Source organism: Adiantum capillus-veneris, chromosome 9, assembly GCF_014529385.1.
Source record: "Adiantum capillus-veneris isolate H3 chromosome 9, ASM1452938v2, whole genome shotgun sequence".
NCBI classification, from domain to species: Eukaryota; Viridiplantae; Streptophyta; class Polypodiopsida; order Polypodiales; family Pteridaceae; genus Adiantum; species Adiantum capillus-veneris.
Genome location: NC_140939.1, coordinates 23,664,712 through 23,736,800, shown reverse-complemented (window position 1 = coordinate 23,736,800; position 72,089 = coordinate 23,664,712). Strand labels below are relative to the sequence as shown.

General features: G+C 41.6%; 1 protein-coding gene, 1 long non-coding RNA gene and 1 pseudogene across 2 annotated transcripts; 2 read left to right on the top strand and 1 right to left on the bottom strand.

The window, feature by feature from the left end:
• The first annotated feature begins 19,665 nt into the window (after window positions 1–19,665).
• Window positions 19,666–21,659, top strand: LOC147450226 (uncharacterized). The gene is made up of 3 exons (XR_015189259.1): window positions 19,666–19,951; window positions 20,373–20,903; window positions 20,988–21,659. It is a non-coding gene; the product is annotated as an uncharacterized LOC147450226 (long non-coding RNA).
• Window positions 21,660–32,756: 11,097 nt separating this feature from the next.
• Window positions 32,757–36,235, bottom strand: LOC147450225 (putative calcium-binding protein At1g02270). Its single transcript, XM_086519507.1, has 10 exons — window positions 35,580–36,235; window positions 35,083–35,181; window positions 34,880–34,985; window positions 34,578–34,795; window positions 34,419–34,495; window positions 34,215–34,323; window positions 33,945–34,070; window positions 33,748–33,858; window positions 33,532–33,639; window positions 32,757–33,451 (listed from the first exon to the last, which is right to left on the bottom strand). Exons 1-10 carry the CDS (start codon window positions 35,754–35,756, stop codon window positions 33,179–33,181), a joined length of 1,404 nt encoding a protein of 467 aa, XP_086375633.1. The 5' UTR covers window positions 35,757–36,235; the 3' UTR covers window positions 32,757–33,178.
• Window positions 36,236–50,190: 13,955 nt separating this feature from the next.
• LOC147450224 (uncharacterized) lies at window positions 50,191–56,051 on the top strand (annotated as a pseudogene).
• The last annotated feature ends 16,038 nt before the right edge of the window (window positions 56,052–72,089 follow it).

Sequence of the window (72,089 nt, the reverse complement as noted above, 5' to 3'; positions counted from 1 at the left end):
ATTTTATTTTCTTTGAAGATCCTGTGCCGTTTGCTTGTTTGAACATTGTAGAGCTCTTTGGAAGGCTTACTTATCTGTTTGATACTTCTTTGGAATCTAGTTTAGCCTTGTGGTTGGTTTTTGTATTTGTTGGAATCGTTCCTCAGCAGTGGGTTCTCTTCTAGTTGTACTATAACCGTAGGAGGAATTGAAAGAATTCAAGCAGTGGTGCATTGAAATTAGTTTTATTGGTTACCTTTGGGACCCACTTCTTCATGATTACTGGTTGTTTCATTGATGCTGCTTGTTTGGAAACCCATACTTGTCCCTGCTTTATTTGCCTTTGAAGACACTGACAAGCGCAAGACGGACCCCGACGGCCTCTACGCCAGGACCTTGCATGCCAAACTTGTCACGAGGAGTGAACATGGGTACCACCTAGCTTTGAGCGGCTAGGACACGGACAACAGTGGTACTAATAACATTAATCACAACACACCACACACACACACACACACACACACACACACACACACACACGTGGACGATAAAAACCCCTTGAGATGTGAGGGAAAACATGATGCATGGTGGTATTTACAGAAACCTTCGTTTTGGTGAGGTGGAGACAATGGTGAGAGAGAGAGAGAGAGAGAGAGAGAGAGAGAGAGAGAGAGAGAGAGAGAGAGAGAGAGAGAGAACCTATAGTGCATTCTCTAGGGACAATTCACATGTGCGAAGTTCACACTTCTGTGCGTAGCGACCCTTGGAGCGAGTGTGTGTGCATAGCTTCCTTCTCAAGTGCTGACCCCTGATAGTGACCTCTCAATGCTCTTCTATAGGTGGAGGTTGCATTAGTTTATGATAATATGACTAGTCTTAGGCCCTAATCAAGAGAGACAAAGCAAGGAGCTAGGTCCCAGATGGTTGACCCCTGCTTTGTTTTAAGAGAATTCTAAAATGATATCTCCTAGGTGGGCCTTTGTGACCATCACCTAGAGACAGGTGGCAATATACAGATGGTTTTTCTACAAGATTTTGGCTTGAAACAAAAGAATAGATTACCCTACAGATGTCTACAACGGAGATGCGTCGTGGATGAAATATGGATGAATGGTGGCAAGCTTTGCTGGTGCGTCGATGTAGCACGTTTATCAGTTTTGGGGCCCGATCGGGGCATGCCTAAATCGGCATCTTTCTTTGAACTGTGGTCGCCATCACGTGATCTTGGTTTTTCTTCTTAATTTCTTTGGGCGTCGATGTCGAGCTTCTTTGGTTTCCCTTCTTGTGCGTGCGTATGGCGTGCGTGTGTTTGTATGCGTATGAGTGTGTTTGTGCGATTGTTTTTGGTAGATTGTGTGTGTACGCTCATGCGTGTAATGTACGTATGTGTGTGTATGTGAGTGTGTGTGTGTGTATGGAAAGAGAGAGAGAGAGCTGTATTTTTTAGAGAGAGAGAGAGAGAGAGAGAGAGAGAGAGAGAGAGAGAGAGAGAGAGAGAGGTTTGAGGTTGAGAGAGAGTGTGTGTGTGTGGGGGGGGGGGGGGGGGGGGGGGGGGGGGGGCATATGTAACTGTGTGAGTGTGTATGTGCTTGTGAGTGTGAGTGCATGTGTGTGTGTGTATGGGAAAAGAGAGAGATATTTTGCATGGAGAGAGAGAGAGAGAGAGAGAGAGAGAGAGAGAGAGAGAGAGAGTTTTGAGGCTGAATGAGGGTGAGAAATGGAGAGAGAGAGCAAGAGAGAGAGAGAGAGAGAGAGAGAGAGAGAGAGAGAGAGAGAGAGAGAGAGAGAGAGACTTTCGTTGGCTACTATTGATACAAGAAAAGAGTGAGAGAGCGAGAGCGAATGAGAGAGAGATGGGGAGAGAGAGGTGTGAGAGGTGTGTGTGAGGGAGTGTGAGAGAGTGTGTGTGGCGTGTGTTAAGAGAGAGAGAGAGAGAGAGAGAGAGAGAGAGAGAGAGAGAGAGAGAGAGAGAGAGAGAGAGAGAGAGAGAGAGAGCTTATCTTGCACCTTGCTTGGGCTGCCGACACAAGTAGAGAGAGAGAGAGAGACTTTGGCCTACTTGGATAATGGAGGAGAGAGAGAGAGAGAGAGAGAGAGAGAGAGAGAGAGAGAGAGAAGGTGGAGCCATGTTGGGGGAAGAGTGAGAGAGAGAGACGGAGATAATGGAGGAGAGGGAGAGAGTGATGCCAAGGGGGGGCGGCCCCTTCTGTGGGTGCTAGGTCAAGGAGGGGTGGCGGTGTGCAAGAACGCACAATTTTTTTTATATATATATATAATTTCATGCTCCCCTTGAATGGGGCTTGTTCCCACGGCCGCGGGTTTGAAAGCCGGCCATATGAGCCCTCCTCTTCTTGCTAGAGGCATTCATGCCTCTAGCTCTGCTCTAGCAGCGGAGTTGGAGGGCTCTCCCTCCTCTGGAATATCGACCATGAACTCCGGATCAAACCTTAAGAAGTAACTTTTGAGCCTCCATCTATTGACTCTTGTCTTGTGAATTCAGCCATCTGCTTCCATCAATTTGTAGCTACCATTGGTGTATCATTTCTTGGGGGTATGAAACTTAAGGAACACCATCCCCTCACTAGGATACACCTGTCCCAAAGCCTCTACACTCAAATCCCTCGCTCTAGACCCATCTACAAAAAACACGTATAAAGACAGAGCCAAATTTTGAAAGTGCCCAAACTGTAATCTATGAGTACCTATGTGTAGCTTATGCGGCGCCAATGTTGCGGGAGTGAATCACACCACCCATAAAGTGCACGCAACACAACCTAGATCAACATAATGTTAATCGAGGACACAGATGACACGATAGGTATATAGAGAAAATCTCTTTAGCTTGTCAGGCTGAGACCATCCTACACATACAACACTCTGGAAGGTATATAGAGAAAATCTCTTTAGCTTGTCAGGCTGAGACCATCCTACACATACAACACTCTGGAAGGCCAACTAAACCACAACCTAGAATCTCACTGCTCTCAACTACACCACCAACCCGCATACACACAAATGGAGGGAAACTCATCAAATCATACCAGAATCGTATGAAACTTAAGGAATACCATCCCCTCACTAGGATACACATGTCCCAAAGCCTTTACACTCAAAACCCTTTCTCTAGACCCATCTGCAATAAATGCGTATAAAGACAGAGCCGAATTTTGAAAGCGTTCAAAACTGTAATCTATGAGTACCTATGTGTAGCTTACGTCACTACAATTATAATGACTACTTTCACGCAAAAAACAAACATCATTTGATATACTTACAGCCATAAATAGCTCCTAGGTGCATCGATGTGTGTGCTTCGTCTCGCGTGGAATGCTTGGCGTTATCGCGTAGCTCTCCTCGAGCCTACAACAATGGTGCAATCACATCTCCAATACAATGAGCGAGCCGAGCATAGCATGAGGATGAAGCTCACGCTTACTCTCTTTCTCTCTCACACATAGTAGACGGCAACGCTAAACTTCTATTATGATTAAGTGTTCTCTTTACAAAATGACTATGTACCTTATAAACTAAGGCTACCATAGGTTAAACCTAAACTAGAGTTCAAGGGGTAAAATGGATTTATATGTACAATTTGGAAGTGCCATTGCACCCCGGCTTTTGCAACTACACTACCTACTTTTTACAAATGATGTTTTAACCATAATCCGCAGCATTTCATAACTCTTAGAGAATAAGGCTTTGTTGAGTTATGTCGTGTTGTTGACCCAATGGTCAACACTTTGCCATATGTGGTTTTGGTTGGCACTTTAGATCCCTGTCTGTGATCAATGTGGTTGGCAAATTCACCATCAAAAGCTTTGGAGCTCAAGAAGAACCGCAATCCTAGCTGTTTCTTTACTTTCATTGCATTTGGAGTCTGTTTGTGCCCTCCTAGGCTCTCTAATACTTGGATTCATTTAGTAGGAATTTTTGGCAATCCTTGAGTTTCAATAACATCACAACTCCTTTTGATACCCAAAACTTTGTCCATGGACACAATTTTTGTACTTTACACTTTGACAATGCTAAACTTGAAAATCAAATTACTTGACATGACTAAACTCTCAAATTTTCCACACCTCCTATTCCTTGACTTGTATACACAATCTGCAACCATATCTTGATAGTTACGCTTCATGGGACATGGATTGCAATCCATGTTTCAAACCCAATTTTGACCAAACTTTGGGGACAGCCTATGGAAAAGATCCCTAAACCAATGGTGCACTTTTTGTGAGTTTGGGCCAAATGTCCGCATTATGGGCCAAAATGATCAACCATTTGGAGATTGACTTTCCCATTTGGCTTGATGTTTGGTGATTGCCAAGTCCATTTCACTCCAAGTTTTTAGGGCCCATTTCCCAAGGCAAGTTCTAACTGTATGGAATTTTTTTTCCCATTTTAGCATGTTTGGGGGACATGGATCATGATCCATTTCCAAAAACATTTTTTCACTATGATTGTTGCAGCTTATAAGCGCTATAGAGGATAGTAATTGACACAGCTTATTTTTGGAAACTGAGGTGGGGGGACATGGATCGTGATCCATGTTCCACCCCATCCGACAACTATGACTTCATAGACAATTTGTGCCTTGTGAATGAAGCATTCCTATGCACTTATCTTTAAATTTGGACTTGTTTACTTATTCCAAACATCCTTTGACAGTTTGCACAAATCCCAACTTCCATTTGATTGATTCTACTTTTTGTGCATTTGTTGGGTGTTTTTGGCAATTCACAAATGTTCTAGAGCTGAAGAGGATCATACATGACCGATCTGGTGAAGTGTGGGTGTCTGATATGTCTATAGTAGGCAAAACTTTTGCACCATGCTCTACGTCACACAAGCTCTCTAGCTCTCTCTCTGAACTGACAGAATGCAAATGAGGTGTATCTTGCCAATTTTGACTAAATGTGCCCGACCTACCCCAAATGCAATGTGCATACTTACCATATATTGCCCACCTTTCTCATGACATATCAACTGCGACTCAAACGGTTCGTTATTTAAACTCCTCGTCGTTATTTCCTCTTGATTTGTAATTTTGGACCATTTTAGTTTAGCCCTAAATTTGACTTTCACCAAATCATTCCATGTTTGATATGCTCAAAGCTCTTGCTTTATAGGTTTGACGTTTGCTTTCAAATCTCGAATCCAAATTTCTTGGCTTTGTCTATTATTTTTTTTATCATTATTAGGTTAAAAAGAAAAGAAAATTACTCAAATGGCAAAAAAAAACACCAAAATTATTCCTCACACTCGTATGTACATATTCTCAGTCTTAAGTATCTCTGTCATTGAATTTGTGAATATGGCTCAATACTTTGTCAGAGTAAAAATCTGCTAAATGTTGTAAGACCAAAATTTTTATGCATCATACACAGTTTATACAATGTACACATAATCTCTCAACATCTTGCACCTTAATATCCTGCAATTTTTTGCTCTAGCCACTATAGCCACTGTTACTCCCCCTTCCCATTTTGAGTTGCCCCGGATGAAGGTTTGTGTGATGTGCATGGACAAAACCTATGTGTCTATGCAAGGCCGTGTAAGATTTCCCTATCATGTTTAGAGAAGAGATGCATTGCGTAACACAGTGTGTTGCAAGATGTGGGTATTGAACCAACTGTTCAATGGATTTTGCCAGTGAGGTTTCATTATTTGTATGTTTGCTGAGCAGAAGTTGTTGAAACTGTGATGCCCTCTTCTTAATGCTTGGTTTGGTGCTACTTCCTTGTTTGGCCAATAGATTATTGGGTTGGACTTTAGGGACCCATTTGAGGCTTGTGTTGGGAGACTACAACAAGATTTGGGTGTTTAACGATTTCATTCTCCATTCCCATGTTGTTGTTGTTGATTGGTTTCATTTTTCCAATTAGCTTGGGAATCCATTTGTAGTTTGTTAATCTTGTTGAAACATTCAGATGTCAATTGAAGTTCCACTGTTGGTTATGTTTATCTTTTTTGGTTTTGTCAATTGGGAAGCTGTATTGCATTGAGGGACAATATTGATTAGCAAGCATTGGTTTTGGTATCCATATCTTCTTTGGCTTTGATGCCATGATTGATTTTTGGATCCAAACTTTGGTAATTCTTCTTTTGCAATTACTTGTAGGTTGTGCTGGTGTCGATACAAGAAATTCTTTCCTTGTGTTGTATTCATTTGAATGATTTTGTTCATCCTAGATGTGATCTATTTGCACAAATGGCGTAACATAAGGCTTATCCTTGAGATAATAATACAACATGTCATCTTTCCAATCTAGAACACCCTTGTAAGTGCACATCCATGAAACTCCCGAAATGATTCACTTGTTGAGGTTTTTATTTCCCGCAATGTGGAACCGATGTGGCTAGTGGTTGCCATCTATGTTAATTGAGACATTGGCTTGTCCCAAACTAGCCACGGTTTCCTTGTTGGCCGCTTTGAGCTTAATTTGAGTTGTTTCAATGATTCACTTTGATAGTTTCAGGTAGTTTGAATATTGCATAGCATTGACATGTGCTCTAGCATCACAAGTGCTTGCTCGGTTGTTCCATTGTCTAGCTGGACATTGATCCAAACATCCATACCGCCTACCCAAGTTTATTCGATCTGACTGCTGAAATATGAGGTGGTGGTTGAAATTGTCCTTTGCATTTTAAACTCCACATCCGAGCTTCCTCTTGTGCCTGATCTTTAATTGATTGAAGTTTTTTTTTCTCTCCTTAGCTAAATGTACCTTTTCTAGATGTTCACAGTGAGAGATTGTTGATACTCTTTTCATCTCCATCCATTTATCTAGTTAGAAATCACCTCTCCCTCTAATGTTACAAGTTGGATAGCTCCACTTGGTGATATGTCGTTGATCACAAATGGACCATTGCCTCGCTTTAGTCACCCTTAAGGGTGTAGATTAAAATGTAGTCACCCTTTTGAAATTCCTTGTTTTTCACATGTTGGTCATGGAATTATTGTATTTATCATTTTTTCACATGCATAGCTACAACCAATTTCAATCTTGTCCTGTCTAGTTGAATTAGGTGATCCAGTCTATCAGGCAACTCATGCCCAATACATCCCAAGCCTGCTGCACGTAGTGTAGGAATCAAGAACTCGATCGGCAGCATTACATTATCCCATACACTAAGTTGAAAGGTGTTTTTCTGTGGTGTTTTATATGTTACCCGATATACCCATAAGGCTGAATGTAACTTTTGATTCTAGTCCATTCTAGATTCATTGACATTTTTTGTGAGCATTGTGCATAAGATTTTTTTTGTACTCTCGGCTTGTCTGTTGGTTTGAGAGTGGTATGGAGCTTCTTTAGAATGAAGCACCATAAATTCATGCAACAGATAATAAATCATGTCATTGAGGAAATGAGTGCCTTGATCACTCATGATTTCAAGCAGAAGGCCATACCACGTGAAAATATTATCGTACAAGAATTGTGATGTGGTTCTGGCATTATTTTTTTATGTTGCCTTAGCCTCGATCCATTTAGTTAAATAATTTGTGGCCACTATAATGTATTGAGCATGCATCCTATATGTCAAGGGCAAGATAGGCCCTACAAAGTCTATTTCGTATTTGGCAAAATCTCGTGCTCCTATTGGCATGTCATCATGTAGCACCAGTACTTTAGTACGTTGGCAAGCATCACATTGTCTCACATAATATGCGACATTCATCAACAAAGTAGGCCACCAGATTCCTACTGGGAGTATCTCTTTAAGTGTTTGACATGTTCATTTTGATGGAGAGAATGCACATACATGTCATCCATGTAGATCTCTAAGAATTATCTTAGATATTCTTTGAATGCACGACTCATCAACCTTTAGAATGTGGCAAACACATTGGTTAGAGCAAATGGAATTACCCTATATGCAAATATGTCCCGTTTTGTTGTAAAGGCTATTTTGTGTTGATCCTCCAACTTGATTGTGAGATGTTTATAGCCTAAAAAGCCATCTAGAAAGTTGTAGGCTTCCTTTCCAGTGACTCTTTCAATCCCATGATCTGTGATGGACAATGGATAGTTGTCTCTGATCGTAGCAACACTCACATGTTTGAGATTTACGTACACTCATAATTTACTGTTCTTTTTTGGTACCACTACAATTGGTGACATCCACTCCGTGTGTTTGATCTCATAGATAAATTCTACCTCTTTTAGCTTGTCTATCTCTTCTTTGATTTTTTTGCAAATATTTCATTATAAGGGTAGGGACATTGTCAGCATGGTTTAGCATCACACTTGAGGAGAATCATGTGTTGGAAAATGCTAGGATCCACCCCTTTCATATCTTTGTACGACTAGGCAAACACATCTTCATATTGTTTCAGGGTAGCTATCAACAATTGTTCCTCTTTCTCAGTAAGATCTGTGGCTATGTAAGCTAGTCTTGGTTCTTTCCTTGGTTCTACCAAATCAAACCTCATCGCATTTTCAAGCCCGTCATATGATGTTCCCGATTCTTTAGGCTCTCACATTGGCTGCTCTACCACAATACGACGGTCTTGAATTGTGTATTTTTTGTCTGAGAGGGTGCATCAATTTTGTTTTACTTAGAGGCCTCCTCACTTTCCATTTTTGTAGTCCACACCTTCTTCAATGTTTGTTTTAACCTTTAGTATTCACTTTTGTGTTCAATTTTTGACATTGTGCATGGTTTTTCAGTCTTGTCTTTCAGTTGTTTTTGGCTTTGTTTCTCTGAGTTTGCCCAAAAGCTTGTCTACTTCAAGGGTCTTCTGGTGATTTTGTCTCAAACACAATCACCTCCTCCTAGGAGCATGAGATATCACATTTTGGTCATCAATTTTGGCATTGGTTTCTCAATTTTGTTTTGTTGGTTTGTTATTTGTCTCCTTTGATATCTCTTTTGTCTCCGTATTTTTTGGTTAGGAAACTTGTAGGAAATTGGCTCATCTTGTTTTGTTGCATTTTTGTTTGTAGAGCCACTTGAAAGTTCTTCTTTTGTATCGTTCCCTAGTTCATTTCTCCTTGAATCGTGGTATTCATCCTCATCATCATGTGAAAGATCCTGCCAAAATAACTTTGTCCACTATCCGTTTACGATTGCTTGTCTCTACCGTGTCAGATATATCTTTGGTTTCATCCATGGATAGCGGATACCATTAGAAAGGGTCTATGTCATAACCATCTTTGTTGCAAATGTCGTATTGGTTACCTCATTTACACAGACATCAAGAGTCGCCTATATTTTCTCCCATCCAAAGGGTTCAAACAACTCCTTTGAAAATGGTTCCTTCATGTAGTAGTTGTCTTCTAATGAACGCTCTAGGATGCAATCCTCCCTTTAAGGTTCTCTCATTTTGATGCTCCACACATCCAAATATGAGCATCCTTCACTAGCCAAGCAGAAAAATATGTTCTGGTGTCCATTGTGATAGGAAAGTCTTCTATCGGAGTTCGGTTTACGTCCCTGTAACTATGGTCCTTGGTGTTAACCTTGGTTATGATTCCCTTGTGCTTCAATGTTGAATCATCTTGAGTTGACGCATAAAGGGTCACCCCAAAATAACTTCAAAATTGTTGCCTTTTGCAAAATCTACTACCACAAAGGTATGTTCGTATTCTATCCCACATGAGGATACTATTACTTGTTCCAAAATTCCTAAGGGTCTTTCCACATACCCGTTAGCTAATTGAAATTTCGTGCACATTTTCTTGCAAGCTGGTATTCCCCTTTTCTCCCAGATCTCTTTTGTAGTGATGGCTATTTCGACCCCAATGTCAAGTATCACAATGGTTGTTACTCCCTTGTATTCCACAGGTAGGGTGGTGTTTTCTTCTTCACCCTCACAATAATCGCCTACCTTATTCACTAGGACAGGTTCTACTTTTGGTTTCTCAAGATGATTTGTTTTATTAATTTTGTCCATGATGTCACCTTGTGGATGGATCACTCCCATCTTTTCCAAATTTTTACTCATTTGTCCCCTTAAGTATGGTTTGATTTTCAAAAGTTGTGCGAGAGTAATTGTGCACCTTATAAGAGAAGACAATAGATCGTGCAAGCTTTTTGTATCCGTCACCCGTGGAATAAATTTCCATTGTGATGAGACAATTCTTATCTCAGATTTTGTCTTTTATTCCCTTACAAAGGATGGTAAAGTTCTTAAAGTCCCATGTTTACTCTCTATCAAAACCTTCGTTCCTGCATCTCCATGCAATGAATGAATATTCCCCAAATAGCTCTCATGATCCATGTTGATTTCAGGGATTGGTGCTGATAGCAATGTGACACTTCTGTCTTTTTTGTTTTTGACTATTTTCCATAGTGACTGTGTGGCCACGGTTTGTCTATTTCAAGAGTTGTTTGTATCTCTAAGGATTTAGCCTCATCCGTGGTGTTTGCAACAATCACAATAGTCCAGGGCTCGTCCTTATTTGTTTTCATAGAATTGATTTTTTTAATTTGGATTTTGAGTACAGATTATGAGCAAATTATCCCTTCCACATCGGTCACAGAATCCTTGAATTTTATGTTGTTCGTATGTGCTGGTTTTCTCACACGCCCCTGTTTTTACCTTTCAAGCTCATGCATTATTAGATCAGGAGTTTTTGTGCTTTCCAAATGCATCAGAGCTTGAGTAGTTTGAGTATTTGCACATCTCCATCTATTTAGTTTTGAATTCAGGATGCAATAGATCAATAATCTTTGTTTCAAAGTTTGGTTGTTGTTGAGTCTTATCTCGTAGGCTTGCAACATAGAGCCTAATTGCTCATTCACTTTTTTCACCAACACTAAACCGCATGAGTCAGTCAACTCTTCCAACCTCCTTGCATGTTCTTGCTCTCATGATCGCATCTAAGAAATCCTTTTGTTTGGTTCAATTCAGTTTCCAAAGCTGTTTTTTCCTTCAACCTTTTTGCTTTTATTTTGTTTCGTTTGGTTTTTCAAGATTTTCTTTGAGTCTTAATTGACCCATTTTCAAATTTAGTTTGTTTGAGAAGTTTCAAATCATCCACTACAAGCTGATTTTTTGCTACTCTTGAGCTTGAGCTCTAGTCACCACTTTGACTAGAACTATTGGCTCAGACTCAAATCCACTTGTGCATGGTAAACTTCAAATGATATTAACAGCTGCCTTCCCCGGATCGTCAGGGTTCTTTGCACAGTTTTGAATCAAGTGATCTCTCCCACACCCGTCATAAATTCCAAAAAAAATTATCGTTGACCTTTATGTGGACACTCTCTTGCCCAATGGTCATCTCCACATTCATAACATAGGCCCTTAGGTATGGTCGATGGTGGTGCCCCGATTGGTTGGCCTACCCTAGATGGATATCCCCTGGGCTTGTAGTTCTAGTTTACTCCACATTCATAACATAGGCCCTTGGTGCCCCAATTGGCTGGCCTGCCCTAGATGGATATCCCCTGGGCTTGTAGTTCTAGTTTACTATGAACATGAGCATGTTTTCATCCATCGTGAATCAATTTCTAGATTTTTGATCCACATATGAAGGTTCAATAGCTTCATCAGTGCTAGCCCAAAATGGACTTTCTTCAGGGGCATACGCTATATGCTTCGTCTCCCTCACATGGCTTTCGGCTGGTTCCTCATAGTAAATAGTTTGTGGCATCGTTGGATGAGTTACGAGAGACTCGATGGGCTGCACATAATGCACAATGGTCCTATTATTATGAGAAGAAGGTTATTGTTTCCCCATCCCCTATTGCGGTCCCCTCCTTGTAGTGCATTGTTGGGTCCAATTTGATACCTTGGAGGTAGTGGCAATTGTTCCAGTTATAGAAGCACTATCACGGTTTGTGTATTTTTGCTGGTGCACCACTTCAACACTCTTGGAGCATAGACTGCTTCTGGTTGTTTCCGCCTCAAATTAGGTTTTTTCTTGTAGGTGTGGTTCATTCATAACTGTCCTTTGAGCTTACATAATTGTCTCTAGTACATGACAACAGGGGCTGAACAAAATATTTCACAAAAGAATCTTCCACAAACACAACATCTTGTGAAACCAAGATACGTTTTTTTTGCAGATGGTACAACCTATAACCTTTTCTGTCAGTAACCCAAAAAAAATGCATTTAGCAATCTCTCTTATAATCCAACTTTTTGTTTTGCGTTTGTGGCACCAAAGCGTAAGCCAAACAGCCAAAAACACGAGTGTGATCAATAGATGGCTTTCTATCATGCCATGATTAATAAGGATTCATAGACTGCAAAGCTTTTGTACGACACTAGTTAAGTACATAAGTATCACACATGATGGCCTCAAACCAAAATGAATGTGGAAAATCTTGAATCTTCACCATGCATCGTGCCATTTTTGTAAGCGTCGACCTATTTTTTCTTTCAGCAACACAAGTTTTTTGAGGTGTATACGGCACTGTACATTGGTGTTTTATCCCACGACTAGCCAAAAATACATTAAACTCATGCGATATATATTCCGTGGATCCCCTCACCACCACCCTCATTTAATGTTGTGTGTTATTTAGTCCTGAGGCTCTGGCATTGCTTGTGTGTCGACCAAGGATGACTACCTCATGGTGTGTGTGTGTGTGTGTGTGTGTGTGTGTGTGTGTGTGTGTGTGTGTGTGTGTGTGTGTGAGAGAGAGAGAGAGAGAGAGAGAGAGAGAGAGAGAGAGAGAAACTAAAAGGGCTTGCTTCAATTGCACCTGTTGACTCACATCCTACAACGAGCTTTTCCCTCATAAATGGAGACTCCTTGATGACCTCTCGATAGTCCTGTACCATCGCCAATCCTTTAACCTCTAATATTGGGCCTTGATTTCTTTGAAAACTTGCATCTACTCATCTACAAGAAACTATTAGCACCACTTCATTGCCTTGTGATTGTCGGCCTAATATGTCAAGCCTTTTGTCCCTCGGTCCTCCTTTATCTCATTCCACAATTGTTAATGAAAATAGCCTATGAGCATTGAGAATAGCGGAATTAAAAGAACTATAGTGAGCATTTTTATGAGACTAATTTGAGAACATAGAGAGTGAAGTTAATTAGTAGTAGCAACATAACCATTCTACTTAATTAACTTGGCATGAGCCATACTTTTTCAAGAGAGAGAATTAGAAAACTTGACAACAGTTGAGGACCAGATTTATGTGGAGCCGGTCCCCCCTCCTATAGGCTTTTGTATTATAGATTCTCTCATAATAAAGAGAGACTTGATACAATATAATCTTTGGTTTCCTTGAGACCTAGGTGATGCAATGAAGATGGAAAATTTCATGCATCACAAGCATAAGATAACCTTTGCAAAATCATTAACCATCCCTAGCCTCAGTCCCAAGGCCTCAAACACCTTCGAAGGTGGAGAGAGATGGCGGGGAATGAGGGTGGAAGAGGAAGAAGAAACATTCATATGAGAAAGAAATAGTTCCTCACTTATCGTCACTCTTTTTCCTTAGCATAGCATAATAGCATAGTAATGAAGATGGAAAGCTTAAGCATTAAAGCATGGATCTTGGTTGGATTTTCATTCCATAGCCAAGAGTGTTGGTGTAGGCTCTCAACTTCTCAACAAGCTTGGAGAAGAAGATGGAGTTCTTGCACTTTCACCAAGTGAGAATGAGCATGTGAGTGTGTGTGAGAAACTAATACCCCCCAAGCACCCCCCCAGCTTGCTTAATCCTAGTCAATCACATGCATAGAGCATATCAAGAAACCATGGTAGCAAATGCACAAGTGTCCTCATTTCCCCTTTGAGAGAGAGGGCTTGGAAATGCTTTAGACAATTAATTAAATAACTAACTCATTGGACCCCTCTTTAGCCTAGCCCATAGGATTCAAGCACCCCATGTGGCTAATCATAGGGAGAACTTGACATGTGTCGTGCCCCTTGAGGAAGGAGTGCCCTTTGGGTGAGTGAGAGGTTGGTCAAGATTTTCCCTAGATTTGGGGCTTTCCCCCTCCTTTGTAGGTCATCTCTTTTACTAAAGCCCCTCAAGTACCTTACCCTCCAAGCATGGGAAGCTTCTCAAGCACCTAAGTCAAAAATTATAGGCTTAGCATGATCATGGGTTCACTCTCTCTCATGCCCCTAGCGTGTAGGCTCCCCCCCCCCCCCCTTGTAGGGTTTCTTGTTGACTTTGTAACACCTTAAGCACAGGGCTAGCTTGGCCAAGGACCTTAGTTATCAAGCATGCTTAGCATCTTAATTATTAAACACCAAATGCATAGGCCTAGCTTAACCTAAGACCCTAGGTCTAAGGACTTTTGACACTAACCTTTGTAGGTCTTTAATGTAGCTAACCCTAAGGTATTTAAGCTCCATTGCTAGCTCTTTGACAAACCATCTCTCATTTGAACCTATTGACTTTGGCCTCGTTTTGAGATAGATCCATAAGCACATGACTATATTCTAACTCTTGTTCTCGTTTTTTCTCCCACATTAAATGATTTATTTAATATGAGAAAATCATTTGGGTTAGTTAGATATTAGATTTTATGACATCACCTCTCCGTGGAAATCATAGTCGTCTCGACTATGAGGTAGAGATGATAAAGCCTTAGTCTTTAGTCTATGTTTCTTAGCGGGTAGAGGATCCCTTTTTACCGTACGACATCATTCCAAGATGGATGACTAATCCATTTAGGGCTTGGGAGACTTAGTTTCCACAAGAATTTCTTCTCTTGAGTCCATTTGAGTACTAACGTTATTCTTTGTTAAGTCATGCAATGGTCCTGCTATTTGAGAGAATTTTGCTATGAAGTGTCTATAGTATGCACACATACCAATAAAGCTTCTTAGCTCATGTAGATTCCTTGGATTAGGCCATGCCTTTATTACCTCTAACTTAGATGGATCCATACGGATACCATCCTGAGAGATAATATGACCTAAGTATCAAATCTCTTGAAGGAAAAATAATCACTCTTTTTTTATTGATAAAAAGCTTGTTCTCCCTCAAAGCTTGAAAAAATACATAGAGATATTGCTTGTGCTCCTCCAAGGACTTGGAGTAGATGATGATATCATCAAAGAACACTCAAGTGAATTTGCGATAGAATATTTTCTCCATTAAATGATTGAACGTGGCTAGAGCATTTGTCAAACCAAAAGGCATGACAAGATATTCATAAAGACCAAATGTTGTATTCATTCTACTCTCTTGATTATTGTCATCCACACTGATTAAACTTATGTTTAAAATTACTTTGTGCTTTGGTACCCTCAAAAACCTTAGTCGCTACTCTTCTTTACCTTTGAAAATTAGTTCTCAAGTAGCCACACCCGGTTTAGAGATTGTTGATTGCAAAGACTACTGTAGAGGGTCTAACATTGCTCGGTTGATTATGGTTCCTGTTGAGCTTGCTAGTAGCTCAATAATGTTTAAGCCAAAGCAAAGCCTCGAGAGACTCCATTATTAAGACTATAGTTCCCAACTGTGTACCTTGAACTAAGTCCTTCTCAACCAAGATAATAGATCCCTGTCCCACTTACCCTATTGCAATGAGTAGGTCCAACCTTTCATGGAGAACTTAAGGACCTCTCTTCTTAAGCAAGAAAAGAGAAACCATTGGCTTTGATACCAATGTAATGGAAATGGCCTATGAACATTAAGAATAGCCGAATTAAAAGAACTATAGTGAGCATTTTTATGAGACTACTTTGAGAACATAGAGGTGAACTTAATTAGCACTAGCAACATAACCATTATACTCTAATTAGCTTTGCATTACCAATTATTTTTCAAGAGAGAGAATTAGAGAACTTTGAGGACCGGGTTTATGTGGAGCTGCCCCCCCCCCCCGCCCCCTCCAATAGGCTTTTGTATTATAGATTCTGCCATAAAGAGAGACTTGATACAATACAATCCTTGGTTTCCTTGAGACCTAGGTGATGAAATGAAGATGGAAAATTTCATGCATCACAAGAATAAGATAACCTTTGCAAAATCATTAACCATCCCCAGCCTCAGTCCCAAGGCCTCAAACACCTTCAAAGGTGAAGAGAGATGGTGGGGAATGAGGGTGGAAGAGGAAGAAGAAACATTCATATGAGAAAGAAATAGTTCCTCACTTATCATCACTCTTCTTACTTAGCATAGCATAATAGCATAGTAATGAAGATGGAGAAGATGGAAAGCGTAAGCATGGCTCTTGGTTGGATTTGCATTCCATAGCCAAGAGTGTTGGTGTAGGCTCTCAACTTCTCAACAAGCTTGCAGAAGGAGATGGAGTTCTTGCACTTTCACCAAGTGAGAATGAGCATGTGAGTGTGTGTGAGAGACTAATACCCCCCAATCACCCTCCATCTTGCTTTGGTCGACCCCTCATTGTAGCTAATGCCTACATTTGATTGGACCCCTGTAATCCTAGCCAATCACATGCATATTTCATATCAAGCAACCATGGTAGCAAATGGACAAGTGTCCTCCTTCCCCCTTTGAGACAAAGGTCTTGGAAAATGCTTTAGACAATTTATTAAATAACTAAATGCTCATTGGACCCCTCTTTAGCCTAGCCAATAGGATTCAAACACCCCATGTGGTTAAGCATATGGAGAACTTGACATGTGTCCTTGTGCCCCTTGAGGAAGGGGTGCTCTTTGGGTGAGTGAGAGGTTGGTCAAACTTTCCCCTAGCTTTGGGGCTTGCCCTCTCCTTTGTAGGGCATCTTTGTGACTCAAGTCCCTCAACTAACTTACCCTCCAAGCATGGGAAGCTTCTCAAGCATAGTCAAAAGGTATAGGCTTAGCATGAGCATGGGTTCACTCTCTCTCATGCCCCTATCTTGTAGACTCCCCCGCCTTTTGCAGGGTTTCTTGTTGACTTTGGAACACCTTAAGCACAAGGCCAGCTTGGTCAAGGACCTTAGTCATCAAGCATGCCTAGCATCTTAATTATTAAACACCAAATGCATGGGCCTAGCGTAGCCTAAGGACCTAGGTCTAAGGACTTTTAACACTAACCTTTGGAGGTCTTTAATGAAGATAACCCTAAGGTCTTTAAGCTCCATTGCTAGCTCTTTGACAAACTATCTCTCATTTGGACCCATTGACTTTGGCCCCGTGTTGAGGCAGATCCATAAGCACATGTATATACTCTAACTCTTGTTCCTGTTTATTCTCCCACATTAAATGGTCAATTTCATATGAGAAAATCATTTGGGTTAGTTAGATATTAGATTTTATGACAAGTGTTGGACCCATAAAACTAGTAAAAGTAATAGGGGGAGAGAGAGAGAGAGAGACAGAGAGAGAGAGAGAGAGTATATCAAAGACCTACATTTCTCTCTAGCTTATAGCTTACACTATAAGAGAAAAACTCCAGAACGTCCAGTATTGCCGCGGTTTAACAAAGAAAAATGGAGGGAGATTTTTTTGTGCGCGGGAATAGTGGTCGGAACTATTGCGGTAATGGATATTCCGTAATATGCACGGTAATAGCCAAGGTAACAAATCCACGACTATTACCACGCCTATTACCGCAGCCATTACCACGCTTATTACCACCATATGAATTTTCAAAAATAAAGATGCTCATTTGGGCCACCCCAAATTGGGTGGCCCAAATGAGCATCTTTATTTTTGACCTGCATAAAACATGTAAAATATCATTGTTTTCTAAAAATTATTAAATAAATATTCAAATTACAACTCATACGTGACCTTTGCAAATTGAGACAGAACAGAACAAGACTTTGAAACCATGACAAATAAAGCCAAATCGACAAACGAGTTTTATATACAAAATATAAGGGTTTTTTTTGTGCCACATATGCACTTGTAAAAGAGGATTAGATAAGAAATTTCAATGTATCCTAATCCTCCTCCTCTTGAGCTGCATACATTGAATTGCCTTGGCTCTACACCAACCAAAGACAATTTAGATAAATCAATAACCCAAATCAACTTTTAATATAATATTCGTTGTCTTACACACTTGCCGCTTGTAGCGTTCTGACTCCTGAGTCAAATTGCTTGCGAGAAATATTATGGTTTCCAACAACCATCGCCAAGTATTGAACCTTGTGTGTCCTTCTCGATACTTGACTCTCTCTAGTAAGATGGTTCACAGTGATATTTTCCTAAGTTAATATTATGCAAAAAGGTTTAGCAAGCTAAAACACTTTTGTTATCCAAACTTGCACAATTAAAAATAACTTACGTATTTATCTTTCCAAGCTGCTTTGCCTCTCGAGCCATAGAGCGTGGGAGTTTTCCTAGCCCGAGCTTCTCATTGTTTCCTGTAGGATGAGCTCGTTGTAGCTTGCTCAGTCTTTTCTTGCATTGCCCACTCCCACTCTGCATTGGCCATGTTCCCACCACGATAGTTCCTATCTAGATTTGCAATTGGATTGGCCGATGCACGTCGTACACTTGATTGCTTATTTTTTAAAAATGTTTTGATATACCCCTCCAGCCACTGTGATGAGAACTGCTGGTCGAAGGCATATGAAAACCGAGTATGCAACGCTTCCTCGACATAGCAAGCATGATCAGGCACTTGGTCGTTGAATTTTATAAAGCAGTTCTTATACATTGAATGTATAAGAATCTATAGATGGCGAAGAAAAGCTCTCCCATGGGAAGTCCCAAAGTCAATCGCCACCACTTTGCCATGTAATATCACCCATGTGTGTTTGACATGGGCGCATCTGTGACCTCGTCCTCTGTGGTTGGAGATGCATGCTCCAAAACATGTGAGTCTATTCCCCTCCACCATCAAAACAAGCCTCCCAACAAGAGCCCCCTCCCCCCCCCCCCCCCCCCCCCCCTCCCCCAATTCTACCTACGCTTGCTACCCTGAGATGAATGTCGTTGTGCGCTGCTAGAAGATGCTCGCTGACCACCTGTAGACTGTTGGGGAGGCTTGGGCAAAGCACGAGTTAATGAAATGGTGTGGGGCCTGTGATGTGAGGGGGGTGGTTCCTTGCGATGGAAGGGGTTGGGTCAGGAAGAAGGGAGATTATCTCTCTCTCTCTCTCTCTCTCTCTCTCTATATATATATATATATATATATATATATATATATATATATATATATATATATATCCCTATCTCTATCTCTACCTCTCTATATCTCTCCCTATTTGACACTCTCTTTCTATCTCTATCTCTACCTCTCTGTCTCTCTTTACCTCTATGTCTCCCTATTTTCCTCTATCTGTTCCTCTCCTCTCCCCTCCCCCCCCCCCCTCCCCCCCCCCCCCTCTCTCTCTCTCTCTCTCTCTCTCTCTCTCTCTCTCTCTCTCTCTCTCTCTCTCTCTCTCTCAAAGTTTGTTTTTTTTAGGTCTTTTGTTTAATGTGTAACTTTTTGGCTTTTTTTTCATTACACATCTTTTACATAAAACATTTTTATGTCCACTTTTTACTTAACATTAAACATACAAAAGAAAATTCCATTTATTTCCTTTCTCTATCTACTTCAACACGAACTTAACATTAACTATTAAATCTACATTGATATCTCCCTCTCTCTCCTTTTACTCTTTTCTTAATCACACACAAAAAAGAAAACAAGAAAACACCTACAAGATAATCACATGCTCACAACAAGAAATCAAGTAACCAACGTGAGGACAACCAAGAACTCAAGCAAGCAAGCAAAGTGAGCGCAAAGAAGCAAACACCGACTACAAACATGCAAGAGGTATGAGAGCTTTACATATGTATATGTTAATGTGTTTGTGTTTAAGACAATGGGGGGGGGATGGGGGGTTGTATAGAAGCTTACCTCTTGCATTTTGTTAACGATTGAATCTTCTTGTCGTCCTCTTGTGTAGAGCCTTCGCGCGATTGATTCTTCTTATATCCACCCTTTCCTCTCGTGGTCCACCCTTTTCTCTCCAACGACGAATGATGTAGCGCTCCACCAAAGAGTGGTTGTGTGTGTGTGTGTGTGTGTGTGTGTGTGTGTGTGAGAGAGAGAGAGAGAGAGAGAGGGTAGAATTTGAGAGGGAGAGATGGAGAGATGGAGAGGAAGGCACAACAGGTGCGATGGCGGCAATGTTTGAAGAGAAATGTATGCTCAAATAACACGACATACTTTGCTCTATTTCTTTTTTATCATCACCAATTATTACCGTGTATATTACTGCATACGTGAAAATCCAACGTTCAAAAAAGTATCCGATGTTGCTGACTTTTGCAACCCCATTTTCCACCCTCTTTAGTACCTTTTTAGATTATTTTTTGGATTCTCTTTCTAATCTTACTCATTGCATTTTTTAAGATTATATTTTCAATACTATTTTTATTTGTATTAAGCTTTGCTCTCTTTCCTATTCATTGTACTTTATCTAAATATTTTTTTAGTCACTTCTCTCATTTTTCCTCTTGAAAGTCTAGCTGATACCTAATCTACTAATTGTTCATTTTTTAGAGCACATGTGTTTTTAAATAAATTTTTGAATTAACTTGTCTCTCTTTTACGCATGTGCAAGACGATTGGGATGATCGTGGGCCCCCCAAAATGGCCTCGAGTGCGATCGATGATTAAAGGAAGAACTACCTTGTCCTTGCGCCAAGTGCAAAAGGGCAATCCCTCGCTTGAGGCGCATTTCCTTGGATCATGTGGAGAATGAAGGGCTTTGGAGCTCTCAAAAAAGCACTCGAGTAGATGGGAGTGCAATCCCCCCATCGCTTGAGGATGCCCCCCATTGGTCTGTGTTCGGTGGTGGTAGAGAGGCATGCAAGGCTGAAAGACAATGGCAAGAGATACTGAGGGAAGGCATGGCAAGAGGTGATTGTGTAACTAGTTCCACTTTGACAACGCCTTCACATACGTCTCAAGGGCTTGGAATCTGAGGACGGGCACATATTCGACATAGTAAATGAGTTATTGGTACATGAAGCCAACATGTTTGAGGAGGATTGTAGACCTTGCACTAAAGGATACTCCGAGCATCGTTGGAGGTCCTCAACTTGAGAGCAAAATTTGATTGGAGCAATTCAAGTGTAGATACACTTCTTGGGTAAGTTCTATTTAAGCATTTTTTATAATTAGAAATTCTTGTTGGCCCCCCTTGCATTTGTAATAATTTTTTATTTCGTTGTAGTTTGATGGGCACAATGCTTCTTAAAGATCACCACATGCCTCCGGATCATTGACGAGCAAGCTCGTATGTCACCGTACTTAGCATGGAGTATAAGCGTATCCATGCATACATCAACGATTGCATACTATACAGTAATGAACATGCACTCATTACATCATGTTTTGTGTGCACGGAAGCACGCTACAAGATCGGCGTGAGCGGGGCTCAACTACCCCACAAGGCATTGAGGAATTTTCCACTTATCCCTCAGATTTAGCACATGTTTAAAAGCACGCCTATAGTGGAGCTTCTCACATGGCACACCAACCACTGCCCAAATGATGGGATGTTGTGTATCCCTACCAATTCACCTGCATGGAGACACATCGAGACTCATTGGCTCGAGTTCGGGCTAGAGCCTCAACACTTGAAGCTTAGGTTGGCAAGTGACGGCGTCAATCCCTTTGACACCAAGTCTACATCATGGAGCACTTGGTCCGTAGTGATCATCAACTACAATATTCCACCATAGGAGACTACCAAAACAAGAAATATACTTCTCTCTTTCCTTGTGCCAGAGAAGTACAAAGTGGAAACTATTTGGATGTCTACGTCAAGCCCCAAATTGAGGAGTTGGAGGAGTTATGGAAGGACATCACTATTGTGGATGTTTCACTCCCAAAGGAGAGGAGAGAGACCATTATGAGGGGTATACTTATGTGAACCATGCATGGCTATCGAGGCCTTGGAGATATTTTTGGAATGCTATGGAATGTTACATTCATTCTTCTCTCTCTTTTTATCATTTGAAGTTTAAAGCTCTCTCTCTCTCTCTCTCTCTCTCTCTCTCTCTCTCTCTCTCTCTCTCTCTCTCTCTCTCTCTCTCTTTAATGATATGATATGAGTGCAGGGTTGTCCACATCAAGTCACAATTTCATGTCCTCTAAGTGGGCCCTCATTGGTGACCGAGCGGCCAGATGCCTTACACAAGGTAATCTATCCAAATAACCATTGTTTCCTGCCCCAAAGTCATAGTAAATACAAAGCTCCAACAAATGGAAAGACTCCTCTAAAGCTTATAATGGCAGATTGGGAATCTATTTAGGAAGGGCACTACAATAGTAATACACCCCCGTCTACTCCACCAAAAGGTATGTCAAGGTACTCCATATTTTTAAAGCTTCCATATTGGAAGGACTTAAAAATACAACATCTCTTGAATCCCATGCACATAATCAAGAATTTTGTTCACACCCTATGGGACCACATAACGGGAAAAGAGGACTCTTTGGGTGCTAGGGAGAATTTGAGGACCTTGAAACATCTCCCCACCTCCACTACTCCATGTCAAGCACTAAATGGGAAGGTGCTTCCTAAAGCCCCATGGAACCTATAAAGATGAGATAGATCGAGTAAAGGGTTCCATTGCATCCATTCACACACCCACAAGGTACATGAGGTCACTAAAAGGAGCTTTCACAAAGGCAAAGAAAAGTGGAAGCGTTCAATTGTATGGGTTGAAGATCCATGATTGGCACAAGATGTTACAAGTAATTCTCTCTTTCCTCTCGGTCCTCTCCCTCATTTCCTTTAGATATTTAATTTTTTGCAAGACTAAATTCACATTGTAGTTTAATATTTTGTCATTGTAGTTCATTTTGCCTTTGAGTATGTGCATATGCCGGGACAAGAAAGTGAGGGAAGCTAGTTTCAAACTTGGGAAGTTAGTAAGGGACCTCATATCTTTATTCAACAAAAATTTTCTATATACACTATAACTTTTGGTGTATTATCTTAGTGTACGATTGAGGATGCATTTCCTCGATCTATTCTTCTTCGTCAAGTCCACCTCTTGGTTCAGGTGGTTCAGAATATCGCTATATGTGGAGTAGTGCATGCACGATGGATGTTATTTCTAGAGAGGTTTTTTAAAACTCTCAAAGATTTTGTGTGACTACGGACCGAGCCAGAGGCATTCATGGCCAAAGGATGGATCGTGAAGAGGCATTTGTTTACATTTCAGAACATTTGGCACAAGTCGATCCCTCAATGCCTCGCATGTGGTCAGATGAGTAGGATGCAAGGATGACTTCACACTTAACAAGTGGAAAGGGTAAATTATTTAACATGGATATGGATCTATGATGAGCCATCAACAACTTTTACATCCTCAATGCAAAGGTTATGACCAAGTGGGTAGACTTGTGGAAAATGCCAAAGACAAAGTGTTTGCAAGAGAGGGAAACATGGAAGCAGGCTCATGGAGGCAGGAGGGCACGTACCTCGACACCTTACATGTTTCTCAGATATCATTAGTGCCGAGTGGATCCATGAGATAATGGCCAAAGCAAACGCACGCAGAGAGAACATCACCGACAAAGAATGGGAGTATGCACGAGGTTCATGCCAAAGGTATAGTATTCATACGCTTAAACCATTGCATATTGCATAGTTCTTTCTTGATTTTATCTTTGTAATTGATTGTATAATTTTTTTATTTTATAGTGCCTTTCCTTTTACTCTATGTGGTCAAAGGTTTGACACTTTCGTACATGCTACATTGACGAGTGTCGAACCACCATGGATTGTGGCATCATGGGCAACTTTGACACAAATGATGATGAAACCAAGTACTGTGGGACTATTGAAAGGATATCAAAGATCGATTTTAAAACCTTTCATACCTTCATCTTCGAGTGCAAGTGGTTTGCAAATATATCTAGACAACATGAGAATGGGCTCTACATGGTGAACTCTAGTGTGTATCACACAGGGAGGTATAAGAACTTAGTTTTTCCACGCAATTGTGATAGATGAGTGTAAACCTTTTCTACCCTTATTTTCTTGTAACATAATACCAATTTCACTCACTTTGAACTTCTCTTCTATAGGTCATCTATATTCCATCAATCAATCAACCAAAACTTTTGTTCGCAGTTCCCGTAGCTCCTTGGGGAAGAACCATTTTTTCCACTAATGAAGTGGAGACTGAGAGAGAGATCGATAAATCGATTCATCTCCTAAAGTCACCAATCTCAACGAGGATGATTGACATGATGCCAATGATGAGATGTAATATGACGAGTTCGAAGGTGATGAAACCACGACATCCACAAACGACAATTCAATTTCTCTCTATATTGATTTAGGAGCCATGGGTTTAAATTTAGATCAAGCTACTTGTAGAGATCTTTTGGAAGGTGATTTATAAATATTTTTTATATTTTATTCTATGAAAAGTTTTTCATGTTGCAGATTCATCGATTTCTCTCTCCCTCTAACTTGTCAAGCAGGATAATTTATGTTAATCAAGTGGGTATTATTTTAGGGGGTTTCCAATCAACGAGCAAAGCTAATTTCTGAGCAAATATGAGAAACACCCTTAACAAATTGATGCAAGCGCAAGCTATATTGATCATGACTTGCTGGATTCCACCACCCAATACCTCAACTCAAAAGGCAACTACCCAGCACCTATTAACACTAGGTTGGTAATGGGACACTTTTATGTCCTGGGACACTTTTATGTCCTGTTAAGTGACCATTTTACTTGAATTATGTGAAGAGTTTCAAAATGGATTTTGAGGTGCTATCTATCTAGAAAGTTGGCTCATGAGTTGAAAAAAACTTGACATTTTTTGGGAATATCAATTCCATCTTTAACCTTGTCCTTGCACAACATTTTGCAACCTAAACTATGTGAAAAAACGGGTCTTGTTTTTGGCTTTTTTCAACTTTTGCAACTATACCACTCTAGAATTCATGTTTGTGAGGTCTATAATGCTAGAGAACTATCTTTAGTAGTCCTCAACATGTCATGATGCTTCTAGGGAGAAATAAATGTTAACGTTGTAAGTTATGACCAAATTACAAAGATTGCCAAATCCTGTTTCTTAGCCAATTTTAGCTCTTCTATGATTTTTTTGGTGGCTTTCATGATATCCAAATACAGTTTTTATTTTCTATGTGGCATATTGTAACATAAAGCTAATATTCCTTGAGTTTTGGGGCACCTAATACCCTATTTTTCATAGTACACAACGATGGTTGATTTTTTCAATTATAGAAGAAAATGAAACATTCTAGTATATCAAGTATAGCTTTCTCAATTTTGCTAGTTTCTTGTGACAACTATATGCATTTTGTAGGTAGTAACCATATCTAGTCATAAGGATCAAATTTTTCTAGATATTGAATAGTTTCTATGGGATTCTACAACTCATAATATTGAACCCAATTTTTTCATGTTTGCTGTATTTAGCACTTCATCTTTGTCCCCAAGATTTCCCTTGGTAAGAGATGTATTATGCTTTTGACATGCTCCATGGCTCCCTATGAACCTAAAGGCCAACAAGGAACTAAGAAAACATGCATATATTATTTTTATTGAGTGTGGCTATAGAAACTTTGATGATAGGTTCGCAGAATGGCAAAAATTCAACTTTTTTGTACCTATTTCTTTTGGAAAAACAAAAAATAGTGAGTGAGAAGCAATCATATGTTCTGATCACCAACCCATTGAAGTTAACTAGGAAATTTATCTCAAGTCCTACAAAAATTCCTAGTCTTATTTATATGCAACAAAATGTAAGAAATGACTGTTTTGATGAAAATGTACTGGTCCATCAACTTTGGAGGCTTGGTGTGACCAAAAGATGAGAAATTTTACAAGTTTCTCATTTTTTCCATGTGTAGTAGTCCTTGAACTATAACCTCATGAAAGGATTTTACAAAATGAGTGGATCTACTATGGTTTTGGAGGTTTTTTTCAAAACCCTGAAAGGACACTTTTATGTCCTGTTAGGTTACCAACCTAGTGTTAAAGCGTACCACACCTTTAAATAAGTCGCTACTGCAAGTCACATATTTTGTCCAAGAGTTCCCATCAAATTGTTGTTCCTTACCATACATGCTTGAGCTATCACATTGTGGTGGCATCTCAAAAGCAATATATCCATCATATTGTAATGGAAGCTCACGAACATGCTTTATTTATTGAGCTTGACTAAGCGCCATGGTAATGTTGGTATGCAATGGTAGGCATCTAATGATATCAACTAGACTTATCTAGTGATTGATGTTGTGTTGGAGATCCTCTTTGATAGATACTTGTGAGATCTTGGAACAAATATTGCTCTACATTGGTGAAGTAGATAGAGCAACCTTGTAGAACTAAGAAACCTCCTGATAAATAGCATAAACATGCTCTCCCATATTATTTTCTATGTGCCAAAGCTTTACATGATCTCCTGACAAAGTGAGAGGACCTCGCATATTTAGGTGTGTCCAAAAATGTGTAGTCTTTGGCCCAAAGGAATAATGCTACCATAGATAGCTAAGGTCTTCCACCCTCTCATGAAATTCCTTTCCTCACAACCGAAGCTTGTCTACTCTTGAAATTATTTCCTTGCATTAAGTGGGAAAAAAACGTGCATACCAACCAACAAAAAGCATTGCATGTTAGAACCTTATAGAAGTGCAAAGTCTTTAGGGGTTGACATGAAGGACCTTCTTATGAGGCTAATAGGCATGTTCTTTTTTGCTGCAACATGTAGGCTTCTATGATCTCTCATGCTTTCTCGTTGAATTTTTCTATGATGGCATGGATAAGTCATCCCAACAGTCATGTTACCTTTCTACTAACAATCTACCAAAGAAAGGAGACTCTGAAGCCCAACTAATTGCATGATTTACTCTAGTATCCAATCTTCCACATCCTTTTCAATATTTTGACTTGCCTGAACCACTACTTTTTTTTTTTGTCAAAATTGTCAATATGAACTGGTGCACCGTCGAATGGATGGTCGAGGCCTCTTTGAGGAATTTTGGCTGGTATTCCTACAATGGGAATCAAGAGAGATAGGTTTTTCTCTAATTTCCTAGATTTGCTTCTGGAGTTGAGCCAACATAGCGATAAAGATGAGCACAACGAACACTCCAATGCAAATATCAATCATTACCCAAAGCTTGACCTGATAGCTATGTGTCCAATCGAAAATTATTGCTCATGAAATCGATCATTGGGTGAAGAAGACAATGCTAGTGACTATGGTGGAAGCAGAATGCATTGGGTAGCTAGAGATGGGGAGATGGAGCTCAAGCTTGGGCTATGCATGATAGGGATGATGCATTGTGAAGGAGAGCTGCTTCCATGGAGCAAGGGTGACCAGTGTCATCATCACGCCAAAGCCAAAATTTTGGACACAAAAGGAGCATATACCACATGCCTTTCGGAGCAGATGGTCAAAGAAAGTGTCCAGCAACTAGATGGAGCCAAAATGGAGTAACAATATTAGTGATCAATCCTTGAATGTGGAGTAATGAGACATCACATGCTACTTGACTGCAAAGTAATGAGAGAAACGCAATATTATGCTTCCAAGTTATCCTCTACTATGTAGCATGGGTTGTGGCCACCCCCCTTCTCGTCTCTCCACCATTGTGAAACGTGCCAAAACCCATCCCGTCGGCGTAGATCATTGGTTCCAGCATGCATCCTCCCATCCTGATCATGGGCTACGCCCATTAAGTAAAAGGCTAATGGCATATCGTGGGTATAGGTTCTCTCTCTCTCTCTCTCTCTCTCTCTCTCTCTCTCTCTCTCTCTCTCTCTCTCTCTCTCTCTCTCTCTCTCTCTCTCTCTCTCTCTCTCTCTCTCTCTCTCTCTCTCTCTCTCTCTCTCTCTCATTCTCTCATGACCTCGTGGTCCTTGCAAGGGGTAGCCACCTAGTGAAGAGACAAAACTCCAGGGAGAGCGTCAAGAAGAATTCAATTCATAAGCAGCCATCACCCATTCTTGGAAGTTGGGATGGCTCGGTGTATTGCGTGCTACGGAGAAAGAGAGCGAATATTGGGAGGTGGACTAGATGGTCAAATGATTCCATATTCTAGTAATGCGTACATTTGTATGACGCGTTGTGGCTCCATCTGGCTCGCTCTCAGTAGTATCTGCCCTTGAAAAACATGTCAGAACAGTCGCACGGACTGGTTCCAGCATGCATACTCTTGATAATGGAATGCAGCATGCGCATACTCAGTACGTAAACGGTTGATGGCATATCATGTATAGGTTCTCTCTCTCTCTCTCATGACCTCATGGTCCTTGCAAGGGGCAGACGCCTGGAGCAAACAGCTGTAGGCCACTCCACAGTAGAGTTTAGTTTTTAAGGCTCGGTGAAGACATGCACAGCAAGTGCCACGGGGTAGCTTAAGGCCGCAGCTCTCGATGGCGACGAGGATGGCGGGGCGATTGAGGAGGCCTAGCACGCACGACAACAATGCCAATTTGATAACCTGACAACAGTCATCCCCAGCACCGACCTTGACGGTGCCGCCCCCATCATGTAATTGGCACACTTCATTCTTAGCCCCATCAAGGTGGTCGAGCATGATGCTGCCCCTTAAACCACCTCCACTCCCTGCAGAGCCGCGGAGCAAGCCATGAGCACAAGGACAGAAGCTATCCCCACTTTCAAGCTCGCCATATGTGCTTTGTTTCACCACCACGTTTTCCTTATCTGCAGCCAAATTGTACTTAGATTTCGATTCGATGATCTTCTCTCTCATAAAAAATAAAATATAAAAAAACCCTCCTAAAACAGTCCGTGCCGGCGCGGATTGTTTCGAGAGGTTTTTTTAAAAGGTTTTGGACGTCATTTTTTGGATGCCTCTACCTACCATGCTGACGCTCATCAAGTCTCTCTCTCTCTCTCTCTCTCTCTCTCTCTCTCTCTCTCTCTCTCTCTCTCTCTCTCTCAACCAAAAACTTAAAAAAGCTGCTAAAAAAACACTTTTGTCTAGACTCTGTAGGTAACTTGGTGAGTTGAGAAGCATCTCTCTCTCTCTCTCTCTCTCTCTCTCTCTCTCTCTCTCTCTCTCTCTCTCTCTCTCTACCAAAAACTTAAAAAAGCTGCTGAAAACAGTTCGCGCCAGCCTCTCTCTCTCTCTTTTTTTAACTTTTCGGTAGAGAGAGAGAGAGGCTGGCGCGAACTGTTTTCAGCAGCTTTTTTAAGTTTTTGGTTGAGAGAGAGAGAGAGAGAGAGAGAGAGAGAGAGAGAGAGAGAGAGAGAGACGCTTCTCAACTCACCAAGTTACCTACAGAGTTTAGACAAAAGTGTGTGTGTGTGTGTGTGTGTGTGTGTGTGTGTGTGAGAGAGAGAGAGAGGAAAAAAAAATCTACTAAAAACAGTCTGTGCCAGTGCATTCTGTTTTCAATATTTTTTTGGTAGAGAGAGAGAGAGAGACTTGTGGAGCTTGCGATGGCTGCCAATATTCCAGAGAACGTGGTAGAGCTCAAAGCTCTCCTCGACCAAGCTACACGACGTCGTCGCAACCTCATGTGTAGAATCTTATATCTTCTAAGATATAGACAGTAGAAATGGTAACATCCTTGTCTGCGCAATATCAAGGGAAGGCCACATTACTTTATACCTCAAAAAGTCAAAGATCATCAACTCATTATAAAGCTTGTCTAGTTTTAGTTGGATCAGGATGTTGAAAAGTAAAAGATCTAGATATCCCTCTTCAAGGGGCCTCAAAGGAGAAAATTGAAATGTGGATTTTAAGGCAAGATTCTTGGAGTTGAAGGTCCATGATATTGATGGCAAGAATTATCGTCCGGGTGTGTGTAAAGCTATTGTACCTTAGACCTACTCAAATCAACATTATTTTGAAGAAGCAGAAGAAGGGCACCTGGCAATATCTTCATGGGAATGAAGACAAGTCAAAGTTGTGGAGTGATGATAAGAACCCATGTCTGGGCTCATGCAAATAATGAGGAATTTTTTACTTTGTTGCGACTTTGTACTATAGAAAGCCGAGAGCTTCATGGTAGGATAGGTGGTTTGGGGTCATGGTGAGAGTCCATGGTAGTTATAACTTCTTTTGGAGACGTCGCTAATGGTATAAGGTTTTATATTCTGGTATAGAAGTAGATCCATCCAATTGATTGTTGATATAGCGGTCATGATTGGTCCAAAGAACTATTTTGGTATGGAAGTAGATCCATCCACTTGATTGGTCCAGAGAGTTGGCATCAATGTTCCCAAGGAAAATCATACAAATCTCCCTTATGGTAGATTCAAACCTAGGAAAGTTTTCCCACTAATCGGCATGTTTTACAATTTAACTCTATATTTATGAATTCTCCAAGCGAATTTTCTCCCTCTCCATCTATTTTGACTTTTCAACATCCAGTGCCCATCCAAAATATTTGTGAGAGAAACTAGTGATAAAATCAGCTCAAGGCTATGCTGAGGCACACTTTTCTTGAACATTGGTTGGCATGGTAGCAGCATCAAACCTCCATTTTTTGGGAGAGAGAGAGAAAGAGAGAGTCGGCATGGTAGCGGCATCAAACCTCCAAAAACTAGAAAAACTCAAATAAATTATTTTGTGACTACAATATTGATAGAATGCCACATGAGGTGCTGCTTATAACAAAGCTCAATGTTTATGAGAAAATAGCTTGGTTTTTTCTTTGCTCTAGAATATTCGCTCACCGTTTGAAGACTCTTATTTTAATGATAACATATCTATTATTATTTGGTATATTTTTGTATGAAAAATAACAAATGCATGCTTTGTAATTATTCTTTTACGAAAATAGAACAAAGTACTCAATTTTTCTAGAGGCAATAACGGCAGTTATAACCTCTCTACCTTCCTAACGTCCACCTTCACACATTTTCTTTCGTTGTTGTTTTTAAGAGTTGTGGGTGCAAGTAACATTTTGTGTTCTGTGCAGCGCGAGAGTGCTTTCGCTATTGAAAAATCCTCTGAAGATGAGCTTCTTTATTGTGCTCCTTGCTCAACATCTCTTCACAACAAGGGAGCTCATCGCCACTGCTATGTAAAGCCTTCCAGAATATGCAACGAATGCATGGATGTAGTTGCTCGCGGGAAAGGCATGCGCAATATTCGGGGAAAGAGTGCGAGCTTCTTCTATTTTGTCCACGATCTTTCTTGCGGTCCAATATTTATGACAAAGCGGTTACATGCTTTGTGCAGCCTAATTTATTTAAATAGCTGTCATTTCATGTTTTAATATCATTTTTAGTCAATTTTCTTAAAATGTAAAATTATATGTTAAAATTTTTTTTCACAAGCAAAACAGAGGAAAATACCCAAATTCAAATGATTAAGCGTCAAATCTGCGGCCGATAATAACCACGAAAATTTTTGCGAAACGAAAAAAACCCCATCCATCCCCCTCTCTCTTCTTTGGCCAACCCATTTTGGACTCTCTCTCTCTCTCTCTCTCTCTCTCTCTCTCTCTCTCTCCAAATCTCAATAAAAGGCCGCGGTAAACTTTTTCAAGTTTTCCGTGTTAGGACGGGTTCACAAGAGTGGAAGAGGAAGCCATATTTTTCTCTTCCACCGGTTCATGTTCATAACAAGCAGAGGCATTTGCAAGAAATGAGATTTGGGCACGTGGTTAGCTCGAAAAGTTTGGCATTTTATCGGCTTGATCGGGATTCAATCCTAGCCGATTGATGCCTACAGACACCCCCTTTGGAAATTCTTCCATTGGGTTGTCTAAGGTGGTGGTCACGCGAGGCTCAATTTTCAATAACTCAAAGAAAATAACTGAGCCCGCAATGTGGTCACACATATCCTACTGAGCTAGCTTAATACTACCGAGCATAGCTTTTTGTAACTGTGTCAATTTTGGCACAATTGCACTAAGAGGTGTTTGTAGTACATTTAATGCAATCAGCTTTCAAAGGAATCAATGTTCTCTCTGTAGATACTCTCTCTTCTCTATCTGCCAGCATAGGTAATATCCTCCATGTAGCTTTTGTTGATTGCCACATGCAAATAATCATTGATAACTATGCTCACACGTTGGCCGTGACCATGACTCAGGTGCCATTCATTCAATGCACAAGAGACGTAGTAGTCGCAGTTACCCAAACAGGTAACTCAGTCCTCGTGTGACTATAGCCTAAACCCAGTCTTAAGGTGGCACAATGGAACTTATATTTTATTCGCCTCTCTCTCTCTCTCTCTCTCTCTCTCTCAAAAAAGGCCTCATATGCTGCCACATGTAAAGGCCATCCCCCATTGCCTCAACCATAAGTGGCACGGGGCAAAGTTAAGAGATCGACCGTAAGGGTTTAATCCACCATTGATTGATTTTGCTTGAATAAAAAAATTAGGGTTCCATCATGTCACGGGTGCCGATTGAACCCCCGATCTCCCACTCCAAAAAGCGGCACTCTATCCAACCCAACTAGCATGTGTCGGTCCAAATGATGTAGAGCCATACATATAAACCCCCCCCCCCCCCCCCCCCCCCCCCCCGGGCGGAGATCTGATGTCTCAAATCCCTCGGACCCATCGATCAAACACCCGCCATTGATCCCTCCATTGTGGCCCCGTGTCACTTATAAACGAGGCCCCCATTGCCTTTGATAAATAAATAAAATATATATATAGATGGATGATGGATCCATACCTTCCTTTTCACTTTAATTGTTTTGAGTACGGAGGTGACTTTCAACTTATACTTATGCTCCTACCTTTGCATGTGAAGTCTTCCCTTTATTTCATAGCCTCACATCACAGGACACTTTTCATTTTGATGGCCAAAGTGACTCTCGACCTTGTTGGCCACGTGAAGGAAAGGAATAAGGATATTTGACCATTTACAATTAGGACTACATGTCAAGATTTGAAATGTTTAAGGATAAACCACTGTTAAGGATAAAAATTGATAGGGCATATGTGTATTGTGGGTGGGTGGACGAGCGACAGAGAGAGAGAGAGAGAGAGAGAGAGAGAGAGAGAGAGAGAGAGAGATTGATCTATTGATTGATTGAATTATCATCCACGGAGGTCAGAGAGCCAGGCAAGCGGAATGGAAAAACAGAAAATGGGTATGTGATTTATTGGCAGAGGCCAAAACCTGCCCAGAAAACCAATTTTCATTGAGCTTAGTTTACTGACGCTCTTCACAAATTGTGATGGTGTATGTTGAGCGGCATGCACCCCCAAAAGAAAGGAGCATTCATGCCTTCCAATGAAGCTTTGTATAGCCCTCTCATTCCTATGCACAATCCCGAAAAGATATATTGTACAAAAACACAATCTTCCGAGCTGCAAACACAGGGAGCTGCCGGTGAAGCAACATATAGATGTGCATATAGTGGCAGCTCATGTTTGCTGAATTCTGCCTCAGCTTAGGCAAACTCCAATGAGGTAGAATAACACTAGTCGCACGCCCTTCTTGGTCTGAAAGACGCAGTTAGCGGGGCATGGTCAGATAAAACATAATCTTCAGGCCACAAACCCAGCTCTACCTCAGGAGGAAACAAAGAGGCATCCTGTATCGCTAGGCCTGGGGCAGTTTCTGATCTGACGCTCGAATTGAAAACATCGGTGGGCGGACTTGCTGCCCATGTCATCTCTTTGGATGCCCTAAGACCATTGTTGGAAGATTGGATGCCCTTGTTTAAAATGCTTCCTGCCATTGGAAGCATAACCTGCAAAACATAATTGTCTCAATAACCTGCTCAACAGAAGTTGTGCATAGTCTTTATTACTTCACGAGTGTTATGAATACCTCAGCTGAACTGTCTATCAAATCACTTGCATCCACATACAAACTCTGCATTAAAACTTGAATTTCCTCACTAATGAGGCTTTCAGCACACCTTTCCGTTAGCCCTCTCTGCATATTAAAAGAAAAGACAGCAAATTTTCATCGCTTTCCTGCTCCTTAAGAAAACAGCCAGTTTCAGAAAAGAAGAAAAACCCTTAGTATTTACAATCAATTTACCTGATGCAGCATTCTCTGCAAATCATAAAGAGTTAACTTGATGGCCATCCCTTTTGGTTGGATACAGCCAAGGATATCCTTCCATGATAAACCAGCCTCACACATCTTTGTCTGCACCACACCTCAAAGCTTAGGAAACTTCCTTATTACACCACAAGAACATACAAGAAGCGTGAATAACAAAATCTCTCACTAACCATGATAATGCCAAGCACTGCTTGTCCCCAGCTTGTAGAAAGGGATTGTAAATTGTTGCTAGGGTTGCGTAACCAAATGAAGTCCACACCACAAATATTTCCACGATGATTCCTATGACTTACCCACTGTGACACCAACACAATTTGTTACGACTCATACTTACAGGTTGAAACCCCCAACCCCCCCCCCCCCCCCCCCCCCCCCCCCGCCCCCCCGGTTCTCCCGGGAAAAAAAGGAGACAATTTGCAACCCAGCCAAGAGCTTCTTACCTGATGAGCATCATTATCATTGTAGCTGTGTGCACTGTCATAACATGATACAAAGCCTTGAGATCGGAGAAACTTATATACATGACCGCGTTTGCTGCCATTCCAATCCCTGCTTTGCCAGAAACCATGCTAAGAAAACTGAAAAACTCACAACAGACAAAATCAAACTAGACATCATTACCACAAGAGAGGTCCAATACTAACCCACAGAGGATCACAGGAGCAGAAGCCAAACCATATTCAACCTTGAACTGCTCAAGGCACTCAAGAATCTTGTAAACCTGCTCAACAAAGAGCATGCAACGTTTGGTACAAGTACTGACATTTATATACATGTGAAGCTTGTCAATTCAAATGATTTACCTGCCCGAGGCGGACGAGGCAAAAATTAGAGTCATGTGGAAACAATAAATGTGTGTTAACGAGCAGCAATTGCTGCTCAGCAATTTGATTCCTCTTGAAGAAAGGTACCCTTACTCGGAGGTGGAAGAACTGGGCTACTCTATCCCCACAATCATTAAACTTTAAGTCTTTGCAGTTCAAAACGCTAATACGGTCTCTATTTATAGCAGTGAGAAGACCTGCGGAAACCAATAATCAAAAGACGTAAGGAATGCAATTCAACAAACTTAAATATCTTTTGTACAATTCAAACTGATGCTCACCATCTCCTCTGTCGCTAGTTCTAGCAAGCCTAAAGGTGTCATACCCTGCACAACCGAAACTTTCCTCATACAGGTGCACCAACTCTTCATTGCCGAGCCAGAATTCCTGATTCGAATCCAATTAGGAAATTTAATTGACCTTGCCCAAAAAAAAAGAAGGCCCTTTCATACACAAAAAGACTTGTGCAAACTCGGATCCTTACTTGCAAGCATATAATGGAAGACCTCTTCAAAGTTAGCATATTGATGATCTCTGCATTTCGTTTGAACCAAGCATCGTGATACTGGCTCTCTCTGCAGTCCTACAGTTGTGACAGAAGTGCGTAAATACAGATTGTCACCAACACAGAAACAATGGATAATGTGGGGTCGAGGCTCGAGCATGTAGGCTGCAAGAGAGCACACAATGTGCGACATCTGCCTTTTGACCTGGCAACGTCACAATGCGAAATGTCTACTTGGGAATCATGGTGCGTAACAGAGTTGCGCACTAAACAGCTGCTACAGAGTTGTAGAATTCTGATGTACAATTGCATGTGTGCGTGCGCATGTGAAAATTACGGGCACACAGAAAGAGGAAGAAGCGGAAAGGGGGGGGGGGGGGGGGGGAGAAGCAGTAGGGATCCATTCCACACTCTCGATGTCTCATGTCAGGCAAAATAGAAATGCCGCTAAGAAAAAGAGAAGAAGCGGTGTGTACCTCATTTCCTATGCGTTTGTAAATGGGAGCCAGAATGTTAAATGTAGTGATTGAGACGCAGGCTTCAGGCAGCACCTTGTCACTCTTGCTCTTCTTGAAAGATCTGCAACGATCGGACCTTACAGGGGTGTGCTCATGATGCCGCCGAGATGTAGACGCAGTAGGGCTGGTAGACATAAGGAGGTGATCAATATGGAGGTATGTCGAGTAGAATTAGAGCAAAGTCGAATGGGAAGGGGGAGGATCGCAGGCCAGGAGAAGCTCTGTACAGAACCGAAACAATTGGTAGATCAGAGAAGCGATGGAGAGGGCAGGGAAAGACGCGGATCTCTTGAACAGGGATAAGGGTCAAGATGAAAGGGTGCAAATGGAAACTTGTTAACGTCGCAATGGGAGTCAAGAGGGAGATGTGCGCAGAAATGCAGGAAGCCGGGAGTCAAGAGGGAGATGTGCGCAGAAATCGTCGAAGCGATGGAGGTGGCAGAGGAAGACGCGCAGGGATAAGGGTCAAGATGAAGGATCGCAAATGGAAACTTGTTGACGTCGCGATGGGAGTCATGAAGAGGGAGATGTGCGCAGAAATTGCCGAAGCAGGAAGCCGGCTGGAAATTGATATATCGAGGGGAGAGCGCAGTTGTAGCGAGGCTTGTACTGTCAAGTGGCACCACCCCTTTTGTAAACAACACTGTTTTATGAAAGGGCCCCTCTCTCTCTCTCTCTCTCTCTCTCTCTCTCTCTCTACGGGTGTGTGTGGGTGTGCTAATAATAAGAGAAAATGGTATAACTTTTTTATCACCCAAGTGTGGTAGATTTGTTATGCCATGAATAACAGGTCTTGAGTTCAACTCTCCTCGTCTGCGGCTAGATATTTAAGGTCTCTTGGGATAGTTTCCTACGACGTTAAAACTCTCTTCTTCTTCTTCTTCTCTCTCTCTATTCTATAGGCGTCTTCAAAGGAATGCCTCTCTCTCTAGTTGTCAAGAGAGTTTGAACCCAAGACCTTGGCCATGAGAGGCTCTTGCTCTTATCATCTGAGCTAGCCCTTAGGGAGTCTTACCCAATTCTATATGATGGGTTAGTTTACCTGAGCTAGCCCTTAGGAGCTCTTACCCAATTATATATGATGGGTTAGTTTACCTTACCTCACGGGGTCGGGTGTGTGAGGTGTAATCTCTCTCTCTCTCTCTCTCTCTCTCTCTCTCTCTCTCTCTCTCTCTTTTGGCGGATCGGCTTTGGAGATCAACCTCCTTGATAACAATGTCATCAACCTCTCTGTATGCTCTTCCAATTGCTATAGCTCCCCAGTGAAAGTCTAACATCTCTTTGCACTTGAGAGCATCGTCTTGGTTGTTATCTTTGGTTGGTTGATTACTATGCTCAAGATTAGCTTCGCTCATCGGCGCTCTCTCTCTCTCTCTCTCTCTTGTGGTGTACACGCAACGTGTGCATCTTATTTCTTGCTTTGAGCACTCGGGATTCTTGGGTGGCCCGTAATATATTTGGACATAAGTTGAACGACATTTCATCCCTTTTACAACCAGCTAATCAAAAAGTAAGTAGTGTGCCTCAACCGTTTTCCCTCGGTTGTAGGCAGTTTGAGAACCTATCTAAAATTAGTATGCAACCAAGTGCTCCAGCCCATTAAAGAGAGCATGTCTTTTTTCTTGCAAGCAACGATTGATGTTGCCAATGTTGCATGTGCTTAAGGGTTGGCATTGCAATCGTTCAAGATCTTGCACGTCTTGAACGACCAACACGGGTGTGTGTGCTCTCTTTGTCTCTCTCTTTCCGAGAGAGAGAGAGAGAGAGAGAGAGAGAGAGAGAGAGAGTTGTCCTTGCTCCCACTCAAGTATTGGGTCTTGAGCTCAACACTCCCTCAAATTGATTTTTGAGGTCTTTGTTACTCCAATGTTATACGTGTCTCCTTCTTCTTCTTCTCTTTCCAAATAGACTCATCTCTCCGAAGCAAAAAAAGTTAAAAAACTAGGCTACTTTGCTATGTTGTATTGCTACCATGCAAGCTTCTTGTTTTTTTTTTTTAAAAGCAAAACTCACAATTGTGAGTGAATTATATTTATCAACCCAAATAATTACAAAGTCTTGTCATGCTCGTGTTGAGTCATGACGTCATCCAGGGACCATAATTACATCGGCTATCAGGGCAACCATTCCAACCAACTCGCCCCCTTATCCTTGATACATAGGGTCCCTTGTCATGTTCTTCCGAGATGTTTTCATTACGATAGCCAAGATTTTTCCCCGTCCTAGGCATACCCTTAGCTATCAACAAGGCACAAGTAGTCCTAAACCAATCCTCCGAGTGTTGCTTACGTTTGAGCCCTACCATGCAAGCTTAAAGGCATGTTTTTTCTCCATGAGATCTTTTTCATATAACATCTATTATCACATATGTGTGATGTGATACACCTACAAAGAAGAACCACACTCATCAATTGCATTCAAAAATGTGAGGCCTATACACACACACATACACACACACACTTCCACATAGACCAAAATAATTGCCACAAGGACAATAATAGAGTCGTTGAGAGAAGAACAAAAATAACTAATATGGTATAAAATAATCCCAAGAGATCTTCAAGATTTGATGAGTTTTGAACTCAAGAGCTATTATTCAAGAGGAAAACCCGGAGAGAACCAGAATAACCAATCTTGTTTGTGTGTGTGTGTGTGTGTGTGTGTCACAAAATTGTGCTAATATCATTAACCCTAACGGAATTATATTGACAATAGAGAACATTTCATTAAGGATATTCCCAATGAAAAAAAAGAGAGTGCTTGGTTGGAGTCTACAACAAGAAACAACATAACTAGTTAGCTTGGCATGAACAATAACTTGAAAGAGAGAGTGCTTGGTTGGAGTCTACAACAAGAAACAACATAACTAGTTAACTTGGCATGATCATTAACTTGAAAGGGAGAGTGGAATTGAAATTGCCAACGATTGAGGACACGGTTCACTTGGAGCCGGTCCCCCCTCTAAAAGGACTTTGTATTATAGATTCTCCCATGAAAGGGTTCGCACATGTAGCATATCACTAGCCACAATGGCTGCTACTGATGATGTGGCTTAAAGATTCCAGTCCGCAGGGGCCCCAATGCAATAGTAGGACTTTCAACATAGTCGCCCACTATGGGTGCGCGATTGTAGCTGGAAAGCCCGCTTTGCCAATAGGGGCCAGGGGCATCAGACGAAAGTCGGAAAACGAACACACACATGTGCACAAAACAGCTCCAGCGGCTTCATCCGGATTACGCGAAAGTTGGAAAACCTCAGAGGCTCACAACACATGTATGCACCCTTTGAAGGGAGACTTGTATACAATACAATCTTTGTGTTCTGTAAGACCATTTGGTGCCATGAAGATGGAAAGCTTCATGCACCACAATTATGCTTCATGCACACAATAAAACTTGGCTTGGCTTCAATCCCAAGAGCTCAAACACCTTCAAAGGTGGAGAGAGCTAGCGAGGAGTGCAGATGGAGAACAAGGGTCTCATTGATACGATCACGATTGTGTGATCACGTTAATAATGCAAGTAGTTACACACGAAAGACGTGATCACATTAATTGTTAACGTGATTTTAATGGTGACCTACAAAAACCAATAGAGTCAATAAGCCGATTGGGTTTTGCATTTTCCCTACAGGCCCGCCAAGAAAACATTGAAGCCCGACAGGCCGCTGGGAAAATGAAAAAGCCCGGCATGCTAGATTGTATATAGTAAAACCTCTTCTAACTTTGGCATTTTGACTAGGCAAATCCTTGGAGAGTGGGGTACAATTATCTCCTTGTGAATTGACCTAAGGTTAGAGAGTCACGGGTCCTTTTTTTGGGTCGAGCGTGATTATTAATACGGTAACCACTTCTAGAAATATTTAAATCCTTCACCAAAAACAAAGGTATGAAGCCAGAACAATTAAATCTTTGGAGAGTTGTGCTCATTGACGAAGCCACTGGTCCATAAAAGAGTCGAAGTTGGTTTTAGAAGATGAGCATATGTTGATAGTCGAGGGTCGGATGCCTTGTACTAGTGTACTGAGTATATAAAGATCCTTGAAGTCTTGCATTTTACACCATCATAGGTTTACATTGATATACATTGTCACTGCACAATATGAGAGCTAGAATCCAATTGGGTGAAAAAAGCTTTTATATATTGAACTGGATGCATAAGGTGGATACAATCCATGATTGGATACAAGTAGACCTCAATTGTGTAAATGTATTGAAGATTTCATTGTTTGTTTTATGCATTGGTTTACATAGGGAGTGCATTGTGTATTATGAAATATTGTAATGGAAATGCCCTATGAACATGGAGAGTGGAATTAAAAGAATTATAGTGAGCATTTTTATTAGACTATTTTGAGAACATAGAGTTAGTGGTAGCAATATAACCATTATTCTCAATTAACTTGGCATGAACAATACTTTTGCAAGAGAGAGAATTAGAAAACTTGACAAAAGTTGAGGACCGGATTTATGTGGAGCCGACCCCCCCTCCAATAGGCTTTTGTATTACAGATTCTCCCATAAAGAGAGACTTGATACAATACAATCTTTGGTTTCCTTGAGACCTAGGTGATGCAATGAAGATGGAAAACTTCATGCATCACAAGCATAACATAACCTTTGTAAAAGCATAAACCATCCTCGACCTCAGTCCCAAGGCTTCAAACACCTTCAAAGGTGAAGAGAGCTAGCGGGGAATGAGGGTAGGGAAGAGGAAGAAGAAACATTTATATGAGAAAGAAATAATTTCTCACTTATCATCACTCTTCTTTCTTAGCATAGTAATGAAGATGGAGAAGATGGCAAGCTTAAACATTGAAGCATGGCTCTTGGTTGGATTTGAATTCCATAGTCAAGAGTGTTGGTGTAGGCTCTCAACTTCTCAACAAGCTTGGAGAAGGAGATAGAGTTCTTGCACTTGGCACTTCACACAATGAGAGAGAGAGAGAAAGAGAGAGAGAGAGAGAGAGAGAGAGAGAGAGGCCATGCACTTACTAACCCTATGCTTGATGACTAAGGCGATTGAGGTGCTTAACCCTTCTTGTAGGGATAGAAGTTGACTTCAAGCACATGCCTACCTTCAAGCATGCACCTTAGTGTCAAGCATATCATGCACTTTTAATTATCAAGCACCTCAAGCATAGGCCTAGATTTAACCTAAGGTCTAAGGACTTTTACACCAACCATTGGAAGTCTTTAATGAAGCTAACCCTAAGGTCTTAAGATCCATTTCTAGCTCTTTGATATACCATCTCTCATTTGGACCCTTTGACTTTGGCCACGTGTTGAGATAGATCCTGTCAGGACAATGGTAGGACCCGGCAGCCGGCCAAGGGCTAGGGACTAAATGGCTCAGTACGGCTAGGAGCCGAGGGCCAGGCATGCGTTAAGGGGACCTACTTGCAAGGGCCAAGGGCTATAAGTAGGGAGGTTGGGAGGAGAACCACATGCCAGTCTACCCCTTGTCCCTTCACTGGTATCAGAAGCTCACGGAGGAGGAGGGAAGCTATGGAGGAGGAAGAAGTTGAGGGTTTGCATGATTTCGATTATCTCTCTTACATGATGTTGATTAGCTCTCTCTCTCTCTCTCTCTCTCTCTCTCTCTCTCTCTCTCTCTCTCTCTCTCTCTCTCTCTCTCTCTCTCTCTCTCTCTCTCTCTCTCTCTCTCATCGGAGTTTTCATGGCAACCTCATTTGGAGAGCCGACAAAGCAGGCCAGAGGAAGCGACTCTTGCACACAGACAAGGCTGAATTTTAACTTGCACAAAACTGCTCCATCTTGGGCTTGATGGATTCGCCAGGCAGTGAATAGCCTTTCTCGTTCCTGGAGCGGGTCAAGAACCCGATGTAGCGCGAGTGTTGATGGAAAAGTTTCCCTGCGCAGCAGATGCTGCCGCCATAACCAAGGTGGGAGTTTTTTTTTCATTATTTTTTTTTACCACTAGGGCCAAGGGACCACCCAAGGGGGTTGTCTCACCCAGGGGGGCCGCCTCAAGTAAGGCATGCCTGGGTTGACCGCCATGGGCAAAGAACGGCATGCATGCACCTCGTACAAGCTTCGTTGTGCCATAGGCAATAAAACCATGAACGACAAGGTCGTGTTTTCCAGGAATCTCTATTAGTTTTTTGAGTTGTCGAAGCATCAATGGTGATGTAGCTCTCGCGTTCAAGAAGCTGCGACGATGATGACGTGAATAATATTTGTTGTTGACCTTCAAAGACAAGGTATGAATATTTGTTGCGCTTTTCTTAGTTAATTAGTTCTCAGTATGCAGTTGTCAATTGTTGTACTGGAGCACGGCTCACTTGGTCTCCAAGGTGTTGTTCTAATCGTTTAGCAAGGCTCATTCATTAATTACAAGACTGTTGTGTTACGTACAACACTCCATAGTTAGCCCTTGCAACTTCTTATCATGCATGGCATGTATATATCTACAAGGGAAATGTCCCAAGCAAGGCTTTCATTTTTGTACTTCTAGAATCTGGAGTATGCTAGGAAACTATCCATTGGAGACATTTCTACAACTGTATGGTATGACCATTTCATGGTTGTGCCTAGGACGAGTTCTACTAGCTATAGTAAGGCAAGTGTAGGCAAGGCCTATAGTTTGTCATGCAAAACTACAAACCATTTCCTTCTGTGATTAGCATAAGCACAACAAGCACGATTTTCTCCATCATCAGTACGATCAGACATACACGGCATGTCTTGAAAAATTATCGTGCTATGCCTAGGCCGGATGTTTTCAGTCAATCCGGATTTGCAAATAGCTTTTTCATGCTTCGACAACCAATTCCAGGTACGCTTTGTCGATGCATTACAATGCTCCTACTCCATTGTTATCCACATAACTTGATCTACAATTAATTGCTGTATCTCTACATAAAGTAATGTATGAGAATCGAATGATAATCTTTCCATGCACCAGACGTGCATGCAATTTAGGCACTCCAAGCACAAGCACGGCTTGTGACAGTTGTTTTAAGCATTACACTTTGTTGGCATCAAACCAATGCTTAACTTGCCAACATGACTGAAGCATGACTTGAGTACCTACAGTCCTGATCTGTTGCACGGATCAATAGCAGTTCACTTTTACTGCCCATGAAATCTCAAGGAGATTGGCACAACCTGTGGCTCGACTTCATCAAGGGTGAACAAAGCTCGACATGGCCGACTTGTTGTCACTGCTTCTAGAAGCCGGCAAAGATGCTCGCCACATGGCACTAGCCAATTTCAATAGAAATTGCTTGACAAGGTCAATTATCGTTTGCCATGCTCTTTGAACGCCGGTACCAGTATCTGTTTGGGCATCTTGCATCGAAGATTCTTGCAATTGGACTATGCTACAAGCATACATAATTGGCGCAAAAATTGGCAATATGATTGTAGGTTATTTCATTACATACTAGATGGGTGTATATGATATATACAATAATTCTCGCTCGCGCAACAGATAGGGCTATGAGCTGCATTTGAGCGATTTTTTCCTTGACATCTAAAGACAACTGGTTACAGTAGAACAACCAAGTCGGACAAATTTATGTTTTGTTTGTTTTTTCATGAAAACATATTTACATTGTTTGTTATGCAAAGCAAGGTGCTTTGCCAGTTTCACATGAAGCAAGGCTTCTAAATCGTGTTAAGATACTACCCATTGACTTGGCATCAAGGGCATGGGCATGCAAGTTTGGGGAACTGGTACGATCAAAAATTTGTTTCCATTTTAGGCGTAGCGACATCACGTTATGATGTATCACAACCACGACAGACTGTGCAAGGCACTTATGGTTTTGGCTCTCGCGCTTGAGACCGTCACAGTAGCCAAGGGATTACAACCTTACATGCAAGGCATGCTAGCCAAGTGGACTAAACTCCACCACATCATGGATTATGCTTCTGTTATAACACACTTTGTCAAGGACAAGATAAGTTTTGGATTGTTTCACATACTTTTGGTTGCTGTCAACGCACAACAACACTACGAAGAACCTAAAAAACACGACCCCTGTAGGGTAGGTGCGTCAGGATATGTTTTGTGTTTTTCTGTTACCTATCTCGATGAGAGCGTCATACCAAAAATCCGTGGTATGCTTAAAGGATAAGCTACAAAACAAGCAGAAGATGCCTAAGTGCACACATTCTAGGTACACACTCTAGAAATTTACGAAAAGTTCCTCAGCCAGCATGCTCTTCTTCTCTCTCTTTCTTTTTTCTCTCTAAGAATAATGAAAACTTGTGAGTCAGTCTGAGCCAAGGTGCTCTAACTCTCAGCTACAAATTGGGCAAGATGTCATCCAAATTAGTCTTCATTGGTTCCACGATTAAACACTAATTGCCATAACGGCTATGAGCCACACACGCTGGCTAAGATTCATTGTCAGATTTCGGGTAAGACACAACTCTTGGAATTCCTTGGGTACTTGTTCTTAAGATCGAACAGATCTGCCCAGTGGAGTACACATCGAACACATCAACGTTAATGAACAAGAAAGAGTCTTGTCATTACGAATGTTTAGGGTGTCATTTTTGCACTACATGCTTTTAGTGTGACGCTTAAGTTGAGTTTTTTAATCTTCAACTCACATTTGTTGATCTATACCACGGAATCTAGAGGCAGCAAACAGTTGAGACAGCACGGCTGTTCATACGAGCTAGGCATCTCACTTGGGTGGATTTCTTGCTCTCTCTATAGCACTATGAGTGTCTATGGCATCCCAGTTTTGGGGTACGACCCAACGGGTGTTTAGTAAAGCACCCCATAGGCATTGAGGATCACTATTGATCTATCCAAGTTGTACTTTCAAGGAAAAACATCTGCAATCTACCAGGGGGTAGTGCACAAATTCAACATTCAAGTTGATTCTAATCATTTTTATACACGGTTAACTATGTTGATTACAGTTACCTGCTAGTTGAACGGTTTCTACAAAGGGTCTTACCAAGGGGTTTGACTATGTAGATTCTACCCAACGGGCTTGGCTTGCAAAGGCAACACCCAGGGTTTCCAATGTTGATTACAGTTACCTGCTAGCTGAACGGTTTCTACAAAGGGTCTTACCAAGGGGTTTGACTATGTAGATTCTACCCAATGGGTTTGGCTTGCAAAGGCAACACCCAGGGTTTCCAATGCAATGTTGCTTGGTTTTTTCACAGATGGGAGACATGCTCCTGTGCATTTGAATACAGGTAACTGAATTTTCAATTCAATCCCCAGGGCCATGCCAAGGGCATGTCGAAACAAGTATTTTGGGCCGTAGTCTCCAATGTACATTATGGTGTTATGAACCCACTTGTCGGATTCGATTTAGCACATGTTGTCACATGGGATACAACATGGTCTAGGGACTCAAGGAGTTCGGTTTAGCCAATGTGGAGCAAGGCTAATGAGGGTCCCTCTCACTCCTGTTCCCGGAGTGTTTTTCAGTTACCTCCACACACAAGTACATCTTGTACTTGCTGGATGTCGCTTTTTTGGCCATCCTTATTTGAGACATATTCCACATGTGGTGAATATGAGTCTTTGGGACAGACACTGGCGCCGCTATTTCAATTATGTGTTGCGACGATGTCCCTAGGTGCTGGTCCCATCTGTTTTCTAGACCATTTTCAACACGACGTATCAAGAGCAATTTCAGTGGCCAGAAATTGTCGAATACTTAGAATGACTTATTAAGGTACAAGTGCTGCTAAACAACATTACAGATGGTTGTTTTACATATAGAAAGGCTATGAGTTGTTAATGAAAAAGTTTCATTGTTTGTACCTAGAAGTGATCATTGTTTCACCTTTTATTATGGTTCAGACATTTCAGCAAGGCTTGCAAATGATTGCAAGTGAATGTATTTAGTTTCTTTTCAGAACTATTTCCATTCCTCTTTAATGTGTGCTACGCGCATCACATTTACCATAAGTATGGGTAAGGATGGGCCCTAGTGTTTAGCAAAGGCTGATTTGGAATGGCATGCATATTCATCAAGTTGTTGCGTATGAAGCATTTTACACTCTAGGTACAGTATCTCTATGAGATTTCTTTTAGTTCTACCAATAGAGGTCATGGCTTGGTTTGGGTTCTTGTGGAATGTTGTAAGATGTTGTGATCCCCGTTTACCAGTCATCTGGGAAGATTGTCTGTAAACCATGGGGAAACACACCTCAGTACTGTCAGTATCTCTATGAGATTTCTTTTAGTTCTACCAATCACCAATAGAGGTCATGGCTTGGTTTGGGTTCTTGTGGAATGTTGTAAGATGTTGTGATCCCCGTTTACCAGTCATCTGGGAAGATTGTCTGTAAACCATGGGGAAACACACCTCAGTACTGTCAGTTATCCAAGGGGATAGGCAGATTACAAAGTGTAATCTTGGACTAAATGATATGAAAAGTGTGTATATTAGCACAAAGCACTCCAATTAATAAGCATTTATTGCTCGTCTTGGAGTTTACTTACTATCAGTTAAGGCATGTTTTGCGACTAGGTTTAGTCTCTTCATGTATAAGTCAAGTTCTCAACCTTGAACACTCGTTAGGGTGGGGTTGTTTACTGATGATGAAAATTGAGAACAAGTCAAGGACTTAAACTTGGCTGATGAGTTATGTCAGCAAATTATTTTCATGGAAAGTAACAAGAGGGGTTCTTTTTGGTACATCTTTGTTGTGATAAACTCATTTACCATGCTCATGAGCGTTCTAAATAGAGTCTACACACTATGTTTTGATAGAAATCGATACCATCAGATGGTTGCAAATGGACAACAATGTAGAAAATCAAGATGTTACTCTTGGTTTCATTGAACCTCCTACTGAACCGGGTTCTGCTCAAAGGATCCATGAGGGATGTCACGGTGGAAAACATTAGTGTTCTTATGAAGATACCATCACTTGTTTTGTCGCAGACAAAAACGCTTATCCAAGGGGGGAGTAATGTCAGGACAATGGTAGGATCGGGCAGCCGGCCAATGGCCAAGGACTGAATGGCTCAGTACGGCTAGGAGCCGAGGGCCAAGCATGCGTTAAGGGGACCTACTTGCAAGGGCCAAGGGCTATAAGTAGGGAGGTTGGGAGGAGAACCGCATGCCATTCTACCCCTTGTCCTTTCAGATCCATAAGCAAATGTCTATATTCTAACCCTTATTCTCGTTTATTCTCCCACATTAAATGATCAATTTAATATGAGAAAATCATTTGAGTTGGTTAGATATTTGATTTTATGACAAAGATTGTTAGTGCATGAGATGGACGATCATAGATATTATTGCTTTCGTTTGTGTTTTGCAAATAATTATCATTGTTTCAATGTAAAAGTTGATTATTTTGTGTAGCATGTGAAAATAGATGTCTTACTGTCTGCAAATTGCAAAGGGTGTATAATCATTCCTCATATTTATAATTGCATTGAAAAATTCATAGCTCGTTGTTGTATGCATAATTCCAGGTAGAGAGTGCATTGCATTGTGTATAATTGCTCACAACATATATGGCCAATATCATGTGGATTGACAAGAGTGCATTGCAAATCACACGTTGTCTAGATTTGATTGGTTTCTTCATGATTTTTTTTCTAATAAATATTGAGAAGTAGAAAAATACTTCTATACACTACAACATAACCCAAAGTTATCGACGCTTTATATATCGACGCCCGTGCCTTTCCACGCTCATATCGATGTACTTACCGTCCGTCGATATACGCGTCGATACCTGCATCGATATGACTGTGGATATACGCGTCGAAAGACTAATTTTCCCACGCGTATATCGACGCAGGTATCGAAGGAAGTAATTTGGGGGGAAAAAAGCCGAACCCGCGCGAAGGGGCCATTTTCGCCCTCAATGCGCGCGTTCTCAGATCTTGGCCGAAACCTGTTGCGAGGTATTATGGCACTCTTCCCCCCCCTAACCCCCCCCCCCCCTCTCTCTCTCTCTCTCTCTCTATCTCTATCTCTATCTCTCTCTCTCCACATCGTGTGTGTGTGTGTGTAGGAAAGAGAGAGAGAGAGAGAGAGAGAGAGAGAGAGAGCGGTGCGTGTGTGTGTGTAGGAAGAGAGAGAGAGAGAGAGAGAGAGAGAGAGAGAGAGAGAGAGAGAGAGAGAGAGCGGTGTGTGTGTGTGTGTGTAGGAAAGAGAGAGAGAGAGAGAGAGAGAGAGAGAGAGAGAGAGAGAAAGAGAGAAGTGTGTGTGCGTGTAGGAAATTAAAGAGAGAGATAGAGAGCGGTGTGTGTGTGTGTGTCGGAAAGAGAGAGAGAGAAGTGTGTGTGTGTGTGTGTGTGTAGGAAAGAGAGAGAAAGAGAGAAGTGTGTGTGTGTGTGTGTAGGAAATTAAAGAGAGAGAAAAATGTGCGTAGGAAATTAAAACTAGAGAGAGAGAGAGTTATGGTTTGCGTAGAAAATTAAAATTAAAGAAAGAAATGAAATGAAATGTTATGTTAACTCTTCAAAAGGCCAAAGTGACCTATGAGACCAGAAAGTTACAATGTGGTAGACTCATACTAGGTTAGAATAACAAAATGACAAAATAACATATTATGGAATCCTAAACCGCTGGGTGTGGACTAAGCAGCTAAAACAGCTAGCTGAAACCATCTGTAGTTCATTAGGTAGTCTTAAAGCAATGTCAATAGCGCGTATGGAAATCCATAGGTCAATGGGTTTAAATTAACGTCAAATACACAAGCCGTAGGTCAAATCCGGTTGCGTTTTTTTACGAAAAAATGCAAACGGACTTCGAAAATGGCTTCTATGCCTACTTAAACCATCTATAGACGATTAGGTAGTCTTTAGGCAATGTCAAGAGCGCGTATGGCAAGCCGTAGGTTAAACGGATAGAAGAGACGCCAAATACACAAGCCGTAGGTCAAATCCGATTGCGTTCTTCTTCGGAAAAACAAAAACGAACTTCGAAAATGGCTTCTATGCCTTCTGAACTATCCGTAGACGATTAGGTAGTCTTTAGGCAATGTCAAGAGCGCATATGGCAAGCTGTAGGTCAAACGGATAGAAGAAACGCCAAATACACAAGCCGTAGGTCAAATCCGGTTGCGTTTTTCTACGGAAAAACACAAACGGACTTCGGAAATGGCTTCTATGCCTACTGAAACCATCCGTAGCTGATTAGGTAGTCTTTAGGCAATGTCAAGAGCGCGTACAGAAAGCCGTAGGTCAAACGGATAGAAGAAACGCCAAATACACAAGCCGTAGGTCAAATCCGGTTGCGTTTTTCGCAAACGGACTTCGGAAATGGATTCTATGCCTTCTGAAACCATCCGTAGATGATTAGATAGTCTTTAGGCAATGTCAAGAGTGCGTATGGAAATCCGTAGGTCAAACGGATAGAAGAAACGCCAAATACACAAGCCGTAGGTCAAATCCGGTTGCGTTTTACTACGAAAAAACACAAACGGACTTTGGAAATGGCTTCTATGCCTACTGAAACCATCCGTAGACGATTAAGTAGTCTTTAGGCAATGTCAAGAGTGCGTATGGCAAGCCGTAGATCAAATGAATAGAAGAAACGCCAAATACACAAGCCAAAGGTCAAATCCGATTGCGTTTTTCTACGGAAAAATGCAAACGGACTTCGGAAATGGCTTCTATGCCTTCTGAAACCATCCGTAGATGATTAGGTACTCTTTAGGCAATGTCAAGAGCGCGTATAGAAAGCCGTAGGTCAAACGGATAGAAGAAACGCCAAATACACAAGCAGTAGGTCAAATCCGGTTGCGTTTTTCTACGGAAAAACGCAAACGGACTTCGGAAATGACTTCTATGCCTACTGAAACCATCCGTAGACAATTAGATAGTCTTTAGGCAATGTCAAGAGAGCATATGGCAAGCCGTAGGTCAAACGGATAGAAGAAACGCCAAATACACAAGCCGTAGGTCAAATCCAGTTGCGTTTTTCTATGGAAAAACGCAAACGGACTTCGAAAATGGCTTCTATGCTTTTTGAAACCATCCGTAGATGATTAGGTAGTCTTTAAGCAATGTCAAGAGCGCGTATGGCAAGCCGTAGGTCAATGGGTTTGAATTAACGTCAACTACACAAGCCGTAGGTAACCGTAGGATGTTGAAGAAACTATGGAACTAAAAGAGGCAAAGGGGTTTTGCCCGCTACATGCATTGCCATGTACACCTGGGAGTGCACGTATGTGTTTACCCATCTAGGATTTGACCAATAAAGACGATATTTTGACTCAGTGGTCCTCATCTCCGTACACCTCTGGACCGAGGTGTACGGAGATTGGGCAAGACTAGAGAATGCGAGGTAGTTTACATTGTGAGGAGTATATATATTAAAACAATATTCATAATCATTGTAGATGGCAACGTCATCAACTAACATGGAGGAAAAGATTACATGCTCGTGCACGCTCTGCAAGTATCAAATTCTGCGCAAGCGTAGGATATGTAATGAGCATGTACACAAGTACGGAGAGTTTGCTAAAGAAACCGTACAGAATCTACGATACGACTCTTACGGAACGGGCATTGATTTTCGCGACATAGCACCTACATCTGAGAGAGAGAGAGAAAAAGGATTATGCGTGAAGGTCCGACCAATATAGAGCCAAGGATGGAAGCAGAAAAGGACTTATAGACAGCAGACGATGGCATGCAGGAGATGTTGGATACCTTCTTCCAAACAAGTGAGGAGAACGCTAATGAAGCAGCACCAGAAGCCATGCGCCTATCTCCTGAAGACATGTTGAGGAAGTTGGCATGTCAACCAATTTATGAAGGCGCCAAAATATCGACGCTTCGTACTTGTCTGGCGTTTTTGAATCTTCAGTCAATGTACGGGTGGTCAGATGCAAGCATCACTGCTTTGTTTAGGTACGTAATTTATAAAAGGCATTTTCCGATTGCAACGATGACGTACTTGGAGAGCTTTTTAATTTAATGTGGCTTAAACAGGTTGTTGCGGGAGCAACTTCTCCCAGTTGGCAATGAAATGCCCCCCTCCAGGCCAGACGCAAAGCAACTATTGACCTCAGTTGGCTTGGACTACAACAAGATTCATGCATGTCCAAATGATTGCATTCTTTTTCGCAATGAATTCACAGATTGTCTGTCGTGTCCTAAGTGCGGAGCAATGCGCTACAAACAAGATGCAGTTGGCGAGACAGTGCCAGCTAAAGTGTTGCGGCATTTTCCTATTATTCCTAGGATAAAAAGCATGTTTCGTTGTGGTTCCATTGCAAAGTTGATGCGGTGGACTTCTTCGAATAGATCCACTGACACAACATTTAGGGTGCCTGCTGATTCAAAGGCCTGGAGGCACATTGAAGATACCTGGCCACATTTTAAGAGTGAACCACGCAATTTGCGTTTGGGCATGGCAATGGATGGAGTCAATCCATTTGGCTTGAGAAGCTCGTCATGGAGCACTTGGTCTGTGTGCCTTATCAATTACAACCTCCCGCCGTGGCTTGCCATCAAGAAGGGTCATTTGATATTAATCTTGATTATACCTGGTAAGTTCAAGGCAAAAAACATGGATGTTTATCTAGCTCCACTAGTTGACGAGCTCTAGGAGTTATGGCATGGGATCGACATAGCAGATGCGGTTGAACCACTAGGACAACAGCATGCAAGGATCCATGGACTTCTTATGTGGACTATGCATGATTGGCCAGGATACGGAGAAGCTTCTGGTAATGGTTCTTGATTTACAAAATTCTCGCTATTCGCAAGAACTTTGCCTTGGCCTGATTCATGCTTTAATATATGCAGGGCTAACAACTTCGGGATACAATGCATGTCCAATTTGCGGGCAGTCCTTGGATGTGCGCTATTCTGCCTCTCTTCGTCGATGGGAGCAACATGAGGGGCAACCTGTTCCAGGAATGAAACGTTTGTCCATTCTCCATACGTTAATTTAAAGTTAATTTAAACAACTGTGTTCTGACGCTTTATTTTACTTTCTTTGTGCAGGACTTTAGTATGGCAGACCGGTTTCCAGATCCGGCTTCTATGAGTGCAGATGCATTCATGGGCTTTGTTACACGGATGAAGCCTACTCAGATGGCAGAGGCTTCTAAGTACTGGGTAGCCAGAGGCACGGGTACTACGCCTCTGGGCTTCACACCCGAGGGTCCGACGCCTGGGGGGGGCACCTATGGGTACGACGCCTGCTTCTCCCATCACGGTCGCTTCCACACCTAGGGGTGGGACAGAGGCGGGTACGTCCTCATCTCCGCAGCACATGCGCACTCGCCGATCTCGGTGATCGTCAGGTGGAGGTGGTGGTTGTTGTGGAGGAGGGTCCACAGATGCTTCGACCCCTCCTCGCTCACGACCCCCGTCCTACCCAGGCACACCTCTCGACACACCTCTTGGCACACCTCGGACACCTTGGGGGGCACACGATCCTAGTGCCTCCAAGCTCTATACTGTACGGCCAGATGGTTCTGTTGACATGGATAGAGTTGGGACTGAGATGAGACAGCGGATTCGCCAGCTCGCGGAGCTACAGTTTTCGACTAGCATTCTGACATCTTGGGATCAGCAGGAAAAGAACAAAGTCACTTACATAGTGGAGACCATCCTGAGAGAGTACCTGTCTGCTCCGGGTTCTGACGTTGTTCCGAGGAGCTGGATCAAGGGTGTTGCACGGGACACCGTAAAACATCGACGAGATGCAGCTCGGAAGGCTTTCAAGACTGGCTCGCCGAAGCATTCGGGTATCCCACACGAGACGTGGCTTCAGTTCAGGGAGGATGAGCGGATAGCAGCCACACGGTTCAGACAGCAGCGTGAGGCTGCACAGATACGACATATGACCAGGGGGACATCTCATCTTGGCAGCGGAGGCTTCGACACCTTTCGCTATGAGTTTGTGAGTTTCTAATCCAATCTTAACTATGGAGTTTTTTAAAACGCGATGAATCATGTATTCTTATTACTCTGATTTTTGTATAAACGCAGAATCTTGCGATGCATCGAGCCCCGACACGTCAGGAGGAGTCAGATGGATATCGGAGAGGTATCTATGAAGTATTGAATGATCTTGATGCTTCAGGAGAGCCTGTAGACTGGGCGGCCTTACAGTCTCGCTAATCGCTTGAGGTGAGACGTTAATATGTGTGATTTGATTTAATTAAGTAATTATATGTGAATACTAATTTTGTGTGACGTTAATATGTGTGATTTGATTTAATTAAGTAATTATATATGAATACTAATTTTGTGAGTTGTCCTATGTGCAGGTTGTGACGCCTAGTCATCAGTGGCCCGGATTTCATATATACGCTTTGTGAGACACAGACACGCTTCTGTGTCTCCTTTTGTATAGACATATATAAATGGTTATGATTATTGTTCAAACAGTTATTGTTTTCCTTATGGTTATGGTTATGGTTATTGTCATTGTCATTGTATAGACATGGTTATTTCTCCTATTCTTGTATAGACATAGTTATGGTTCAGGTTTTGTTTATGGTTATGTTTAACTTTCTGCTTATGCTTATGGTTATTGTTAATTTTGTTTCTGGTTATGATCAAAGTGGTTATATTGGTCGGTTATGGTTTTAAGTTATGATTATGGTTTTAAGTTATGCTTATGGTTCGTTATGGTTATGCTTTTAAGTTATGGTTATGGTTCGTTATGGTCATTGGCCTTAAATCTCATGTGAGATCCTACATGGATAGCATGTAAGAGGCGTATACATGATTTTTTTTTTTTGAAAAGTTTATGTAAAAACAAAGGGAACTCTGCCAAAATTTCTGCGGGAGCACGGTTGATTTTGGTGCTGTTCGCTTTCTTGGGCAAAGGGCAGGAAGTCTGGTTGTGGTGCCTGTGTCCATCTTTTCATTGGGCACAGGCCAGGCTACCTGTCCTCTGCCCAAGGAAAAATTTTTACTGTTATGGTCGTCGATATACGCGTCGTTATACCCGTCTATACCAGCGTCGATATACGCGTCGCTGTCCGCGTCACTAATAAAGCCTTTCCATGCGTATATCGACGCTCTTTGCGACAGTTTCACAGGGACGCATATATCGACGCGTATAGCGGCGTTAAGTGTCGCTATATACGTCGATAACCCCCTTTTTTGTTGTAGTGATAGTTGAACATCTAGTTCTTATGCTTTTAGTATTGAATTGAAAGCAATGGAGCAAAATGTCAGCACAAGTGGTACAAAGAAGGCAAAGAATAAAAAAGCACTTGGCAAAGAGTGAGATTATGCTACAACATATGCGTGTTGGGGTAAAGTCGCTATGCCTTTTCCCAGGGCCGGACGTCAGGTCCACCATGTGTACACTTCCTTATTCATTATCTACATATGAATAAGGATCTCCTCACTAAACACTTCTAGAGGTTGCTCCACCCATACTCTCGTCCTTCTCCCTCACAAAATCATGTGCTTCTCCCCTTCCCCGCACGCACCGCACCGCGCACATGCGCACTCACAAGTGGTATCAAAGCTAGTAGGTCTCACTTATCAGTGCATCGCCTTTAAGTGGGAGTTTGCTGGGGTAAAGGCGTTGCGCCTTTGCCCGGGGTTAGACTTCTAGTGTTCGGCCACCCACCCACCATGTGTACACTTCCTTATTCATTATATACATATGAAAGAAGAGCTTCTCACTAAACACTTACAGAGGTTGCTCCAATCATACTCTCATGCTTCTCCCCTTCCCAGCATGCACAACACTGCATCATGCACACATGCATTCGTGCACATGCGCACTCACATGGCCTATAGATGCCATAATTGGGTAGCGTTGCCATAGAGAGTTTCAGAACGCTAGTTCAATGTGATTTCTTCTTGTTGCCAAGATTTTCAAGCCTAGGGTAAGACTAGGGGGACAAGGCCCTAATCTAGGCATGTATGGTCAAGGGGGCTCCTAAAATATGGACACATGGGGTCTTTATTGGGGCAAGGCGATTAGCACCAGGTAGTCCCTTGGTCTTCACATTGGTATCAAAGCTCAGGGGAGAGGGGCAACATGGAGGAGGCATTGCATGAAGCATGCATGGACTCTCTCTCTCTCTCTCTCTCTCTCTCTCTCTCTCTCTCTCTCTCTCTCTCTCTCTCTCTCTCTCTCTCTCTCTCATACAAGGCTATGGCGGGTAGAGGTCACCGGGTATACTGTGCAAGAAGGATCACTTGCATGGTGAGGGGGGAATGGAGGGCGTGAAATGGCCCTTGCACACATGATGGTGGCGAGGTCAACTTGCATGAAATTGTGCATTTTATCTCTCTGTGGATGTGAATTTTCCTATGGGGTAATCTTTGTCTCTGCACGGCAACCAGCCAGCCACTCCCTGCGTGCTAGCTCTCCTTCTTCCCCGGCACAAGTTGCCTATAATAAGCTACCATGTCTATTCTTTTTGCATGCATTTTCATATTGGGTGCCCTAGGCTATGGCCATATTGATGGGATGTCCTCATGTAGAAAATAGACCCCACTTGCATATTCAGCTCAGCCAAAGGGACATTAAATTTGAATGAACATGCACTCAACCTATGAGCAGCCTATGCTCCTCTCACATTTGGCTGTATGAAAGTGTGCATGGTGACTTTCATTGGCAAGCTTGATGACGCTCATTCGGAACATTGAGACCATGCTGATGCACTATTGTACAGCAAGGAGATATTTTTGCATCCATTTTCAAGTTGTCTATATCTAGGTGGGTTTCTTGCATTCAAATCAAGAGAACGCAAGCATATGCACAACATCAACAGAGACAGCACATCAACTAAGCAAGGTCATAAGGTTTGAGATTTCATAAGTTACGTAGTTTTTCTTGCTCCATGCATGATTTTATGTTGCAAAGAAGTACCATGTCTAACCAAGGTGGTAGAAAATTCCACTGGTCAACAAGGTTAAAGTTAATTGAGCTTTCTTATTTTTAACTCAGGTTGTTGCCTTTTCTTATTTTTAATTCAATCTTGTTTTTTTTTTTGCAAACAAACACCCACGCTTGTCAATCTAATGGCTATTCGTACAAAGTGTTACCAACTTTTCCATGGCTTGGACACTAAGATTTACCTAATTGGAGTAAGTGTTCCAAGTGGATGTGATTCCTATCATGGCTATTTTAGGATTGTATGGCCAAGGAGCCATTTAGAACCTCTATCATCAAGGGTTTGCGAAGAATAGTTTGTGCATCTGCTCTTAGCATGGGAAAATCTTTGGTACGCTTTATTAGTGTGATAATTACTTGCATTAATTGTAGGTACTTTTCCTATTTTCACTCCAATGTACAACTCAACAAGGTCAATTATTTGTCAATGCATGGCAAGGTTGCTTTTATTTCAACTCTACAAGGACATACTAGATTCTTCAAAGGTTTCAAAGCCCTTGAATTTTGTACTTGTGGATCAGGCTTGCATGAAGTATGGTTATCATGGCTTAGCCCTTAAGAGTTTTATTGTGCATGGCACGTGCATGTTGGCAGAAGCATTCGTCCATCATGTTTTATTCTTATGATATCCTTAAGTGAAGCAAGGATCATCTTTACGCATATTGCATAGAAGCTTCCAAAGTTTGGAATATGCAATCAACATACGAACTTGGGGGGACTTTGAAATGTGTCTGAATGGTCTTTCATTGGGTTTTCGCATGAACCAAGCCAAGAGGGTTATAGGGTACATATGACAGTTCTCAATCTATCAAAAACCATGGCTATAAGCCAAATTCAAGCAAGGACCAACAAAAATGGACTAAAATTTTCTCTCTATTGGCCATAGATGGTCACCAAGGCTAGGCAATTTTTGGTTCTTCTTGTTTTTTTTTTTTTTTGTCTTTCCACGTTACTTTGGAAGGATTTCCTATTTTGCAAATCAAAGTGCTTTGAAGACCATTCCATGAAGCACGGCTTCTACTCCATGCCAAGGTATTGCTCATTGACTTAGGATCAAGGACAAAGCACGTAGGTTTTGAGAATTGGAATTATTGGGATATAAGCTCACGTTTTACGTATGGAAACATCAAATTGTGATGTATCCATGCCAGTATAGATTGTGCAAATCACTTATGGTATCGGCTCAAACTATCGAGGCTATCATTGTAGCCAAGGCCTTTTCAATCTATTTCTTGCACTTGCATGCACGGCGTGCCAATAAGGTGGAATTCATTCCACTCAATCATTATTGATTCTTCCACTATAACGCCAGCTACTCTATCAAGAACATCATTATCCACCTAATGGTCACAATGGATTATGTTACGAGACTGGGCACCCTCATGTTGTATGTAGTTAACTGCAATTGGGATAGCTGGATTATTGGTTAATTATGTGTTGTCTATTTGATTTTATTAATAGTGAGTTGATGATGATTTGTAAAATGGAATTCTAAGAGTTGAAAAGGAGGTGCTGGCAAATAATAACCATATCGATCATTTTACCTTTGCACAATATTTTAGACTTTTTATTCAATAAGCAATTGTGGCTGCTTGTAAATAGCTCTAGTGAGAATGCGCCCTTATGGGACATGCAATAAGTGATGGGCTCCATTCAAGTACTAAAGTGGACTAGATGTGAAAGAGGGACCTCCAATTTTGGCACGCAAAACTCAAATAATAAATTAAATACCAAACTCCACAAGAAGGGGTGTCGTGGAGTTTGGAGCTATGATTTTAAGCCATTCACTTGCAAGATTCTCTGCTCTTCTCTCTTAGACTATGCTAAATCATCTTGTGTACCCTCTAATTATGTCTACATCTCTTACAATCTCTTACACTCTATCTTTATCAAATCTATTCTATTTGTGTGTGTGTGTGTGTGTGTGTGTGTGTGTGTGTGTGTGTGTTTGCTACTCTAGGTGTGTGTGTGTACACTACAAGAGGTACTTCACATTAGCGACAATCGTAGTGCGACGCTCAAAAGTGAAAATTCACGGCGTCGCTATGAGCGTCGCTAGTTTATTTGTAACATAGCGACGTCATAGCTACGTCCATAGCGATGTCGACAGGGGTAAAAAATAAACCGAGAGCGCCCGAAAACTCAAATCTCAGATCTGAGTTTTCGGCGCTCAAGCAAAGAGGTAACCCACTCTCTCTCTTTCTTCTCTCCACACACACACACACGAGGAGAGGAAGGAGAGCCAGGTATGCTCCTTCCCTCTCCTCTCTCTCATGTTCCCTTCCCCTCTTTCTCTCTCTCTCCCTCTCTCTCTCTCTCTCACACACACACATACACACACACACAGACACACAGACACATTGTTTTTTTGAGAGAAAGAGAAAGAGAGAGAGAGAGAGAGAGAGAGAGAGAGAGAGAGAGAGAGAGAGAGAGAGAGAGAGCACATGCATAAACAAGAAAAAAACACACACAAACATGCATAAACAAAGAATGCATACACACACATTGAGAGAGGAAGAGAGAGAGAGAGAGAGAGAGGAGAAAACAAAGAGAAAGAGAGAGAGGAGAAAACAAAGAGAAAGAGAGAGAATAAAAAACCAAAGAGAGAGAGAGGGGGAGAAGACGAAAGAGAGAGGTAAGGGGAGAAAACAAAGAGAGATAGAGATTAGGTTAAAATTTGAATTAGGTTAGGTTAGATTACATTTAGATTTATGTTTATGTTGAGTTTAAGATTAGGTTAGACTTAGATTTACGTTAGATTAGATTTATGTTTATTTAACTTAGATTAGATTAGATTTAAGTTTATTTGAGTTAGATTTACGTTAGATTAAATTTAGGTTTATTTATGTTAGGTTAGATTTACGTTAGATTAGATTAGATTTAGGTTTATTTTGAGTTTAAGATTAAATTAGATTTAGATTTATGTTCGATGGACTAGATTTTTTTAGATTTCGGTTAGATTTTCGTGCATGTCAATGAAGGTGCGCTTTGCCCAAAGAGCAAACAATAGTTACACAACAATATGTATATTCCATCAGAATCTGACACCTATTAACTCACACACTAACCATATTCAATTAGCCACGAATCATCACATGTTCAATTAGGTTAGATTTAAGATTAGATTTTGGATTGAGTTTTTATATTAGAGTCTACCTTCGAGATTACGGTAAAAATATTAGAGTTAGACGAACGGTGATCCCTCTCTTCCTCTCTACAGATGCGACCTTAAGCTGGAAAGCTTTCAACGTCATGATACTCAGATTGGAGGCCAACACGTAATGTGCTAAGTAATACCTCGAACAAAGATCTACTGTGAAAAGATGTTAAGATGCTGTGAAATGCTACAGCTAGAGAAGAGGCAAAGGGGTTTTGTCCACTACATGCACTATCATGTAGACGTGGATGTGTAGATTTCTTGTACCCACAAATATAGGCATTGACCAATAAAGACGAGATTATAACCCGGTGGTTCTGATCTCCGTGCACCTCTAGACCGAGGTGTGCGAGGATTGGACATGACTAGAGAATGTGAGGTAGTTTACAGTGTGAATAGAGAGAGAGAGAGAGAGAGAGATAAAAGACGGAGGATGCCAATAGAAGATTAAATTTATGTCCAGGTTATAAGGTTTTTACTCTCACTATGAGTAGTGACGAGGTTGTGGGGCCGTCCAACCGAAACACCTATCTCTCAACGAGGATCTTATGTCCTTGTAATCAATGCAAGCATGTTTTCCGATGGACAAGACGCATTTCTTTGCAGCACGTTCGCGAATTTGGCGAGTACGATCCATCTATTATAGAGCGAGTTGTTGCCAATTATAACTCGTCAGACTCTCACGCTGGCCAATAGGCAGCAATCTTGCAACCCAATAGACGTGTTCGCAGGCACTTTGGTCAAGCAGCATATGTGAGGCCACAAGATGTAGCCTCTGACAGCATGGGGGATAATCATGTAGACCACATTCCCAACGAGGCAATGTATGAACCCGAGATCGATGAAATGATCGAAACGATCATGGATTCAGAAAGGCTTATCTATGATGATATGAAAAATAAAGCCGATACGCCATTGTATGATGGAGCACGTGTGTCTAGATTGAAGGTGCTCCTGGTTCTTCTCAACATGCAGACAAAGTTTGGATGGAGTGACACTAGCGTCACAGCGCTTTTCAAGTGATCTATTACAATGTGTTTACTTTATTAAAAAACTCTAGATGTATAATGATCTGATAGATTTTTACACAATTGTATCGCATTTTTTTCGTTGTGTAGATTGCTCAAAGAGCACATACTGCCAACTGATAATGTGATGCCAGATTCCAGAGAGGAAGCAAGAGAGATCTTGCAAAACTTGGGGATGGATTACAATTCGATCCACGCTTGTCCTAACGACTGCATTCTTTTCAGAGGGGAATACATAGACATGGAGAAGTGTCCGAAATGTGATTCCGAGAGATATCGAGTAGATCTCCACGGAATAAAAAATCCACAAAAGGTTTTGCGACATTTCCTCTGCTCCCTTGCATCAAGAATTTCTTTGAATGTAAGTCCATGGCCACCCTAGCATCATGGCATGAGGAGAATAAATCTTGAATAAATCTTCGGATGGTATGTTACGGATTCCCGTAGATTGCGCAGCCTGGAAACATACAGATGAAACATGGTCGAATTTTTCCAGGGAAGCTCAAAATTTGTGCCTAGGCCTGGCTATGGATGGCGTAAATCCATTTTTTCAAAGATCAACATCTTACAGTGTATGGCCCGTTGTCATCATCAACTACAACATTCCCCCGTGGTTGACTACGAAGAAGGGGCACCTATGGCTAAGCTTGATTGTGCCGGGGCGGTATAAAGTGAAGAATATGGAAGTGTATCTTCGTCCACTATTGTGGATTGGTATAGAAGTGGTGGATATGATCCAACACACAGGTCGACGGGAATGCTTTGATCAGAGACATTCTATGTGGACCATGCATGACTATCTCGGACTAACAGAAGGCTCAGGTGATTTACACTTAAACTCAAACACTGTAAATCTTGGTTTTTCTCAAGATTATCTATTATCATGTGTATACATGCAGGGCTTCAAACAAGCGGATACAGAGCATGTGTCACATGTGGACCTAGACTGAATGCACGTCAGGCGCCCTCATTGAAGAAGCAAACCTACGAAGGTCATAAAGTGTATCTTCAAAGAATCATGTGTTACGCGATGGCTTTTTAGGAAGAGAGCCACCGAGGATGTCTGCACAAGCATGGTTAGAGCAGAAGGAGATGTGTGATGACGGTTTTCCCCCACGGATGAAGAAACTCTCTTTATGGTACAAGTTACCATATTGGCCCCGACTCATGATCTGGCAGGTTATATTTCATCCTACAAAGTCTGCATCAAACTGGTGGTACGTCATAGAGGTAGCCCCTCGTAGTGCACGAACGTATGAAGGCTACCATGTGCCAATCACAGCGGCATCAATGGAGGAGATCGGAGAAGATGCTCAGTTAGAAGCCGCTGAGGTGGTGCCAGACGAGCATCAAGCTGCTACTCTTTATGGGGTGCATGCAGAGGATCTACAAAATGAAACAGAGGACATCTGTTTAAACGGAGAGCTCTATATAGATATAGGAATTTATGCTGAGCTTTGCGAGGATGAGAGAGAGACCTCTTAAAGCCATAAATATTGTATTTGAATAATTTTGCTCCATTTTATTATACATGTGGCTTCTTGTCCATTCCTATCCATATGCATCATTGCGTCATTGTATTTAATGGTCTTTGTATCCACTCTAGGTATGTATGCTCTAGGTATGTTCTCACAAGCATGGACGACGAGCACTGCGCTCCGGGTGCGATGGAGACTGAAGCTGCAATCGCGAAGGAAGTGATTTGTCTCTGCTCATAGATGCTGCTCGTCCCACCGCTAGATCTAGTTGATCGGGTGAAAGAGACGCTAAGAAGCACTACTACTGCTTCTTAGCGTCTCTTTCACCCGATCAACTAAATTTAGTGGTGGGGAAAGCAGGATCTATGAGCAGAGACGAATCACCTTCGCTCTAGCAGTTTCAGTCTCCATCACACCCGAAGCACAGTGCTTTTACAAATTCATAGAAGTTCAATGAAATCTCTCTACACAGGAATCCCTCCCCCTTTATGGGTCCTCTCTCTCTCTCTCTCTCTCTCTCTCTCTCTCTCTCTCTCTCTCTCTACTTGTCCATGTTTTCTTCTCCATTCATTCAATATTAAGATTAAATGCTCGTGTGTTTAATGCAGGAATGGATGATGATGAGTTTCTTTCCTCTTTTGTCACCCCAGCAGAGGTAGTCGTACATGGAGTGTCATCGCTCTGGAGCACCAACGCGTTCCTACTCCTTTAGCATCTCCCTCTGTTTTGGAGCATTCAGCACACTCCAAAGCTTTGGTGTTGATGAAACAATCTTCACACTCGTCTAGGCACCGACGCTCTAGTGGTGGCAGTGGCGGTTGTTGTGGGGATGGCGCCTTCGATGCCTCGACACCGCCTTGTGTTCAATGAGGCTCTTTACCCTCCCCTTCTTTGTCCATCCCCACACCAGCCACGGCCAGGTTTTGCGCGGCTGACGGCCATTCCTACTAGCTACACACCAATACCTACTCCTCCAGGAGTCACTCCAGTCGACACTCCTTGCTTCGGGGCCCAGATTCCAGTGGAGACACTTGACGTCCGTACCCCCATCGACTTGCCACTAGAGACCCCTGTCAGGACACCGAGGTTCACACGTCACCGACGAGAGGGCTTGCCTTACTCCGTCGACTTCAGCGGTGGCATCATCTTGGATGATGAAGGCAAGAAGATGATCTCGCGCATGTGCGGTCTTTGCTCTTAGGTGTTTAGACACTACATACTAAACACCTGGAGTGAAGTACCAAGTGATTTAAAAGACAGAGTCATCAGCATGCTACATGACGAGTTTTCCGTTTCAACAGGGGATGACCGCTTCAATGAAGACCTGATGAAGGTTTGAATGTGCGAATACTGCAACCACAAGCGTTTCGAAGTGCAAAAAGCAATTAGGCATGGGTGGAACAGACCACATTGGCTGGCCAAAGAATGCGAAGAAAGCAGCACGCGAGAATCCCGACAAGTGGAAGCAACAAAAGGAGGCAGCCAAAGCGCGAGTAGAGGGAGGGAGCTTGCACCACTTGGAGAGCGACGGGTGGACATCATTTGAGGCCGATTTTGTAAGTGTTTTCACATTGCTCTTTAGGTTTGATAGTTTAGGGTTTAGGGGTTTTTAAATTCTAACATAATGGATTCTTTGTATGTTTTGACAGTGGTCAAGTGACAGGACGTGACTCCACACCGTATGAGCGCGAGTACGCAGGCAAGAAGGGCTTAAACGCCCTGATGGACATTCTGAGTTCTCGTGGCGGCATGGTTAGTATTAGGGTTTACTCTTTTTTTTATTTGTTGTATTGTTTTATAAAATATATGTTTATACTTACAGAAAGTTGTCTTATTGTTTTCTTTTGCAGAATCTGACAGATACGCCGCTTGGATGCGATGAGACGTATGATTAGACGACGTCAGTCTAGCCGTAGCTAGATAGCATTAGTTTCCTTTTGTCATAGCATATGTATCATGAGATTTTATACGTCTTTTTGTAACTATTGGAAAACCATGTATTTTTTCAATAATGACAATGGTGTTGTAACTATTACATTTGCAAAGTTTAACAATCAAGTGATTTTGCCTATGATGTGTACAATTGTCATTTATTTACTTTCATCAATTTACTTTTGTCAGTATTGTATCTTTATTCTGCAAGCAATATTATGGATGATGGAGTTAATGGTTATATTGTCTTGTGGGTGACTACTTTGGGTGTATATCTAAGCTTGCACTTTCTTTGAAAGGTGAATCTGGGCTTATCTTGGATTCATTTAGGTTTACTCTATTATTGAAACATTCGATATGGTTGATAGGTGGCAGAGCATTCAATGCCCTACCACCCAAAAAAAATTCTATCGGCCGTCGCTATAAGCACGCTCTATAAGGTTCTGCAGTGTCGCTATGAACGTCGCTATAGGTGGCCTGTAAACATCGCTATGATCATCGGTATATAGCGATGATTATAGCGATGCATATAGTGGCGCTCATAGCAACGTTCCCGTATCGACGTTGTTAGCGACGGTCTTAGTGACACCGGAGAGTATAAAAACCCAATGTATTTTCATCACTAACAGCGTCACAAGTGCACACAACCTCTTGTAGTGGTACTTAAATTTGGGAGAAAAGGTGACATGTTAATGGTGATGTCTGTGAGAAATTGTTCAATTGTCCAAGCAACCAGTCTCCACTTCTCTCGAAAGTGGTATCAGAGCTTCTGGATCGAGAAAAAATCAGCAATAGAATTCAAATATTAAGGAGCAAACTGTGAATCTGCAACATCGAGTTCACCAATCAAGGCTAATCGGAAATTAATGGACAAATCAACAAAGTAATTTTTCTCATCAATATCGAGATTTGGCATGGCCAATTCAAATTTCAATTGATGGCTAACTCTTGTTGAGTGTGAAGGCAAAAGGGCGAGAGTCAAAGAAGCAAAAGGTTCTAGAGATTTTGAAGGAGCGATGATTGAGAACTTGGCATCAAAGTGCTTTGAAGAACATTTGGAAGGTCAAAATCCAGCATAGATATAAAATTATCAAGAAGAAGCAGATCTGGAAGCATTATGAAATCAAGTATCAATTTAGTGGAGATAAAAGAGAAAAGAAGATAGCTTGCAGGATCCTTCAAAGCTTATAGGAGGAATTGAAGTCGTCGGCAATCCACCAACTGACAGGGCATCAAGATGTTCAAGGTTTGAGGTCAAACTATGACATTGTACCTGAAGTGGAGATCAAAAGAGAAAAGAAGATAGCTTGCAGGATCCTTCAAAGCTTATAGGAGGAATTGAAGTCGTCGGCAATCCATCAGCTGACAGGGCGTCAAGATGTTCAAGGTTTGAGGTCAAACTATGACATTGTACCTGAAGTGGAGTTTACACTGTGAAGGGTAACAATCAGAGAAGAGAGTGAATTATACATTTATATTGCAATCGATTTCAAACAGTGGGAACAGTCGCTTATACACATACAAGGATGCAAGTCCATCTGCACCAAACTGTACAAAACCTGCATTACAGTGGTCACCCTAGCCAATGGAGTGCTTTTGTCTTCATGCTCGCCGATAAAGGAAGCCACAGGTCGCCATCTCTTCTCTCTCCCTTGCTTGTCCCTTTGAGGCTCAAAAATTTCCCTTCACCTCTAGGTAAGTATACCACAATTTTCACCTCATAGTATGCATACAAATTGATGTATTTATTTTCTCAGCATGCTTTGATTGAGCTTCACAAGTGGGATGCAATGCTTTCATCCACTTAAATATTCAGCCCACCACATGCCAAGATCATGTATGAGCATAGGATTTTGGGAAGGTATTGTGCCACGTACCATCTTTGCAACCTCTTACTTTCTCTCTTAATTGTTCATTCTGATCAAATCAAGGGTTCACTCCTTATTGAAATGGTTATGGACCTACATGGCAGGGTTTTGTTTGGCACATGTTGTTAGTCACGAGGTGTGCAACATGGTCTAGGAACTCATGCAGTTTGGTTTAACCAGTTGAAGCAAGGTTTATGAGGGTCTCTCTCACTCATGTCCTTGAGTGTTTCTAGTTATCTCCACACACAAGTACGTCTTGTACTTGACATATGTCCTATTTCCTAACATCATTTTATGAGATATATTCCACGTGGAAAATATGAGTATGAGGATGACACTAGCACCTTTTTCTTAATTATGCATCGTGCAGAGTCTCTAGGTGCTCATCAAATGTGTTTATCATACCATTCTTTGAGCACATAGTACCAAGAATAATTTCATTAGTGAGAAATTGTTGGATACCCAGTAAGACTTGTTAAGGTTACAAGTACTCTTAAACAACATTAACTGATAGTTGTTTATGTATATAGCAAGGGGTAAATCAGGCTCCATACTTAACAGGGTTGCCCTCTCTCTGCATTTGTTGAAAACAACCCACAGTTTTTCGACCCTCACCCTATTGTAAATATCATGCAATCAATGCACTCCATGAGACAATATTACGAATGGGAAGCTTGAGGACCTGTTGTGCTATTTTACTCCATGTTTTCTTCTGTAGCAGATATTGCTGCTTTCTTGGCGCTACTCTCTCCATGGGGTGAGTTGGTTGGCTTTTCTCTAAAGCGTAGTTGCTACACCATTTGAGATCTCTTGGGATTGTTCCTACGATAATAAAAACTTCCACTCTTCTCTTTTGTTCGGTTCTATTGGGATCATTCCCATGACAGTAACTCTCTCTCTCTCTCTCTCTCTCTCTCTCTCTCTCTCTCTCTCTCTCTCTCCTTCCAAGATGATTTGATTTCCGAACTCCCTTTCTTGGAAGTTTTGAATGCTAAGATTTTTACCCTTGCTCTCTCTACACGGCTACCTGTGTACGTAATACATGTTGTGTAATAGCAGCCAAGGAATTGAAAAAAACTTAGTTTAGTGTAATCCCACCTACTAGTTTTGAGATTTACCTCTAAATTTTAAATTTGAGGGCGAGAAAACCTACAAATTCAAGAGAAATTTAGTGTACCGGCGTTCAATTGTAGTCATTTTACATCTAAACTTTCTCATGGTGTACGTTTTTCAAGATTTTGGGAAAAAAATTCAGCATATGAGCAACTGTTGAGCCCCTCCCCAATGTTTTGGCCTCTGCACCCTTAAGTCCCACCCCTCTCTCTCTCTCTCTCTCTCTCTCTCTCTCTCTCTCATTCTCTCATGTTCAAGTCTTGGCAAATGTTCGTAAAAAGTAGATCCAACTAATGAAAGTAAGAAAACAAAAAGTTTTCAAACGTCTGCCCAACTCTCCTCTCTTTTTATGTCTTTCTTTTTTTCACAAAACTCACAATTTGTGGGTGTATTGTATTAAGCATAGCATTAAAATTACAAAATAGCCTCAAGTTCATGCCGAGCTTTGAGGTGCTGAAGATTACAACATGGATGTCTACTGTCTCTCACTAAGGCTAAACACGAAGAGCTAGGCTCTTACTTCTTGCAAACTAACAACATGACAAGGGTAGCCCTAGACTAGCCTCCCGAGTCTTGTTTGCCAACAATGATGCATTGCTTTCAATTCTTTTGAGTTCCAAGGATTTAGCGAGCAACCTTCCCAACAACCAATCAAAGAATTTATACAACTATCATATGTGTTTTGAGGATATTAGTTAGCTAGCTACCTCGTGAAAAATAATGTTTATGAGAAGCTCTTAAGGTTGGCATCAAAGAATGCTTTGCAACATCTTATATATATTCATGTTTGTTAGACTGTATGAGGAGGTTATGTCAAGCCTCACTTTTAGAAAGGGAGTATTGACCGTGTTCTATTGAAAGATTTCAAAAAGATAACCCTATAACTTATGAGAATAAAAACGATGTTTCTTTGATCGTAGCAACACACTTGTCGCATACTAATTTTAATTGTTTTGCATGAAGAGGTGGGTGATAGGTCCATGAAAACAATAAAATTACAAATGTATGTAAAACGTAGACACAACCAATGTGAGGAAACTAAAAAAATTCAAATGTATACCTAACTCTCTTCTCTTTTAAAGCTTCTTTTAGAAAGCCAACAATGATCCATTGCTTTCAGTCCTTTCAAGTTCCCAGGATTTAGCAATGCAAACTCTTTAGTGAAACCTTGGAAATTCCATAGGCAACATTCCCAACCACCAACAGAAGAATTTATACAACCATAATTTGTGGGGATTCAATATTGCACTCATTTCTTTACTACGAATCTAGCAAGATGCTTACTTTGAAGTTTACATTCAAGAGAAAAATCAATCTCTCTCTCTCTCTCTCTCTCTCTCTCTCTCTCTCTCCCCCCGAGTGTCTAGAGAGCGATGGAGATATTTTCTCTATTGTTGTGGGTCGTTGCTACAGCTTCGCAAGCATCAGGGATGTATTGCATTGCTTTTAGTCCTTTCAAGTTCCAAGGATTTATCCATGGACACTTTAGTAAATCCTTGGAAACTCCCTAGGCAACATTCCCAACCACCAATAGAAGAATTTATACAACTATAATATGTGTTTGGGGGGGGGGGGGGGGGTGGGGGGTGGGTTTCCCAATTTTGCACTCATTTCTTTACTAAGAATCTAGCAATTTAGCAAGATGCTTGCTTTGAAGTTTGCTTTCAAGAGAAAAATCTCTCTCTCTCTCTCTCTCTCTCTCTCTCTCTCTCTCCAATTGTCTAGAGAGAGATGGAGATATTTTCTCTATTATTGTGGGTCACTCACCCTCACTGCTACAACTTTGCAAGCAACAACTCTCTCTCTCTCTCTCTCTCTCTCTCTCTCTCTCTCTCTGTGCTTCTAATGTTGTGCTAGGTTCTCTCTCCTACGTGATCTACAATACCAAGCCCTGCGTAGCAGTTCGTGCGAGGAGGAGACACTTTGTGACGACAGAGGGGAACAAGCTTCAAGTGTAAGAGCACCGCAAAGGGAGGGGAGAGAAAGAGAGTGCCTTTTGGGAATGTTCCATGATAGCAAGCTACTCTCTCTCTCTCTCTCTCTCTCTCTCTCTCTCTCTCTCACACACACACACACACACACGCACGCACTCTCTCTCTCTCTCTCTCTCTCTCTCTCTCTCTCTCTCTCTCTCTCTCTCTCTCTCTCTCTCTCTCTCTCTCTCACACACACACACACACATTGCAAGGGAATGGGGAGGCTAGGCCTCATGCGTGTCAATGAGGGAAAGGCATCGCATAAAGGCCTTCTCTTCCACCACCACCCGTAGTCTTCACTTGAGTTTCACGTGCAACCAAAGCAGCTAACGGTTGTGGTACGGTTACTACCTCGGCCGCACTCTGAACATTCTGCATGAGCTCAGTAGATTGGGGGGATTTTTTTTAAAAAAAATTTGGGGGGGGGGGGGGGGGGGGGGGGGGGGGGAGCCTCGTGATTAAGTAACATGGGGTCTTGATGGAAGCTTGAGCCATGGGATCGACGGTAGGAAAGCAACGCATGAAACGCAAAATGCTTCCCAATCGTCACATCTGTCCGAGTTTACTTTTTACGTCTAGGTTTCCTTTCTAGCATTTTGGTTTATTTTATATGTTTTTGTTTTCCCATCTTCGACAGCCAAATGCTCATGTCCATGTGCATACAGTGCGAGCCTCTCTCCGCAACTGCGTGGGTTCAAAATCTCACTTGCATCCTCGGGTTGACTTTTTGTCCATCGATCGTCGTCCTCGAGATTCCCCCCCACCTCAACCCCCTCCTACCCGCTTGGGATCATTTAAGACCCCGTGCCACTTAGTCCCGTGGAGGGGGAGGCTTGTTCTTTTCCTTATCAAAAAAGGGGACACAAGGGAGAAATTAGGAAACAATCGAACTAGGAAACAAAGAAGATTTTCTTCTTTAAATAAAATTAGGTAAAATATTTTTGAATACTATTTATTTAATCTATGAACTTGTGAATGCTATTTATTTAATCTATGAACTTGTGAAATTTTGTACCGAGCTTCCAAATTTATCTCTTTTGAATTGATGCTTGTCATCTTTTACTTCCATTGGAATCCCTCTCTCTCTCTCTCTCTCTCTCTCTCTCTCTCTCTAACTAAGTGGTTGAGTGTTTTAACTACCTTGGCCTTGAGGTTCCAAGAAATCACAAGTGGCATGATTATGATATGCATACTATACATTTGAGAACATGTGTAATGCGGAGGATGTCAAATTTTTGGCTCTCAAGAAGTACATTTCCGACACTTTGGTGACACCGTTTCTTTCTTATGGGGTTGAAGTGTGGGGTGGTATCATCTCAAGTCTACTTGGAAAGAGTCTGAGAATGTCCAAAAGCATTTTCTTACAAACTTTGTCCAAGTTAAGACACAAATCCCATATATGCTCCTACATCTTGAGTCTGGATCTCTTCCAATTGATGTTATGGGCATGGAAAGGGTTGTGGGGTGCATGACAAGGATGCATCAGAAATCCTCACATTGGCTTCCTACAATTGCACGAGAAGCATGCAACAAAGGTTCCAAAGACACATAAAAGCAAAATCTTGAGCATGGGATGGATGCAAGACATAAAGCAGTTGTTTGGGAGATGGGATGCATTACACTTGCTACATGATGCCTCCCAAGTGAATGACACTTTTTATAATGCCAATGTATTATGTCTTGGGAAGAATCTAGTGGGTCACGCTTCATAGATTACACCACCCATGTTGCCCCTGACTACAAAACTATGTTCTTTGCCGAAAGAGGAAATTATCCTCACCCTTGTATGCTTAATCCTATCCCCTTGTTGGTGAGCCATTTGGCTTAGCTCCTATTCCCTTTGATGCAAGATGGGGTGTCGGGGCAATGGAGAAGAGTCACATTAGCTATGCACATTGTGCTCATTGCTTGTTCAAGAGTTTTGAGTATCGCAGACTACCAGAGTATTCAATGTTTTCTCACTTCTAAAAATGCTTCCGTCACATTTTTAGCCATCACTTAGACCTTCATACTTTCCTCTCATCATACACCACATGTATGATTGTATCTTTGGTCCCAAAGGTCATATTTGACCTCCAAGATTTATCATAAATCTCTCTCTCTCTCTCTCTCTCTCTCTCTCTCTCTCTCTCTCTCTACCAACATAGGTGGTTGCTCTTGCTTATGCTTGCCTCCTTTTGATTTCTCATCTTGTACCTTTCATTTCTAAATAATAGGCTTGGATAGTGTTTGCAAAAAATTATTGTTGCCTCCTTTACTCTTGCCATGTGGGCGCCAAACGTTGATAGATAGCCCATATGAAGAGCAGGTCCTAGCTTTCAAGCAGGGCATGTTGGTGCATGTTTCTTTGCATCCTCAACCATGAATGCTTGTATTATTTCTAAATCACATCCTTACATGGTTGATCAAAAAGAGATTTCCCTTCACAAAATCAAACAAAAAGGAAGATGATGCCATGAATTAAAAAAAGTGACCTCAAAATATAATGTAACTATATTTTTGGTGGATTCCCCATTTTTTTACTATTTTAGCTAAAAACTACTTAAAATCAAGCAAAAAAGCACTACCATGTACATGTTTATACACACCTAGGGGCTCATTTTGTCATTTGTACCCATTTCTTGGACTTTGTTTAACGGGCATAAGTGAAAGTAAATGGAAAAAATCAAAACCAAAACACCAAAAAAATTTGCAATTTAGTCCAAAAAACAATACCCATAACTTCTCTTTTGATATAAGCTGTCAAGAGATAGAGAAGGAGAGAGCTTGAGCTCTTGCAAGTGGGCGCGTGCGCACACACACACACACACACACACACACAAAGATGGAGGCAAAAGACTGTACTTCTTCTTCTTCACAAACTTAAGATAAGAGCTCTATAAAACATAGGGGAAAATACAACATAAAAGGGGAACTAGTACAATGGTCTAATATGAACCGCTAGTGAGTGAGGTGAGTAGATAAGTGTGTCATCCCTCCGGTAGGTAGACCAGCTCGGTGTAGTCCAGTTGTAGTATCAGTGGCAAAGATATGTGTATCCACCAAGGCACACGAGTGATGGTGACTATCGGTGGTAGTCACCCAAAAGTCATACATGTTGATCTCGACATCTCAACACTCCCCCTCAAGCTCAACAACATCTCTCCTATGTCAAGCATCACTCAAAATCCTTGTAGCTTTGCCATTCCAAGGGCCTTCGTGAACATATCTGTAATCTGCTCATCCATCGACACGTACTCTAGGTCAATGTCGCCTGCTAAGACCCTCTCTTTGATGAAGTGGCACAAAGAGAGGTGACAGTGCACCTCAATGTGCTTCGTCCTGGCATGAAACATTGGGTTTCATGCCAATTGTATGTTGCTGAGGTTGTCACAATAAATGACAACTAGTCTTTGTACCTGTACTCCAAAGTCGTGAAGTAGAAATCCTAGCCATTCTACCTCACATGTTGCCACTGCAACACCATTGTACTCTGCCTATGTACTCAAAAGAGAAACCGTAGTTTACTTCTTGTTGCTCCATGTGATAGCACCACTCCCAAATGAGAACATGAATCCATTGGTAGACTTATGATCATATGTACTACCAGCCCAATCCTCATATGTGTAGCCATAGAGCTTCAACTCCATATCATCCCTATAAAAGAGTGCAAATCCAAAGTAGCACTCACATAGTGCGAAGTGCACCTTACGGCATGTAAGTGTGGTTTCCTGGGAGATTTCATAAACTGACTCACCAATACAACTCGGTAGGTCAAGTCTGGACGTGAGATATTCAAGTAGATCAAGCTACCCACAATCTCCTTGTACATGGTAGCATTATCAAGCACTTGACCTGTATCATTCCCCAACTTCAAATTCTGATCTAAGGGCATTGCAATTGGCTTAAAATCAGCCATAACATACTTTTTCAACATATTCAAAGAATATTGCCTTTGTGATAGTCATACTCCTTCTTCTGTGTGAATAATTTCAATGCCCAAGAAATACCACAAGTCTCCCATGTCTTCATGTCAAACTCATGCATACCTTCACGCCCTCTATTTCAGCCACATTATCACGTCCAACAATCAAATCATCCACATAGATGCATATTACCACAATTATTTCCTC

What these genes read in the sequence shown, in the direction of transcription:
- LOC147450225 (XM_086519507.1), bottom strand. Translation starts at nt 35,756, where the DNA reads ATGTCTACCAGCCCTACTGCGTCTACATCTCGGCGGCATCATGAGCAC. An exon ending in GCCTCGTCCGCCTCGGGCAG is followed by an intron (nt 34,496 to 34,577) that starts GTAAATCATTTG and finishes TTTGTTGAGCAG; the next exon opens with GTTTACAAGATTCTTGAGTG. An exon ending in TGATAGACAGTTCAGCTGAG is followed by an intron (nt 33,452 to 33,531) that starts GTATTCATAACA and finishes TATGTTTTGCAG; the next exon opens with GTTATGCTTCCAATGGCAGG.